We start from the raw sequence: 60,049 nt of genomic DNA on the forward strand, positions 1-60,049 counted from the left end.
GAAAAATTTTTGCCCTTTTTTTTTTTATTTTTTTATCCCAAAAATTTTTTAAATAACCCCAAAAAAAAAAGAAAGCATCCCCTTAAACCCGGATTAATACTCGGCAAAAACTTAAAAAACGAAAAAAAATCAATTTAAGCTCCACTGGGCAAATTTCCCTAAACTGAAAATAAAAGCGGAGGAATCGAAAAAAGGCAAACAAGGGCCGCCAACCATCCTTCCCCTTTTAAAAAACCCTTTTTCAGGTGAAAAACCCCCCAAGTTTATGGTGAAAAAAAGAACGGGAAATCCAACGGGGGGAAAAAAGGAAAAAAACCCCCGGGCCAAAAATTTGGGCCCATTGAAAGGTATGGCTTTTTTTTTACCCTAAAAAGGCATATGTGACCATTAAAAAGAAATTTAAAGGGTTTTTGGATAAAACCCATTGCTTTAAAAAGGGTTTTTTTAATCCACTGCCTTACCGCTATAGCATCCCGCCCAATGTTGAAGCAAAAGGTGAATATTTATTATTGAAATTGTTTGTAGCTTTTCCCCAAATTTTAGAAACACTGTCAAAATTGGCTACAGCTTCCCAGGGGAAATAGAGGCATGGTTTGGGGGGGATTTATTTTGTTTGCCCTTCAAAAAACCCTGGACATTGTCTTTGTCCAAGGTGGTTCCCCCACAAATTTGGGGGCCCGTTTTTACAAAGCGTGCACTCCGTTGGAAAAAAGGGCAAAAAAAAAATGCTTTGGACGTTTAAAACCTACAGAATCAATTCAAATGTCCCAAAATTCCCCCCCCCCTCTTTCCCCCCCCCACCCCCCAAAAGCTAAAACCCCAAAATTTAAAAAAATTTTTTAAAACCAAACAAAGAAAAAACCCCCTTTGGGGGGGCTTTGGGTTTGCCAACCCCTGTCCCCGGGCCCCCACCCCCAACATTTCCCAAAAAAAAATCATTTTTTCCGAGGGTTTTTGTAGTTTTTACTTTTGGAAATGGAGCGGAAAGAGGTGGGGATGGGGGGGGGGGGGGTTGGGGGGGGAGGGGGGGGGGCTGAGGGGGAAAGGGTGGGGTGGGGGAAAGGGGGGGGGATGGGGATGAGGGGGGAGGGGAGATGGGGAAGAGGGGGGGGGGGGGGGAAGGGGGGGATGGGGGGAAAGGGGGGGTGGGGGGGGGGGGAGGGAAAAGGGGAAAGGGGGAGGGGGGCGATTGGGGGGGTGGGGATTGGGGGAAAAAAAAGAAAAAAAAAAAAGGGGGGGGGGGGGGAATAGGGGGGAGGATTGGGGCTGAGTGGGGGGGGACTGGGGGGGGGGATTGGGGTGGGGGGATGGGGGTGTGGGGCGAGGGGGGTGGGGGGAGGGGGGGGTTTGGGGGATGGGGGGGGGAAGGTGGGGGGGACGGGGGGTTTGGGGGATAAATATGGGGGTATTTATAATTTTGGGGGGGGGAAAAAAAAAATGATTTTAAAAATTTTAAAAGGGGGATTAAAAAAATTTTTTTTTTTTTATTTTTTTTAAAAATTTTTTTTTTTTTAATTATAAATTTTATATATAAAAAAATATAATTTTTTAAATTAAAATAATTATTTTAATTTAAAATTTTAAAATAATTTTTAAAATTTAAATTTTTTAAAAATATATTTTTTTAAAAATTTTATTTTATATTAATTATATATTTTTAATTATATATATATAATTATATATATTAAATTTTATTAAATTTTTTATATAATTTAATTTATATAAAATTTTTATATAATTTTTTATTATATAAATTTATATTAAATATAAAATATTTTTAAAAATATATAATATTAAAATATATATAATTAATATATTTATATATATATAATTATATATAATTTTTATATAATATAATTTATTATATTAAATTTTTATATTTTTATTTTATTAATTATTATATTATTTTTAAATTTTATATATTTTATTTAAATTTTATATATTAAAAAATAAAAAAAAATTTTATTATTTTAAAAATATATTATAATATTTATTTTAATTTTATATAATTTTATTATATATAATTTTTTATATATATAATTAATTTTTTAAAATTTTTTTAATTTTTAAAAAAAAAATTTTTTTTAATATATAAATTTTAAATAAATATAATATTAATATATAATTTATAATTTTAATATAATATAATTTTATTATATATTAAAAAATAATTTTTATATATAAAATTTTTAAAAAAAAAAATATATTTATATATAAAAAATTTTTATATATTAATAAAATAAAAATTATTAATTTATATATAAAATTTTTTAAAATTTTTTTTTATTTATTTATTTTTTAAATTATATATTTATAATAAATTATTTTTAAAAAAATTATATAAATTTTTTTTAATTTTAAAAAAAAATTTAAAATATAATAAAATAAAAAATTTTTTTAAAATTTTTAAAAAATTAAAAAAAAAAAAAAAAAAATAAAAAAAAAAAAAATTTAAAAAAAAAAAAATAAAAAAAAAAAAAAAAAAAATTAAAAAAAACCCTTTATTAAATTTTCACCAACAAAAAAAACAAAAAAAAAAAGGGAAACCCCCAAATCAAACCCAAAACCACCCCCAGAAACCCCGAAGCCCCCTCCCCCCCAAAACCCAAAAATAAAAAAATTTAAAATCTCAAAAAACCAAAAAACTTAAAAACCCCCCAATTTTTTTTAAACCCAACCCCATCCAAAACAAACAACCCCAATCCCACAAACAACTTTACACAAGCAAGCAACAAAATTCAAAACCAAAAAAACAAAACAAAAAATTTAAACCCCCCCACCCCAAACCCCCACCCGGGGAACCCCCCCCCCCCCTCAGGGCGAAAACAAATTTTAAAAAATCACAAACGGGCCACCCCAAACCCCCCAAAAAAACCCCAAACACAGAAAACCCCCCCCCCCCCTTTTTCCACCCCGGGGGAGGGCCAAACCCCCAACTTCCCCCCCCGCGGGAAAAACAAAAAAACCCCCCCCCTCCCCAAACCCTCCCCCCCCCTTTTGGGGGGGGGGAAACCAAAAACCCCCCAAACCCCCCAAGAATTTTTAAAAAAAAAACACCCCCAAAAAAAAAACCCCCCCAAACTTCTTAAAACCCCCCCAACCAAAACCCCCCAAACCAATTTACCAAGGGGGGGGAAAAAAAAAAATTTTTTTTTTTTTTTTTGGGGGGGGGGGGGGGGGGTTTTTTTTTTTTTTTTGGGAATAGGGGTTTTTAAAAATTTAGGGGGGTTTTTTTTTTTGGGGGGGTTTTTTTTAAAAAAGGGGGGGGGGGGGGGAAAAAAAAATTTTTTTTTTTCCACCCCCCCCCCCCCAAAACCCCCCACCGGGCCCCCCGGCCCCACCCCCCCCAAACCCCCCCCCCCCGGGCCCCCCCTCCTCACCCCAAACCCCCCCCTAAACCCGACCCCCCCACCCCTACCCTCCCCCCCCCCCGACCCCCCCCCCTCCCCCCCCCCCCCAACCCAAACCCCCCCCAACCCCACCCCCCCCCCCGGGCCCCACCCCTCCCAAACCCCCACCCCCCCCCCAGGCCCCCCCCCCCCCAGGCCCCACCCCCCCCTCACCCCCCCCCCCAAACGGGGGGGCCCGGGGCCCCCCCAAAAAAACCCCAACCCCCACCAAAAAACCCAAAAAACACCCGAACAAAGACAAAAAATTTAAAACAAAAACCCCCCAACACCCCAGCCCAAAACCAAAAACAAAAAAAAAAAACACTTCCCCAAAAAACAAAACACACAAAAAAACAAAACAAAAACACAAAAACACACCAATGCAAAAAAAAGGACAAATTCCCAAAAAAGCCTTTTCCCCCAAACCCCAACCCCCCAAACCACCCCCAAAAAAAACAAAAACAAACCAAAACCAATCCCCCAACACCCCCCCCCCCCAAAAAACAGAAAAAAAAAAACCCCCAACCCCCCCCACCCCCCAACCAAAACCCAAAAAAAAAAAACCAAAAAACCCTCAACAAAACAAACAACCCCAATCCTCCTCAGGACGCTCTGACTCCTCCCCCTCAGGTCGCCCTGACTCCTCCTCCTCCTCAGATCGCCCTGACCCCGCCTCCCCCTCAGGTCGCCATGACTCCTCCTCCTCAGGACGCTCTGACTCCTCCTCCTCAGATCGCCCTGACCCCGCCTCCCCCTCAGGTCGCCATGACTCCTCCTCCTCAGGACGCTCTGACTCCGCCTCCTCCTCAGGTCGCTCTGACTCCGCCTCCTCCTCAGGTCGCCCTGACTCCGCCTCCTCAGTTCGCTCATCTCTCTTCCTGTCCCCGTCCAGAGGTGGATTCTGGGAGTCTGTCTCTACGGGCGACGCCCGGCCGTGACGGCGTTGGAAGAACTCCCGGAACTCCTTGTGCAGGTCGGCATGACAACCCAGGAGGGAGGAGATCTGACAGCAGAACATTAGATTATTTTGAGCAAATTAAAAGTTTACTAAAATCAAATGAACTGCAGATGTGTACTGTTAGCCCGGAGCTCATACCTAATTAAACAATGATCACAAATGAGTGATTTAAGGTCGATTGCATTCCCTTAAAATGTAAGCATATAACACTGACGTGTGTTGGGAAAGCAATTTGTCAATAACTTCAAGTTAAGTAGCTTTACATGATCAAGTGTCAGTCATGTTCACAATGCATGATGGGAAAGAAAGGGATCTTTTAATGTGCCGCGAACACATTTCCAGCTCGCTGTAGTCGGACATAACCCCAAACGCCTGAATTGCGCCTGACTTGAACCTTACGCTTCCAAAGGAGGGAGAGGAGGGTGAGTGCTATTTAGCTAACAGGGCTTGGTTGAATTCTCGTACTTTTGGGTGTCACAGGGAGTATCAACTGGCGGGAACACGGTGTGGGCTTCCCCCGATTGTTAAGTAGGCTACTTGTTAGTGGAACATAAAATAGTCCGATTAGCTTCGGTGCTGTGCTCACATCACCCATTTGGTACCAGAGTAACTTTCGTAACAGCGTTGTGAAGCCAAACAGCGTCAATTCATACAGAAACACATTCACTTAAGGCCGGGGTAACCAACAGGTCGATCTTCAAAGCCTTCACTGTCGATCCCTAGCATTTTCACATCGTCTAAAAACACACAAGATGTTCCTGCTCTGGTTGGTTGTTTTAACAAGCTTCTTAGACCTAGCTCTGGCTTGTTGATTTGAATCACGCGTAGGTCATTTTACAAACTCCAATTGGTTATTTGATATGCTGAGGTCTATGCTGAGGCTGCATGCACCTTGAGAAAGTAGTAACTTTAAACTGTGCCAAGTTCTGCCAACCTTCACCAACAGTTAATATCGATATGGCTGAGGGTCCGGCAGAAAAGAAATCAAAAGCGTATTATTTCCACCCGGAATGGGAGCATGAATATCTTTTCACATCAGCAAAAGGGAAGACTATATGCCTCAAATGCCAACAGGCAGTAGCCTTGCCAAAACGTGGCAACCTGGAGCGGCATCATGCTAAATTCAAAGACTCGTATCCACTCAACAGCGCATTAAGATCAAAAAGAATTGATGAACTGAAAAGAGGACTTAAAGCACAGCAGTCGCTTTCACCCCTTAATACCAGAGCAGCAAACAAGTGTAGATGTAGACCTGCCAGTGAAGTTCATTTGTCTGTCATGTGGGTTTGCTGAGCCTTGTTTTGAGACTGACTTCTTTACTCACCTGCATACTGCACACTTAAAAGTAAACCATAAAGTCAGGTGCCCTTATAAAGACTGTAACTTCGAAAGTGGTGTCTACTCCAGTTTCAAAGCGCACAAGAGTAAAGTACATAAAGAACAAAACTGGAAGATGTTCAAATCAGAAATAATTGGTCAGAATTATGTAAATCCTAACAATGATGATCCAGCACAAGACCAAATGTCACACGCTGATGATATTGAGGAGTTAGAAGAGGTCAGTGAAGAAGCTAGTGAGCATGATCTGCGTGATTTAGAAAAACAGCTTGAGCACAACTTGGCGTTTCTACTGTTAAAAATGCAAGCTGTTCTACACATACCAGAGAGTGCTGTGCAGGAGGTAATACAACAGCTTTATGCTATCAATGAGTTGTCGGAGCCACTTATGCATAACCGAGTGAGTGCTGTTCTAAAGACATATCAAGCTGACATGGATGAAAGTGTGGTGAAAGAGATTTCCACTGCTGTGTCAGAAAGTAACATGATGACATTTTGTGCCAAAGATGGACCCTTAGGAACCGCCAAAAGAAGAGCAGCTTATGTACGCAGAGAGTTTCCACTTGTAAACCCCTTACAGTATGTTGTAGAGAAAGGCAAAACACCACTTGCATATGTCCCCATTCTCCCCATGCTCCAAAAAATCCTCAACAAACCGGATGTGTTGGAAAAAGACCATGTCCCACAAGAATATAGGTCATATGTAGATGAGCAGTACTTTAATGTAAACACTCTTCTTGCAAGTGATGAGTTCACGATTGCTCTTGGCCTGTACATTGATGACTTTGAAGTAGCTAATCTGCTAGGGACATCAAAGCTGAAACATAGAATGTGTGCAGTATACTGGGTCATTCTCAACATACCTGCAAAATACAGGTCAACACTCAGCTCAATCCAGCTTGCTCTTCCTTGCAATACCTCCACAGTGAAAGAGTGTGGTTATGCAAAGATCTTGCAACCTTTAATCTATGATCTAAAGGCATTGGAACAAGATGGTGTGTACCTGGAGAAACTAGAAATGTGAAAGGCACAGTCTTGTATGTTAGTGCTGATAATCTTGGTGCCCATTCTCTTGCAGGCTTCTTTGAGAGCTTCATTGTTGACAAGTTCTGCAGGTTCTGTTTGGCAAGCAGTAGCGACGCCAAAAAACACCAGGTGCGTTCTGGGTTCTTTCAGCACAGAGAACAAGTCTCCCATGATAGGCAGGTCCAGGAGGTGAGAGAGGACCCAGGCTTGAGTAGGACTTACGGTGTGAAAAGAGCATGTCCTTTAACAGAGAATCTCTTTCATGCAGCGACTGCTTACCCTCCTGACATCTTACATGATCTCTTGGAAGGCATTGTTCCAACGGAGGGGTGTCTGTGTCTTACAGATCTGATAGGCAACAAATATTTCGCGTTAGTGATGCTAAATCACGCCATCAGGTACTTTGATTACACATTTACTGACGGAACAGACAGACCTCAGATGATTGCAAAGGGATTTTCCGCCAAAGGGACCATTGGCGGAAATGGCCATGAGAATATGTGTCTGATAAGTCTCCTTCCTTTACTCATTGGTCACTGTGTCCCTGAGGGTGACAACACATGGGAAGTTCTCATGCTTCTCAAAGACATTGTAGAGTTAGCTGTGGCACCAAGGCACACTGAAGAGACACTGCATTTCCTGGACTGTAAGATAACTGAGCACCGACAGCTCCTGCAGTCCACATTTCCAGATTTTCGTTTTAAGACCAAAGCATCACTATGTGGATCATTATCCTCAGCTTGTAAGGAAATTCGGTCCCCTGACTGAGGTTTGGACAATGTGCTTCGAGGGGAAGCATAAATTCTTTAAAAAGGCGATTCGCAATGCTCAAAATTTCAAAATGTTGCCATGACACTTGCTACCAAACACCAGAGATCAGTGAGCTACCATCTTGACTGTAGCTCATATTTCAGACTATCGGTCGAGATGACAAAAGTTTCACCAGTTTTGCTTGCCTGTTTCCCTTTGAATGAGAGAAATCGCTGAGAACATCACAAAGCCAGGGCCAGTTCTTGATGCATCATCTATATGTAGAGATGGAATCAAGTATCATCCAGGCATGATTCTCTCTGCGGGCTCATGCTCAGGTCTCCCTGAATTTGCCCAGATTGAAAAGATTGTTACAGCTAACACAGAAATTCTGTTTGTCTGCCACAAAATGACAGCATGGTACAGTTAGCATTTGAGAGCTTACCACCTGCTCTATAACAGTGTCCCCTCTATGTCTCTGTTTAAGATGTCAGAGTTGAATGATGTCGTGCCATTATCTGTATATAGGTTACAAGGTGAACTCATGGTAACACTGAGGCGATATGTTATTTGCTAAATATCATCTTTTCCCAGATGGCTGCGCAACAGGGACTGACTATGCGAGTGATCATCTCTGATGGAGACATACGGAAGATGACATTTACGAAGCGACCCGACACGACACCCTTGAAGATTTAATTGGCTGGCTCCAAGACTCACTCCAAGCTGATTACAGCTTCGTCTTACAGTATCGAGATCCCAATTTTAACAACGAACTGTGTAACCGGACATATCTCGGAGCTTCCAGACAAGCCAACGATCAAAATCATCCCAACGATTTCACTTGTACCTGTCACTGCACCAACAGAAGCATGTAGTGATACAAGCAGCACGGCAGACACTGAAATCCTGTCCAACTCCTCTCTGGATAGAAGTTTGCAGTGGCCAGAAGAATTTGAAATCCCCAAATTTTCTGTGGATGTTGAGTACAGACTCCGTCAAGGTAACCTGTTGCATCTCAGGGATGGAACATATCTCAAAGGAGCTGAAGCATGACATCCTGGAGAAACTGGCTGAGAGGATCTATACATATGATGCCTACTCCTCAAAGCAACATTTTGAAGCTGTAGCAAAATCCTTAGTGCAATCACACCCATGTCTGAAAGAAGCAGGCTCATCATCTGGCTGGGATGGATGGAAGAACAGTCTGAAGTTCAAGATGGGTAACTACAGAAACAAAACGCGCCTCATCGGTCGACGTGAAGTCACTGTCAATGGTGGTAAACGGGGAAGGTTCACCACAGATGGTTTGCCTCCGCACAAGGACATCAAGAGGCCAAGGAAAGGCGAAATCAATTTCGTACCTGAGAATCCAGAGCGGATAGATGACTGCAACCTAGAAGCTTCTCGTCAGGTTCTGGTCAACGAGTTGATGAAGACGAAGCCTAATGGATCCCTTATTAAGGAGAAGATGGCCGTGACCTTTGCTCTTCGGAGAAAAGAAGTTGTTGAAGACAATCCTGAGATAAGCCAGATGGTACAAAGATGGCCAGCTCTTTTCACAGAAAGCCAGGTTTGTTCTGAGTCTTAACAAAAATGTCCTTTTGTGTTATATCCTCACACCTACTCATACATATCTGCTGTTATTGAGATACTACTGCAAGTGCACCGAGGCATCTTGAAAAATCTGATGGTGAAGCAAGCAAACGCTGTCTAAATAAAAAAGGCACTTATTTGTTTCGACAGTTTTACATGGTTTGTTCTCTTTTGTGTTTCAGGTTTATTGCGAGTTCGACAGAGTGGTGGGGAAATCTCAAGGATAACTTCTTGGATGCACTTGACCGTTTCTCTCCGAGCCTGAAGGACCTCTTTAGGAAGAAGAAGAGGGTCACTGGCCAATTTCTCTCTGAGCTTTCACGTCAAACAAAGGTGGGTTTGCTTAACATCTGTCTACCCAATCTCTTCCTCTCTCCTCGTTCCTCTTCTGTCCCTTTGACTTCCTTTCATCTCTTCTCTTCTCTCATTTGCTTTTCTCCTCTTGTCCTGTCAGTTTAATTTCATCTTCCATGTGTCATTGTTTCCTCTTTTCCTTTGTTCATTTTGCTATGCTCTCTTAATGAGTCTCCTATTCTATTCTCTCCTATCATGCCATCTCCTTTTGTCCTCTCCTTTACTTTAAAGTATATTTGCCATAAAGTAATTGCATAGAGTTTGTAGAACGTATTTGATGACTATATGACCATTCTTTGTTCCAGACCACTGAGCCAACAGACATCAGATGCCTTTGTGTTCGGGGACTGCCAATCATCTTGGGGGATGAGCCTTCTGCCTTCTTCAAGACCTGCACCATAAGTTACTTTAACCCTTGTTTCATGTTCACATTTAGCACCCTTTGGTAATGTTCGGGTCAAATTGAATTAATGAGGGTTTTAACTTACACAGTTCCTTTTACATATTGTCTTTAACTGATCCACCAACAATATCAATGAAATGATTCGCTTTTTAAATACTCTTTGCAAGCTCAAATGTAACAATGGAAGTGTCCGTGAAAATGTAATTTATGCAAGAACAAAATACCCTGATAAAAACTAGGTTCATGCTTTTCTAGGAGAAATGAAACGTTTTTTCATTGGTTATTATTTTGATCTTTGTCTTCTAATAATCAAAGCCCATTTAACAGCAATTGAAACACAAGAACCACACATCCAAAAGTGTTTGGCTGTGAAATATCTACAGATGATGAAACATCCATATAAAAGACATAAAACAGATACAAACGCAAAGCAAATATACACAGTTAACAGTCACTGCTCATAAAATGCAGTAAATTGAACAAAAATATCCTTATATTTGATTTTACTCTTTGAAAATGGAAATCGGGTCAACACTTTCCACTTTGTTCAGCAGGTGATGCTAAACCTTGGTAAAGTTGAGCTGGCACCAAAAATTCAGACTTTGAAAAATCAGCTGACATTGTGAAACGGGGTTCTGGAAAGTTGGCTACTGTTACATGTGGCTAGTATCTAGGCTTCAATACTGCATTTTGTTGTTGTTGCATGTTTGACCTGTTAAGCTTGTTGGCAGCAGCGTCAGAAGGAGAGTTCCAGTCATTTTTCAAAACATGACACACACTGATAGTTCAGCAGGCCTGTAATCAGTAACCTGTAACAGACGGGTCTGTTATTCTGAGGTATTGAATGTTATAGCGTTGCACCAATAAGTGCATTTGTTGTCAGCCCATTTCTGACAAAGGTGTGACTTTATCATCGGAGTGGATATTAAAAAATGTTCTTGCAAAAAACAAACTCAGATTTACGTTCACAAGAAAACAGGACACTCACTAGGACGATGGACGACACGTTGTTCTTGTGAACGTAAATCTGAGTTTGTTTGTTTTGTTGGGATAGGGTTTATAGACATCCCTATATATAGAGGTACTGATCCAAATGAAACAACTCCAGTTTTAATAAAAGGTCAAACTTTTTCTTTTTCTAGTTTTGTAGTGGACGGAATAGAAAACAGAAAGACGGAATGGTTCCTCTCTCAACTCAATCATCTAAGTTCAATAATGTGGCAAAGCGATTGATGTTACACAACATTTTAAGTAAAACCAACTTCACATGAAGTGAATCATTTAAGTTTAATTCACCCAAGTTTTCAGAATGCTTCACTTAAAAGAATAAGTGCTGGTTGCCTTAAAAATGTAAGTAAAATGAACTGACATGAAGTGGATTGTTCTTCAAATAACTATTTTGATTGACTCAAAATTCGTTACTTACATTTCTAAAAGCAACCCTTTTCCTCTATTTTTTTAAGTAGATTCAACTTATCCGGGTTTACAGTGTAGATCATTATATGTTGTTTACCTGCTCCATGTCTTCAGGTAAGGGAGCGGAGCTTCCCTGCAGCGCGGACACCACCTGCTGATAGGGGGCAGAGCCTTCTCCCAGGCCACGCCCCAATCTCTGTAGAAACCTCCGGCTTCGTTCAAACAGCTGCTGCTCCACCAGCTGGGAAACACCACAGAAGAAGAGAGGAGGCCGGTTTAACAGTGAGCTGCAGGAATGAGTCCTAAACCCTGACATGAGTCAGCATCATGAGTCCTAAACCCTGACATGAGTCAGCATCATGAGTCAGCATCATGAGTCCTAAACCCTGACATGAGTCAGCATCATGAGTCAGCATCATGAGTCAGCATCATGAGTCCTAAACCCTGACATGAGTCAGCATCATGAGTCCTAAACCCTGACATGAGTCAGCATCATGAGTCAGCATCATGAGTCCTAAACCCTGACATGAGTCAGCATCATGAGTCCTAAACCCTGACATGAGTCAGCATCATGAGTCAGCATCATGAGTCCTAAACCCTGACATGAGTCAGCATCATGAGTCCTAAACCCTGACATGAGTCAGCATCATGAGTCCTAAACCCTGACATGAGTCAGCATCATGAGTCAGCATCATGAGTCCTAAACCCTGACATGAGTCAGCATCATGAGTCCTAAACCCTGACCTAACACTGAATGTGTTTTTAGTAGTGGTCCTGAAAGAACGAGCTGAAGAGGGTTAACAAAACGTATAATGGTCTCTCACCAGTCCGCAGCTCCTCGCCTGTGATTGGCTCAAGAAGGCAGCAAAGTCTCTGAGCAGCTGAGGCCACGCCCCCAACACCCCACGCAGCTCGCCGTACAAACACACCGCCGAGGAGGGGGGGGAGAAACCATCCAACACCTGAAGCAGTCGCTCACAGAGGGGGGGGGAGGCCTGCAGCGCATCACACACCTGCACAGGAAGAACACACACACAGTAACACACACCTGCACAGGAAGAACACACAGTAACACACACCTGCACAGGAAGAACACACACACAGTAACACACACCTGCACAGGAAGAACACACAGTAACACACACCTGCACAGGAAGAACACACACAGTAACACACACCTGCACAGGAAGAACACACAGTAACACACACCTGCACAGGAAGAACACACAGTAACACACACCTGCACAGGAAGAACACACAGTAACACACACCTGCACAGGAAGAACACACACAGTAACACACACCTGCACAGGAAGAACACACAGTAACACACACCTGCACAGGAAGAACACACAGTAACACACACCTGCACAGGAAGAACACACAGTAACACACACCTGCACAGGAAGAACACACAGTTGAAAAATAATCAGTGCTGTTATTAAAACAGGAGGTCTCACTCTGAGCAGATAATCCTCAGCAAACACCTCGTCAGAACGCTGGAGATCCTCTTCACCCTACACACACACACACACACACACACACACACACACACACACACACACACACACACACACACACACACACACACACACACACACACACACACACACACACACACACACACACACACACACACACACACACACACACACACACACACACACACACACACACACACACACACACACACACACACACACACACACACACACACACACACATTTCTACAGGCCATAATACTCATCCATTCTGGTGAGGAATAATAAAGGGGTCAGACCTGCAGGTGGGGGGGGGGGGGGAGGCTCTGGAGACGTCACTTCCTGTTCAGTGTCGGACTCAGACAGCATCAGCAGGACGTCACTTTCCTCCTCTTCCTCCTCGCTGTCCGTCCTGATGACATCATCGCCCTCCTCGTCCTGTGAGGGGGCGGGGCCTGCAGGAGGGGGCGGGGCCAAGTCCCTCAGGCTGCAGAGCGTCTGATAGTGGCATCTGATTCGCTCTCTGGTCGGCATGGAGAGGGTGGAGGAAGGGGGCGGGGAGGAGGGTGGAAGCCGGGGTGGTTGCTGCCTCACGAAGCCGATGCGCCTGAAGAGGAGGTGTTTGGGGAGGTGTTGGGGGTAGCGGGTACCAGGGGGGAAGCTGTAGGTCATGTGAAGCCCTCCTGACCTGCGGGGGGGCGGGGACTTGGGGGCAGAGCCTGGAGGTCTGTTATAGTCTCTGATGGGGGGGTAGAGGACAGGGAGGCTTCTCTGTGGGGGGGGGACACACACGACATTAATACATCTTTACTGTAGTAAGGTAAATGACATCACAGACCAGCTGTGCCCCCCCCCCCACATGCTACATCACATCACAGCCCAGCTGTGCCCTCCCCCACATGCTACACCACACTGATAGCAGGGTGTTTCCTACCAGCAGCCACAGGGGCATGCGCTTCTCCTCCTTCTCCACAGGGGGGCACTCTGCAGGGTGCCCCCCCCGACAGGGCTGCAGCATCGGCCACAACAAATGCTGATACCTGAAGGCCTGCACAGACAAACACACACACATGAATCCAGTGTTCTCCCACATTAGCTCATACTGTTAGCATGTAGCTCGTTACCTTGACGATGTTGTCGGGGGCCCCCGGCCGGCAGCACTGCAGGATCCTCCTCCTCACCTGAACCAGAGTCTTCCTCAGCAGGAACTGAGACACCAGCTTCGGGGGGTCACATGACCCTTCCATGTTCCTGAGGCCCAGCACCAGCAGGCTGACACACACACACACACACACACACACACACACACACACACACACACACACACACACACACACACACACACACACACACACACACACACACACACACACACACACACACACACACACACACACACACACACACACACACACACACACACACACACACACACACACACACACACACACTTTTTAAAATCACCAGTTGGGTATCTACTGATGTATCGTTGTGTGTGTGTGTGTGTGTTAGTACCAGTCCTCGGCTTCAGTGAAGGCAGCCGTCCTGCGGGGGCAGTAGAGAGCAGGGTCCAGGCTGGCGCAGGGCAGTAGCTCGGGGTAGAGGAAGACAGGGCGTGTTGCAAAGATCCAGGCGAGTTGAGCCGGCAGCACGGGGAAACAGCGCACTGCACACACACGTTTACTTATTGGTACATAGGTACGTGTTTGTGTATTGACTGATGGACTGCGTGTTGGGGCTGCACTCACTGTAGCCCCTGGCGTCCGGCTGCTTCTCCTGCAGCAAAGTCACCGGGGTGTTAGCAGCCTCCTGCAGCAGCTGCAGCGCCCCCCGCAGGTTGGAGGCTCTGAAGACGCTGCAGAAAGACGGACGTCCTGCAGACAGAAGCAGCTCGCCTCGCTGAGCCAGCAGCTCCAGCTCCAACTGACACACACAGGAACTCATTACTATCTACACAACTTCAGATGTTGTTACCCAACAGGGAGAACCTCTCACCTGCAGTGTGTGTGTGTGTGTGTCTGTGTGTGAGTGTGTGCGTGTCTCACCAGGAAGTGTCTGCAGGTATCGGCCTCGCTCTGCAGCAGGGGGACAGGTGAGCTCAGCAGCTGGATCTGGGTCAGCAGCTGCACATGCTGAGGGTTTATCAGGACAGGTATTAATGTGTAATCTGATTGTAGACAACAGTACAGAGCAACCAGTACAGAGTTATTATCAGAACCATCAGAACCAGATTTAAAGGCTGCTGGGCTGAGACCCTATGGAAACACGTACGGTGTCCCAGAGGGGTCAGACTGATCTCATCTCCCTGCTGCTGAGGGTCATTTAAAGAGCCAAACACCACCTCAGACCTGTTATTTACTGGAGCCAAGACGCTTCAGTGTACTTATACACACACTGTATTATGTTCTCCGTGTACTACACCATATATGTACTCAATAATATTTTGTACATATAAAGTATTTGTACACATATTAATTAATATGAACATATAAAGTATATAATGTACCAATATTACAGTTATATATGTACTCATATTAAAGTATATATATGTACTCATATTAAGTTATATATTACACAATTAAAGTATATATATGTACACATATTAAAGTATATATATGTACACATATTAAAGTATATATATGTACTACATATATAAGTATATATATGTACACATATTAAAGTATATATATGTACCATATTAAAGTATATATATGTACTCATATTAAAGTATATATATGTACACATATTAAAGTATATATATGTACTCATATTAAAGTATATATATGTACACATATTAAAGTATATATATGTACACATATTAAAGTATATATATGTACACATATTAAAGTATATATATGTACACATATTAAAGTATATATATGTACCATATTACAGTATATATATGTACTCATATTAAGTATATATATGTACACATATTAAAGTATATATATGTACTCATATTAAAGTATATATATGTACACATATTAAAGTATATATATGTACACAGAGTACATTAAAGTACATATTACAGTAGATAATGTGTGTGTACCTGTGTGAGCTGCTGCTGCAGGCGGCTCCTCTGCTGCACGCTCAGCTTCAGTGTGTGCGGCTCTGTGCAGTGTGTGTGTGTGCCACTGTGTGTGCCACTGTGTGTGTCGCAGTGTGTGTGTGCGTGCAGGCCGAGCTGCCTCTTCTTCCGGATCAGAGCCAGCTGCTGCTTCACCGTACGCAGCTCTGTGATTGGTCGGTCCTCCTGCTCGCCGTCAGCTGACCCTCTGAAAATGAATAATGATGACTAATGGATGAAAGAAAGGAATATAACATAAATACATGAATGAAGTGTTGCTCACGTGTTGTGCTGCTCCTCAGGTGTGTGTGTGTGAACAGGCCCCTCCTCTTCCTCGTGGCCTTCGTCTTCCACTTCCTGTCCGGCCAGGTCCTCTTTCAACTGACACCCAAGCATCTGTTATTATCTGGCTCAGTGAAGCTGTACTCATGTTTAATGTCTCTGAACGTCTCCAGCTGTCTCTGCTGATAAACAACGCTTCGATACTTCTTTGAATCCATGTGTTCCAGGTATTTGAGGTGCTTAGAACATCAGGAGGAACCCTGGAGAACCCTTTCACTAGACCAAAGAATGATCATCATCTGAACACCAGCACAGGCTAGCAGTTTCCCTCTGATCCCACTGTTTATGCTAAGCTATGCTAAGCGACTCACCGTTTCAAACAGCTCCTCCATCAGCTCGTTCACCTCCTTCTCTGCACGACACAGAACACACATCACAGTTCCTGTCAAACACACTGCAGCTGAGGAAAAATACTGTGTGTGAGTGTGTGTGCATGTGTGTGTGTGCGTGTGTGCTTGTGTGAATGTGTGCATGAGTCAGTGTGTGTGTGTGTGTGTGTGTGTGTGTGTGTGTGTGTGTGTGTGTGTGTGTGTGTGTGTGTGTGTGTGTGTGTGCGTGTGTGTGTGTGTGTGTGTGTGTGCGTGTGTGTGTGTGTGTGTCAGGGATGGAAATTAGCAGACGCCATATGCTGGCGGGTATATCGTGTCACTTTAGCAGCCACTGTGGCGGGTAATACTTTTCAGTCTTATCCATCGAATTCTCCTATCATACATGGGTCATAGCATGAGAGCTGCGCTTTCCACAACCATACAGTCAGAGCCGGTCAAATGATGTGCTTCTGATTGGACTGAAGCGGCGTGAGAATGACACTCCGACTCCTTATCCACAATTATTACTCTGTGCTTAAATCAAAGTAGGCTAATCAGTGGAGCTATTTGTTGTGGAGAGATAAAGGATGTTGCAGGAGGCTACCTAAACCTGCGGCCATCACAGGATAGCTGCTAGTTGAAACCAAACATGTCACCGGGGTGAAAAGACCCGCAGAGGAGAGTGTACTGGGGGATAGTAGACCTACCACCGAAAAAAAGGCTAAGTGCTTTTTTAATGAGAGATGGCGAACAACAGAACGCGACAGAAGGCTGGTGCACGAGGAAACGAGCCAGACCATGTACTGCTCAGCCTGTCGTCAGTACGCATCGGACGCTCACAGGTCAAACAACTTCATCTGCCAGCATCCACAGCAGACTGTGAAAGAGGCTTCAGATGAAACTGGTCAAGAGTGACTGGAGGTCTCGGCTATCAAAAACAAGCCTCTGTGACCTACTGGTCGTCCAGCTGTCTAGCCCTCCTATAGAACACTTTGACCCCAACCCTGCTGTTCAGCTGTGGCATCAGGACAGCATCCAGTCCAGAAGACCAGACTTCATGGAGGGGAGGAGGAAAACTAAAGAGTGTGCCTCTGATACCTCAGAATTTGATTCTGATGAGGAGTGACTGTCTACAGAATGTCTCTGGCTTGATTGTGTGACTGTTTGTGCAACATGGGCCTTCCTTTTATGTTGTTTGTCATATGCAGTTATGTAACATTTGGAACTGGGACATTGAGGTTGACAGGATTGTTCTGTACTGTTGTGTGGACTCAGGGTTTAACATGCTGAACTGTGGGGACTTCTCTGAACGTTTCCTCGCTGATGTTTTGGAGATCCTTTTCTATGAAGCATCTGGGATGGTTTGATGCACTGTCTATGCCTATGGGTTGTATTTGTAATGGTTGCAGGTGGCTTGTGCTTGTGTTGTCTGTGACTGAAAGTGTTAACCTTCTTTTGAGGAAATAGGAACATTTATGGAGTTTAACGGCACAGTGTTTCCCAGAATAAACATTACCTACCATGGCAGATACTTGTGTATTGTTCATCATATGCAGTAAGACTGTAACGTTTGCAACTCAGTTCCTTGGTAGCACTGATTGTATAATCAATTCTGATGAAAAACCAGTTGGTAGGCCGACTGATGAGGACTAAATAATATCCCTATTATATTTATATAGATATATCACTCATAAAAAGTGGCTGGTACATTTTAGAATCCACCAGCCACAGTGGCAACAAAGTTCATTTCAATCTCTGGTGTGTGTGTGTGTGTGTGTGTGTGTGTGTGTGTGTGTGTGTGTGTATGTGTGTCAGTTTGTGTGTGTCAGTGTTTGTGTGTGTGTCAGTGTTTGTGTGTGTGTGTGTGTGTGTGTGTGTGTGTGTGTGCGTGTGCGTGCGTGTATGTGGGCTCACTGGTGATGCGGACGGCCTTGTCGTCACGGTAATCCTCCACGTCGGGCTCATCGATGTCGGACAGGAAGTTGTACTCGGGGTCGTCCTCGTCATCACACTCCTCTGAGAGAGACAGCTGTTATTGGACTGCATACCACAGACCATACTCACACAGGAAGTAAGGAAACGCCGACTTAGGGTTCAGGAGTCATTCCTGACCTTCGTTCTCCATGTCTGATGTCATCAGGCCTCTCAGCCAATCAGTCCACTCTCTGTCCTCGGGGGCGGAGCTGCAGTCATACATGTCTGGCGTGATGTCGGGCGCTCGGAGCTCCGCCTCCAGCCGGCCCAGCGGGACGTCCCGGAGAGTTCGCTTCGACCGCGTCCGGCACGCCATCAGACCCGAGCCCTCGGCTTCGGCCAGGGTCTGGACCCAGAGGAGAAGGGCTTTATTACGTGTATTCTCTCTATGTTTAATAAATCACAGAGGTGTGTTTGATGTTTAATAGCTGGTTACTACAAACTGGACTGGTCTGATAACTCTGCTGCTCTCTACAAGAAGGGACAGAGCAGACTCTGTCTGCTGAGGAGACGGAGGTCTTTAGGGGGGACGGGGGCACTCCTTCAGACCTTCTTTGACTCTGTGGGGGCATCAGCCATCTTCTGTGGCCTGCTGGGGCTGCAGCATCTGAGCTGCTGACAGGAAGAGACTGAAGAGACTGATAAGGAAGGCTCTGTCCTGGGGAGTCGTCTGGACCCTGTGGAGGTGGTGGGAGACAGGAGAATGGCAGCCAAGCTGTCCTCCCTGCTGGACAATGTGTCCCACCCCCTCCAGGTCCCCCTGTCTGCACTGTGCAGCTCCTTCAGCAACAGGCTGCTGACCCCGCGGTGTCTCAGTGAGAGATACCGCAGGTCCTTCCTTCCTGCAGCGGTCACACTCTATAACCACCATGGCCCCCGGTAGACCCCCCCACATATAACAACACTGACTATAACACCCCCTGTTGTGTTAATAACTGTGCAATACATATCTGGCTGCTATACTCAGAATGGTTTCTGAGGTCTATCTTTGTGTATTTTGTAAATTGTGCTCTTCTATATATTTTGTGTATCTCGAGTGTAATAACATGAAGCTGTCTGTGGCTCTTTCTGCTGTGCAAATGAGAAGATCCCCTCTGTGGGACGAAAAAAGGGATTCTGATTCTCTCTGTGTTTAATAAAATACAGAGGTGTGTTTGATGTCAGAGGTGAAGGGTCGGTCTGGACCTGGAAGGGCTCCATGCAGACGGCCAGCTCCTCTTCCACAGCGTGAAGCTTCTCCAGGAACAAGCTGTCGGTCACTCTGGGGGGGGGCACTCTGGGAGGAGGGGGAGGGCCCATCGACACAGACGCTCCCCTCCGACATCGGGAGCGGCTCCGAGAAACCTGGTGGGGGGGGGGGCACGTCTTACATCACATACCTCCACAGAGCTCACGGCCTCATCAGCATATTCTAAGCAGCTGTAGGCAGACCGGTACCTGCCAGGGGCTGCAGCTCTCCTCCTCCCCCCGACTCAGACGGCTTCCTCTGGGAGAAGAGGCCGTGCTCTCCATGTCGCTCTCCAGGAGCGTCTGCCCGCGCACACGCACACACACACACGCACACACACACACGCACATTAGCAGAGAGCCTCAGTATAAGCAGAGCAGCAGCCAATCAGCTGTGAGCCTCACGTCCTCTGCGGTCTCGTCTTCCTCCTCTTCATCAGGACGGTACTCCTCATCAGAGGAGTCTTCCTCCGCTAGCTGGATGTCCACGAACTGAGGAGCCTGTAGACACAATATCCAAACCATGAGGATACACTCCACTGAGGGCCTGAACGCATCACTGTGACCCTAAGCAGCTCTCTTCCTCTGCTAGCAGCTAACAGATAGCAGCTAGCAGCTAACAGCCAGCCAGCAGCTAACAGCCAGCCAGCAGCTAACAGCCAGCAGCTAACAGCCAGCAGCTAACAGCCAGCAGCTAACAGCCAGCAGCTAACAGCCAGCAGCTAACAGCCAGCAGCTAACAGCCAGCAGCTAACAGCCAGCAGGTAACAGCCAGCAGCTAACAGCCAGCAGGTAACAGCCAGCAGGTAACGCTAGCTCTGCTACAGAGATGGACCTGACAGGAAGTGAGCTCACCTTGTTGATGTCGCTGGTCTTCTTAATGGGAGAGAGGTTCCAGGCTGGGATCACCTGAGAGGAGATCAGGTGAGACATGACATCATGCTCACCTCATGTATGTTTTATTGACTTCTGTAAGGGGGGGGGTCTCACCACTCCTTTCTCCACCACTTCTTTAAACTTGGCCCGGGTCATCTTGGGTTCCTGCAGGAAATAGAGACACGTGATGAAGCTCTGCAGGGCATCAAAGATCAATGAGGGCCAGGGTTCTGATAGGACGGCAGACTCACAAAGGCGGGGATAGCCTCGGTGTCGTTGATGGCAGCTTTCATCATGGCCACCACGTGCTCGTTAGTGATCACTTCCTGAGGGTCACACACACACACCCATTAAGGTTCTGCACAATGTTCTAACAGTTCTGATGATCAGTCAAATTCAAGTCAAAGTCCACTTTATTGTCAAAGTCTCCACATGTGTTGTACATACAGAACATTGGAATACTGCTTCTGGCAGTCCCACAGTGAAATAAAAAAGAACATCTAACATAAAAAGATAAGAGCCTAGAAAAAAAGGGGGGGTAAAGAAAGGGGGGTAAGGTACAAACAAACCTAAGTAATATATACATATGTTAGACACCATCAACACAGTGTGACGGTGGTGCAGGTGGGTCTTTAGGGCAAAGTACATTTTCAGTAGCAGCGGAGAATAGAAGGTGACTGGTGCTGGATGAGGGACGGGTGTGTGAGGGAGGGGGATTCATGTCCTGCTACATTTCCATTGAGGCTGTGGGGAAAGGTGGGTGGGACGGAGGGCGGAGAGGTCAGGGGAGAGATGGGAGCGGGGGTAGAGGGAGATGAGAGAGAGAGAGGGAGGGGGAGAGAGACGGAGGGACGGAGAGAGGGGGAGCGAGAAGAGAGAGGGAGGGATGGAGGACAGAGAGACAGAGGATTGAGGGAGGGACGGAGGATAGAGAGAGAGCGAGAGATGGAGGATAGAGAGAGAGCGAGAGATGGATGGAGAGAGGGAGAGTGAGAGATGGAGGATAGAGAGAGAGCGAGAGATGGAGGATAGAGAGAGAGCGAGAGATGGAGGGAGAGAGGGAGAGCGAGAGATGGAGGATAGAGAGAGAGCGAGAGAGAGAGAGCGAGAGATGGAGGATAGAGAGAGAGCGAGAGATGGAGGATAGAGAGAGCGAGAGAGAGAGAGCGAGAGATGGAGGATAGAGAGCGAGAGATGGAGGATAGAGAGAGCGCGAGAGAGAGAGAGCGAGAGATGGAGGGAGAGAGGGAGAGCGAGAGATGGAGGATAGAGAGAGAGCGAGAGAGAGAGAGCGAGAGATGGAGGATAGAGAGAGAGCGAGAGATGGAGGATAGAGAGAGAGCGAGAGATGGAGGATAGAGAGAGCGAGAGATGGAGGATAGAGAGAGAGCGAGAGATGGAGGGAGAGAGGGAGAGCGAGAGATGGAGGATAGAGAGAGAGCGAGAGATGGAGGATAGAGAGAGAGCGAGAGATGGAGGGAGAGAGGGAGAGTGAGAGATGGAGGATAGAGAGAGAGCGAGAGATGGAGGATAGAGAGAGAGCGAGAGATGGAGGATAGAGAGAGAGCGAGAGATGGAGGATAGAGAGAGAGCGAGAGATGGAGGATAGAGAGAGAGCCAGAGATGGAGGATAGAGAGAGAGCGAGAGATGGAGGGAGAGAGGGAGCGAGAGATGGAGGATAGAGAGAGAGCGAGAGTGGGAGGGAGGGAGAGATGGAGGATAGAGAGAGAGCGAGAGAGGGAGCGAGAGAGAGAGAGCGAGAGATGGAGGATAGAGAGAGAGCGAGAGATGGAGGAGAGAGGGAGCGAGAGATGGAGGATAGAGAGAGAGCGAGAGTGGGAGGGAGGGAGAGAGTTCAGCATCCTGATGATCTGATGTTCTAACAGTTCTGATGGTTCTAATGTTCTAACAGTTCTGATGGTTCTGATGGTTCTGATGTTCTGATGGTTCTAATGTTCTAACAGTTCTGATGGTTCTGATGTTCTAACAGTTCTGATGGTTCTGATGTTCTGATGGTTCTAATGTTCTAACAGTTCTGATGGTTCTAATGTTCTGATGGTTCTAATGTTCTGATGGTTCTAATGTTCTAACACTTCTGATGGTTCTAATGTTCCGATGGTTCTAATGTTATAACAGTTCTAATGGTTCTGATGTTCTGATAGTTCTAATGGTTCTAATGTTCTAACAGTTCTGATGGTTCTAATGTTCTGATGGTTCTAATGTTCTAACACTTCTGATGGTTCTGATGGTTCTAATGTTCTAACAGTCTGATGGTTCTGATGTTCTAACAGTTCTGATGGTTCTGATGTTCTAACAGTTCTGATGGTTCTGATGTTCTAACAGTTCTGATGGTTCTAATGCTCTGACAGTTCTGATGGTTCTAATGCTCTGATGGTTCTGATTTTCTAACAGTTCTGATGGTTCTGATGTTCTAACAGTTCTGATTTTCTAACAGTTCTGATGGATCTGATGTTCTAACAGTTCTGATGTTCTAACAGTTCTGATGGTTCTGATGTTCTAACAGTTCTGATGGTTCTGATGTTCTAACAGTTCTGATGGATCTGATGTTCTAACAGTTCTGATGGTTCTGATGTTCTAACAGTTCTGATGGTTCTGATGTTCTAACAGTTCTGATGGATCTGATGTTCTAACAGTTCTGATGGTTCTAATGCTCTGATGGTTCTGATGTTCTAACAGTTCTGATGGTTCTGATGTTCTAACAGTTCTGATGGTTCTAATGCTCTGATGGTTCTGATGGTTCTAATGCTCTGATGGTTCTGATATTCTAACAGCTCTGATGGTTCTGATGTTCTAACAGTTCTGATGGTCCTGGCTCTACTCACATGGATGATGTTCCTGACGTTCACGGTGGTCAGGTTGTGCTGTTTGGATTTGGTCTCAAGTGATTGGTCGAGCTGCCTGTCGATCTCCACAGGCTCCTCCTCCTCGCTCTCTGAAGCCCCGCCCCTGTCCTCTTCCTCCTCAGTCTGTTTCTTCTTCCTCTTCTTCACTGACTTCCTCCTCACTGCCTTCACCTCCACCGGACTCTCCTCTGAGGAGACAGAATCACTGTGTGTGAATATGTGTGTTCGTGTGTGTGTGTGTGTGTGAGTGAGTGTGTGTGTGTGTGAGTGAGTGTGTGTGTGAGTGAGTGGGAGTGTGTGTGTGTGAGTGTGTGTGTGTGTGAGTGAGTGGGAGTGTGTGTGTGTGAGTGTGTGTGAAAATGAGTGAGTGAGTGAGTGTGTGTGTGTGGGAGTGTAAGTGAGTGTGTATATATATATATATACGTTTGGGAGTGAGAGAGAGAGAGAGTGTGTGGGCGAGTGAGGGAGTGAGTGAGTGAGTGAGTGAGTGAGTGAGTGAGTGGGTGTGAGAGTGAGTGAGTGAGTGTGAGAGTGGGTGTGAGAGTGAGTGAGTGAGTGTGTGTGAGTGAGAGAGTGGGTGTGAGAGTGAGTGAGTGAGTGAGTGAGTGAGTGAGTGAGTGAGTGAGTGAGTGAGTGAGTGGGTGTGAGAGTGAGTGAGTGTGTGTGAGTGAGAGAGTGGGTGTGAGAGTGAGTGAGTGAGTGAGTGAGTGAGTGAGTTACCCATGGTGATGATGAGGCTGGAGTCCGTGGTGTCCTCCTCCACCAGCAGGTATCCCTCCTCTTCCATCTCCCCCTCCCCCCCTCTTGCAGCTGGAGACTGCTGCAAAGCATCATGGGAGCAGGGTGGCGCTCTGAGGCTGCGGGTGGAGGGGCCTTGGGGTTTGGACGGGCTGAGTCTAAGGCGTTTTCGGACCAGGTTCATGGTGGAGAAACATGACCTCTGAAACACAGGGACCAGATCCTTACTGGGTCACACAGGGACCAGTTCCTTACTGGGTCAGGCTCTTACAGTGCTGTTAGGGTTGAGTTTAATAAATAGCTAATGTTACTGCTCTCATCTCCACTCCACTGAAACCTGTTTCCATCCAACACTATCAGCAGGTGGTTGTTGTTGATGTTATTATGATACCACATACAGAACGTGAATACAGTCCGTGATCTGCTCTCTGTGAGGGGTTAGGGGTCTTAGAGGAATCAGCTCTGGTTTAAAAAAGTTACTATGATTCAATTATTTAAATATTAGCAGTTAGCTTCTGTTAGCCTAAAGATAGCTTCTTCCCATTAGCAGTTAGCTTCTGTTAGCCTAAAGATAGCTTCTTCCCATTAGCAGTTAGCTCCTGTTAGCTCCTCAGCGGTAGCTTAGATTGAAGTGACTGATTCGGATCGATAACTTCCAGGGAGTGAAACTATACGCACCCTCCGTCTCAAAGACCCAGACCGAGGCAACAATGCCAAACACAGTGAAGACGAGGACCTGTCTTCGGGCCCCTGACTCACAGAGTCCAGTCAGTTAACGGTGTTGTTCATTAAACCACACAACTTATCCGCTCCATAACCCGGATCCTCTGACCGGTCTGAGGCTCCTACAGCCAAAATGCTAACCCCTCCGCCAGTAACAGGCGGTTCTCCCTCTGACAGCCCGGTACTGGATGTTTAACCCGGTGTAAATGTGTAAAGGTTTAAAGCAGAAACAGCAGAAACTTACCGCCACAACAACCTGACGCTAAGCGTAACACTACCGGCTGTGAGTCATTTACGTCACCGGAACAGCGGCAAAAAGGACGGATTTGATTGGTAAGCACACTTGTCATTCTGTTGTGTTTCTCCAACAGTGGTTCTTAAAATCTGAGCAAAAAACATTAAATGTTAAATGTGTTCCAAAAATATCTAATTGATGATGTATTGGTGCCAACTGACCCCACCCCAGAGGGGTGATAAAGAGGTGTAATTATCATGAAAGGATGTAAGGCTCCGCTGTACAGGTCCCGTCATTATCTGACACATCTGGAATAAAAGTCTGACTCACTTCTGTGTTCTTACATATTTAACTCCCACATACCAGTTTAAATGACAAACTCATTATACAGGGAGGTAAATCTACCCACCACCACTCATAAGGAGCTTATTGAGAGTCCTCTGCCTTCAGGTAGTGACTCAGATAAGGTATTCCTGGGTATATTCAAAGTAATGTTGGTGAAAGCTGTGTGGCTCTCCGATCATGGTTCTTCTTCAGGTGGTTCTACATGTTCAGCAGACTCCTCAGAAAAGACCTACAGTCTATAAAAGTCATGCAGGAGGGACTAACCCGTGCTGCTCTCATGTGCTGTCAGTAATCAGAAACAGTGAAGCTTCATACAGATCTTTATTAAATATTAAAAACTGACAGGACAAGACATCAGGACGAGGCGTTCAGGTGCGTCTGCGAGGACTCCGAGCCCTCAGCGCTGCAGTCGGTTTCTTTAACTCCTTCAGCAGCGTCAGGCCAAGGGACCGGACCCTGGGCACTGGGCCAGGGTGGGGGGGGGCTGGGGCCTCATTCTGTTGGGGGGCCACAACCTGTGGGGGGGGCACGTCTAGCTGTGGGGCCCCAGGTTGTCGCCGATGGAACAGGGACTCCCGGCGGCGGGTGCAGGGGCTGGAGGCCAACACCGCTCTGAACCCGTATGGAGTAGTCACCTTCTCCACGTGAGGCAGCGACATGGCGGCACGTGTTGACAGATCCGTATCCGAGGCCACTGTGGGGGGGCCTCTTGCGGCAGGGGGGCAGGGCGTCCAGGGGCGAGGCAGAAGGAAGCGAGGGCGGTGTTGAGAGTGCAGGCACTCCTCTTCATCCTCCTCCGGGTCGGACAGCAGTCGGCGGTGGTCCGGAGAGCGTCTCGGGGACAGTAAGTGCAGAGGGCTGCGAGACGGGATGATGAAACCCGGTGTCCGCTGAGGAGTGAGAACCAGAACCCGCAGAGTGGAACCAACAGTTGACATGGTGACGTCTGAGGACACAAACAACTCGTTAACCATTTAGAGACGCGCGAGACGACTACAGAGACGAAACGGGGATTCTACAAAGAGACAAAGACTACAGAGACAAGGACTACAGAGACAAAGACGACAGAGACGAAACGGGGATTCTACAAAGAGACAAGGACTACAGAGACGAAACGGGGATTCTACAAAGAGACAAAGACTACAGAGACAAAGACTACAGAGACAAGGACTACAGAGACAAGGACTACAGAGACAAAGACGACAGAGACGAAACGGGGATTCTACAAAGAGACAAAGACTATAGAGACAAGGACTACAGAGACAAGGACGACAGAGACGAAACGGGGATTCTACAAAGAGACAAAGACTACAGAGACAAAGACTACAGAGACAAGGACTACAGAGACAAAGACGACAGAGACGAAACGGGGATTCTACAAAGAGACAAAGACTATAGAGACAAGGACTACAGAGACAAGGACGACAGAGACGAAACGGGGATTCTACAAAGAGACAAAGACTACAGAGACAAAGACTACAGAGACGAAACGGGGATTCTACAAAGAGACAAAGACTATAGAGACAAGGACTACAGAGACAAAGACGACAGAGACGAAACGGGGATTCTACAAAGAGACAAAGACTATAGAGACAAGGACGACAGAGACGAAACGGGGATTCTACAAAGAGACAAAGACTACAGAGACAAGGACTACAGAGACGAAACGGGATCTAAGAGACAAAGACTACAGAGACAAGGACTACAGAGACGAAACGGGGATTCTACAAAGAGACAAAGACTACAGAGACAAGGACTACAGAGACGAAACGGGGATTCTACAAAGAGACAAAGACTACAGAGACAAAGACGACAGAGACGAAACGGGGATTCTACAAAGAGACAAAGACTACAGAGACAAAGTAACAAAACAACTACGACGATATGACCACCAGGACCCAGAGTCTAAAACCCTTCCAGTCGAGTGATGGGTCCCGGCTCTTTGTCTCTTACCTTCAGTCGGATTTTCCCTTGTTTGCCACACTCAGTCTTTCTGATGGCTTATATATAATTGTTTAATCAGCAGCAGGTGGATCCAATCACTGGGACCACGCCCCCACCATTCGAACATGCCCCCAATCACTCTAGCCACGCCCACTGAATCCAAACTAATCACATCATGTGACCTTCATGGTTACTGTCTCTTTAAGTGATCCGCCAGGTTTCCACATTGATTTATAGAACCAGCAGGACAGCTTTAAACTGGAACCTGAACACACTTTACAGAAAGTCCTGTGAACAGAATCATATTAAAGGTTTATATTCAACCTGGACCTTTATGCTCAGAATCATGAGAGCCTCTTAAAGATATTATATTCAGTTAACCCATGAAACTAGTCTTATTTCATCTCCTCTTGAATATAATCTAAATCATTGCTGACAATGGTGTTTTCAGGTAAAGAAATGTAAGGATTTAAACCTTATAAATCCCTGCAACAGGATAAAACTAAAGATCTATCATTAATAAATCTGAGGTGAACCTAAAGACTGAGGTCCTTTAAACTCAGTTAATATATGTGTCTTTATGAGGCGAGTCTCCGGGGAGAACAAAAGCACGTATTTCAATATTAGAATTACTGAAACGAGATGATTCCATCTGGAGTTTGCCACGTTTTCACACACTAATAAAAGGCTCATTTCAATTGAGCTGGAAATCAAGAATGTTTTAAGCTATTTGGAAAATCGAAACATGTTACCTCCTAGAAAAACATTTAATGCAATTTAGAAATGTTGAGAAAATTGGAATTCTGAGATTTTCAGAATAAAGGCTAAATGTTGAAACTCCCTCTGGAGGGAACACAGCCATTTTATCCTTTGCAGACCATTTACATGCACTAATAACTATAGAACACACTACAGGAGAGGGGACACCAGAGAAGAAGAATAGGGCCTCTTTAATATCAAAAGTGTGGATTGTTAACATCCATCATTAACCCCGAATCTGAAATGAAAACCTTTGAAACAGAGTTAGAAGTCTTCATGAAGGAGATATTAAATACCATGTGAGTATCAGTTAATAAACAGCTGTGGAGAAAGAGGACAGGAGGATTTACCTGAACATTGAATGAGTTGTTAAATCTGTATAAACTTTAATAGAAAGCACAGAGGACCCAGGATGTCTCCCTGAGGAACTCCCTTTGTTATTGTGTGTTCCTGTTGATGAGCCGCTGATCATAAACACACACTCTGTTTGGACTCTTCATCTTCTCACTTCGACACACTGATAAAAAGAGATGTGAACAGAACGATGACATCATGAATTTATACCAAGAGTTCCAACATGATGATTTTACTGCAGCGGGAAAACAGGAAGGAACTGCTAAAAAAAGCAGAAAGTCAGGATCCTCCACAATAAGAGTAAAAAAAAAAAAACCACAATCCCGCCTCCTGTCATCCTCATCATCCTCATCAGTTAAAATCAGTCTTTGCTGCTGCCTCTTCCAAGTGCATCGTGGGAGATCGGCCACGCCGGCACCACACGGCGACCTTCACCACGCGGTGAGTCCTCATCTCCATGGAAACTGTCTCATGGTGCCCCGTCCCCCCGCAGTGGGCAGTGCGTGTCACCGGGAGGGGGCGGGGCTTCTTCCAGTGGTCAGAGCGCTCTCTGGCATGTAATTGGTCCGTCAGTCGCTGTCAGAGCCGATGGCCGACGAGCCTTTCCTCTTCCTCTTCGGAGCTTTGGGCTTCGAGTCCTCTTCCTCCTGACACACACACACACACACACACACACACACACACACACACACACACACACACACACACACACAGTAATAAAGACCATCATTAAAGCACAGATCATAAATCATAATTAATTATAATTAACGACCCATAGCATAGATACACCAGCTTTATATATCAATACAGAGTGACTCACCGAGGCGCTGCTGGAGGCACTCTCCTCTTCAGGGTTGGAGGGGGGGGCGGCTCCTTTGCGAGATCGAGGCGACGAGGCGGGGGCTTTACGGCGAGACTTCGGGGGCTTTGACTGAGAATCCTCATATTCCTCAGCTAGGGAGAACAAGTCACTGAACCTAGAGGGGGTGAAGAGGTCAGTCGGAGGTCAGGTTCACATTAAAAGACAGTTCCATCCAAAGACTACACCTAGGGACCTTTAAACTCCATTACCCAGAATGCATCATGGTCATAATCGCATATAACGGCCCCTCCACACGGTTCCGTTGCGTTGCCGAACTGCATTGTGGTTCCATTGCTCATGGTGAAAGTCAGAAAAGTTCAGAAGCGCCAGCCAATCACATCCCGCGTTTGTGTGTCCGGGGCGGGAGATTAATGTGATTGGTTGTTGGTTGCGTTAACCCCAAGCGGCACACACGCCCACTGGCAAGCGCCAATGCAACAGAACCGTGTGAACGCTGCGTTAATGAATAGTTTTTTTATTACTCAGCCACAACCTGTTGTGACCCGATGACTCCGTGCTGAGTCAAAAGCATGTGGTGTGTGTGTGTGTGTGTGTGTGTGTGTGTGTGTGTGTGTGTCTGTGTGTGTGTGTGAGTGTGTACCTCATCTTGTGAGACTCATCACAGCTGGCCTGGACGTGCTGCAGAGCCTGCAGGATGGGCGTCTGAGAGAAGACTGAACACACACACACTCATTATCACACTCAGAAATAACGGGTCTTTATAATGAATCTAGAATAGAGACATATATAAATTGACACGTGTAATAAAGTATATCATAGATTTGTACGTACAGTTGTTCTTGGTGTTGATGAGGCTCAGCCTCAGGTTGTCCATGTGCTCCAGGATCTGTTCTAGAGTCAGCTGAGCTAGCTTACTGCTGGAGCTGCGCAGACTGAACACACACAGCGAAAGTTACATCACTTACTCTGAAACATCTCTAAAGAAGGTTAGATGTTATAAAAGGAACTACAGCACGGTCACATGACTTCACGTCTCCACCGCTAAGCTAAAGGAGGCTAATGTTGGGCTATAAAGGAACTACAGCACGGTCACATGACTTCACGTCTCCACCGCTAAGCTAAAGGAGGCTAATGTTGGGCTATAAAGGAACTACAGCACGGTCACATGACTTCACGTCTCCACCGCTAAGCTAAAGGAGGCTAATGTTGGGCTATAAAGGAACTACAGCACGGTCACATGACTTCACGTCTCCACCGCTAAGCTAAAGGAGGCTAATGTTGGGCTATAAAGGAACTACAGCACGGTCACATGACTTCACGTCTCCACCGCTAAGCTAAAGGAGGCTAATGTTGGGCTATAAAGGAACTACAGCACGGTCACATGACTTCACGTCTCCACCGCTAAGCTAAAGGAGGCTAATGTTGGGTTATAGTCGAACTACAGCACGGTCACATGACTTCACGTCTCCACCGCTAAGCTAAAGGAGGCTAATGTTGGGCTATAGAGGAACTACAGCACGGTCACATGACTTCACGTCACCACCGCTAAGCTAAAGGAGGCTAATGTTGGGTTATAGTCGAACTACAGCACGGTCACATGACTTCACGTCTCCACCGCTAAGCTAAAGGAGGCTAATGTTGGGCTATAGAGGAACTACAGCACGGTCACATGACTTCACGTCACCACCGCTAAGCTAAAGGAGGCTAATGTTGGGCTACAAAGGAACTACAGCACGGTCACATGACTTCACGTCACCACCGCTAAGCTAAAGGAGGCTAATGTTGGGCTATAAAGGAACTACAGCACGGTCACATGACTTCACGTCTCCACCGCTAAGCTAAAGGAGGCTAATGTTGGGTTATAGTCGAACTACAGCACGGTCACATGACTTCACGTCTCCACCGCTAAGCTAAAGGAGGCTAATGTTGGGCTATAAAGGAACTACAGCACGGTCACATGACTTCACGTCACCACCGCTAAGCTAAAGGAGGCTAATGTTGGGCTATAAAGGAACTACAGCACGGTCACATGACTTCATGTCTCCACCGCTAAGCTAAAGGTGGCTAATGTTGGGCTATAAAGGAACTACAGCACGGTCACATGACTTCACGTCACCACCGCTAAGCTAAAGGAGGCTAATGTTCGGCTATAAAGGAACTACAGCACGGTCACGTGACTTCATGTCTCCACCGCTAAGCTAAAGGAGGCTAATGTTGGGCTACAAAGGAACTACAGCACGGTCACATGACTTCACGTCTCCACCGCTAAGCTAAAGGAGGCTAATGTTGGGCTACAAAGGAACTACAGCACGGTCACATGACTTCACGTCTCCACCGCTAAGCTAAAGATGGCTAATGTTGGGCTATAAAGGAACTACAGCACGGTCACATGACTTCACGTCACCACCGCTAAGCTAAAGGAGGCTAATGTTGGGCTATAAAGGAACTACAGCACGGTCACATGACTTCACGTCTCCACCGCTAAGCTAAAGGAGGCTAATGTTGGGCTATAAAGGAACTACAGCACGGTCACATGACTTCACGTCTCCACCGCTAAGCTAAAGGTGGCTAATGTTGGGCTACAAAGGAACGCACGGTCACATGACTGAAGTCCTCTCATTTAGACCCTTGTTCGGTGGATATATAATGTCATTTATATAACATGGGGGGGTCCTCACCTCTGTCTTTTGCGCGGCTGGTTGTTGTTCTTGATCAGCTGGTTCTTGATGTGTTCTCCGAGAGAGTCGTCCTGTTTGGAGGCCCAGGTTCTCAGCAGGCTGGTGGTGAACTGATCCTCAGGATGGCAGGGCCGACTCAGAACCATCTTCACCAACTCATCACTCGGCCTACACAGGAATTCAGCACAGAGACATTAACAGGAAGAGAAGAAGATCTCAGTTAATGTGTGTGTGTGTGTGTGTGTGTGGTTACTTCTCTTTGCGCAGCTGAAGCAGCAGACACGACAGTGCCTCGGGATGTTCTGCAGACACACAAACAGGAAGTTACTGAGTTACAAAGGACAGGTGTGTGTGTGTGTGTGTGTGTGTGTGTGTGTGTGTGTGTGTGTGTGTGTGTGTGTGTCTCACCCTTGTACTTCAGGTGCTGCAAGATGGGGATGATGGTTTCCAGAGGGATGCTGTGAGCCAGGAACAGCTGCCAGGTGCTGTACTGCTCGAAGGTCTCCCAGTCCAGAGACTGGACTGGGAGGTGAGGGGGGGGGGGGGGGGTTGGTTACTATCAGGAACCTCATCTTATTATATTAACAATTATGTGTGTGTGTGTGTGTGTGTGTGTGTGTGTGTGTGTGTGTGTGTGTGTGTGTGTGTGTGTGTGTGTGTGTCTATCTATCTGTCTTACTGAGGATGTTGAGGACCGAGTCCTTCCTGAACATCACCAGGGTTCCCATCATCACATGACACATCAGCTCCTGTAACTACAGAGAGACAGACAGGTACACCCGGTTACTGACAGACAGACACACCTGGTTACTGACAGAGAGACAGACAGGTACACTCGGTTACTGACAGACAGACACACCTGGTTACTGACAGAGAGACAGACAGGTACACCCGGTTACTGACAGAGAGACACACCTGGTTACTGACAGAGAGACAGACAGGTACACCCGGTTACTGACAGAGAGACAGACAGATACACCCAGTTACTGACAGACAGACGGACAGACAGGTACACCCGGTTATTGACAGAGAGACAGACAGGTACACCCGGTTACTGACAGAGAGACAGACAGGTACACCCGGTTACTGACAGAGACAGACAGATACACCCGGTTACTGACAGAGAGACAGACAGGTACACCCGGTTACTGACAGAGAGACAGACAGATACACCCGGTTACTGACAGACAGACGGACAGACAGGTACACCCGGTTACTGACAGAGAGACAGACAGGTACACCCGGTTACTGACAGAGAGACAGACAGATACACCCAGTTACTGACAGACAGACGGACAGACACACCTGGTTACTGACAGAGAGACAGACAGATACACCCAGTTACTGACAGACAGACGGACAGACACACCTGGTTACTGACAGAGAGACAGACAGGTACACCCGGTTACTGACAGAGACAGACAGATACACCTGGTTACTGACAGAGAGACAGACAGGTACACCCGGTTACTGACAGAGAGACAGACAGATACACCCGGTTACTGACAGACAGACGGACAGACAGGTACACCCGGTTACTGACAGAGAGACAGACAGGTACACCCGGTTACTGACAGAGAGACAGGTACACCCGGTTACTGACATAGAGACAGATACACCCCGGTTACTGACAGAGAGACAGGTACACCCGGTTACTGACAGAGAGTCAGGTACACCCGGTTACTGACAGACAGACAGGTACACCCGGTTACTGACAGAGAGACAGACAGGTATACCCGGTTACTGACAGAGAGACAGACAGATACACCCGGTTACTGACAGAGAGTCAGGTACACCCGGTTACTGACAGACAGACAGGTACACCCGGTTACTGACAGAGAGACAGACAGGTATACCCGGTTACTGACAGAGAGACAGACAGATACACCCGGTTACTGACAGAGAGACAGACAGCCAGGTACACCAAGGTTACTGACAGAGAGACAGACACACCCCGGTTACTGACAGAGAGACAGACAGACAGGTACACCCAGTTACTGACAGAGAGACAGACAGATACACCCGGTTACTGACAGACAGACGGACAGACAGGTACACCCGGTTACTGACAGAGAGACAGGTACACCCGGTTACTGACAGAGAGACAGGTACACCCGGTTACTGACATAGAGACAGATACCAGTGGCGGTGCGTCAATAGTGGGCGCTTGGGCGCCGCCCACCCTGACTTTATGAGTTAAAAACGTTATATATACAACATAATTGAAGTAAGAAATGTACCGTGTTTATGGGTTAAATGTGTATGGGAGACCACTGTCAAGAACCGCTAAAATGTGTCCGGACATAATATATTGCCATTCGCCTTTTCTGAGAATAGGCAGGTCGGCTACCGTCCGTGGGCGCCGATAACATGGGAGTCTATAGGAGAGCTTATACTTTTCTCAGTCATTTTAGCAAGGATAGCTTTTCATTGGAGGATGAAACTTAGATCTGTGGGCGCCAATGGCATTGTTTCTTAGTTCAATGTGACATTCTTAGATACGCGATTGGACTATTTCGGCGAATCAGCATCGTTATCATTCCCTAACCACAAGCGTAAAGAGCAGCACCGTAGCTAGCTGAAACTTAGATTGAGTGAATATGGCGACATCGATGGCTGAGAACTCCGTGCAAGCTCTACTTAAAACACCGTTTCATCGACTATCAGATGTCGAAAAGAAGAAATTGAAAGACTTGGGACCCGAGCGTCCGGATTCAAACATTCAACAGACGACCACTGATCGCGGGAGAACCTACACTCGGACTTTCTCCTCAAACTTGTATGCTAAGCGGAATTGGTTAGCTGGTTGTACAGTGAGCAATGCCTTTTTTTGTTTCCCTTGTCTGTTATTTCAAAGTCCTGGGACTGAAACACTTTGGACTACAACCGGGATGAAGGATCTAAAGCACTTCACACAAAAATGTAAGAAGCACGAATGTGGCCGCAGCCACCTAACCAACTGTCTTAAGCTAAACCTCTAAAAAAGTGCTATTTAAACCGTGCCGCCCAACTGCGCCCCCCCCAAAAAAATGTTCACCAGCCGCCACTGACAGATACACCCGTTTACTGACAGAGACAGATACACCCGGTTACTGACAGAGAGACGGATACACCCGTTTACTGACAGAGACAGATACACCCGGTTACTGACAGAGACAGATACACCCGTTTACTGACAGAGACAGATACACCCGTTTACTGACAGAGAGACGGATACACCCGGTTACTGACAGAGAGACAGATACACCCGTTTACTGACAGAGAGACAGATACACCCGGTTACTGACAGAGAGACAGATACACCCGTTTACTGACAGAGAGACAGATACACCCGGTTACTGACAGAGAGACAGATACACCCGTTTACTGACAGAGAGACAGATACACCCGTTTACTGACAGAGACAGATACACCCGGTTACTGACAGAGAGACAGATACACCCGGTTACTGACAGAGAGACGGATACACCCGGTTACTGACAGAGAGACAGATACACCCGGTTACTGACAGAGAGACAGATACACCCGGTTACTGACAGAGAGACAGATACACCCGGTTACTGACAGAGAGACAGACACACCCGGTTACTGACAGAGAGACGGATACACCCGGTTACTGACAGAGAGACGGATACACCCGGTTACTGACAGAGAGACGGATACACCCGGTTACTGACAGAGAGACGGATACACCCGGTTACTGACAGAGAGACGGATACACCCGGTTACTGACAGAGAGACGGATACACCCGGTTACTGACAGACAGACAGACAGACAGATACACCCGGTTACTGACAGAGAGACAGACAGGTACACCCGGTTACTGACAGAGAGACGGATACACCCGGTTACTGACAGAGAGACGGATACACCCGGTTACTGACAGAGAGACGGATACACCCGGTTACTGACAGACAGACAGACAGACAGATACACCCGGTTACTGACAGAGAGACAGACACACCCGGTTACTGACATAGAGACAGATACACCCGGTTACTGACAGAGAGACAGATACACCCCGGTTACAGACAGAGAGACAGACAGGTACACCGGTTACTGACAGAGAGACAGGTACACCCCGGTTACTGACAGAGAGACAGGTACACCCGGTTACTGACAGAGAGACAGGTACACCCGGTTACTGACAGACAGACAGGTACACCCGGTTACTGACAGAGAGACAGACAGGTATACCCGGTTACTGACAGAGAGACAGACAGATACACCCGGTTACTGACAGAGAGACAGACAGCCAGGTACACCAACGTTACTGACAGAGAGACAGACACACCCCGGTTACTGACAGACAGACAGACAGACAGATACACCCGGTTACTGACAGACAGACAGACAGATACACCCGGTTACTGACAGAGAGACAGACAGGTACACCTGGTTACTGACAGAGAGACAGGTACACCCCGGTTACTGACAGAGAGACAGACAGATACACCCGGTTACTGACAGAGAGACAGACAGGTACACCTGGTTACTGACAGAGAGACAGGTACACCCCGGTTACTGACAGAGAGACAGGTACACCCGGTTACTGACAGAGAGACAGACAGCCAGGTACACCAAGGTTACTGACAGAGAGACAGACACACCCCGGTTACTGACAGAGAGACAGACAGGTACACCCGGTTACTGACAGACAGACGGACAGACAGGTACACCCAGTTACTGACAGAGAGACAGACAGGTACACCCAGTTACTGACAGAGAGACAGACAGGTACACCAAGGTTACTGACAGAGAGACAGGTACACCCGGTTATTGACAGACAAGACAGACAGACAGGTACACCCGGTTACTGACAGAGAGACAGACACACCCCGGTTACTGACAGAGAGACAGGTACACCCGGTTACTGACAGAGAGACAGGTACACCCGGTTACTGACTGAGAGACAGGTACACCCGGTTACTGACAGAGAGACGGGTACACCCGGTTACTGACAGAGAGACAGGTACACCCGGCTACTGACAGAGAGACAGGTACACCCGGTTACTGACAGAGACAGGTACACCCGGTTACTGACAGAGACAGGTACACCCGGTTACTGACAGAGAGACAGATACACCCGGTTACTGACAGAGAGACAGGTACCTGTGTGGAGTCGATGACGGCCACGATCATGTTCAGCAGCTCTCCACTCCTCAGCGTCTCATCAGGAAACTGAAAACATCCAGAGACATCAGCAGAGTGTGTGTGTGTGTGTGTGTGTATGTGTGTGTGTGTGTGTGTATGTGTGTGTGTGTGTGTACATGTGTGTGTCTGTGTGTACCTCAGAGTAGATGGAGGGGGTCAGGTAGCAGAGCAGCCTCACGTCGTCCTCCTGACATGCTTTCATGTCCATCATCAGGCAGGTGTGCAGGTCCCCGAGGGCCGTCGCCTGAGCAAACGACTCATACAGCATCATCTTCCCGTTAGCCGCTTTACTGCGTGCACACACACACACACACACACACACATTAATCCTCATGTTATAAGGGACTATGGGGCGGGTCTTGAGGCCCCCCCTCACCTGGCCTTCAGGTAGTACAGCAGGTGGTATCCGATCTTGGGCTGCTTCTGGTAGAACTCAGCCAGCATGTCCAGCAGCACCGAGAAGCCGCTGTTATCCTCCTGCATCAGGACCAGGTTCCTGAAGACCAGACACACCGGCTTAGAGACAGACTCCTCCAGAGACCTGCAGACAGGCAGACAGACAGACAGACGGGTTAATCTGGGCCCTGTGGGTCAGTGTTCTACTAACGGTGGGACGGTGTGTGTCTCACTCCTCTGTGATCTCCTCTGGCAGCACGTCTCCTCTGAAGTGATCCTTGAACAGCTCAGACAGACAGGAGGCCAGCCCGGACATCTGCTCCTGGTCAAAGTCCTCCTGCAGCACAAGGGGACAGCTCAGGACAAAAAGGGACAGTGAATGCAGCACGGGACAGTGAACGCAGCATGGGGCAGTGAACGCAGCATGGGGCAGTGAACGCAGCAAGGATCACAGAAACTCACCTCCAGGATCAGATCCACGATCTCCTGCATCACCTCACACTGCGTCTCTGTGTCACTGAGGAGACATCAGTGTTATTAACACACACAAACACACACACACACACACACACACACACACACACACACACACACACACACACACACACACACACACACACACACACACACACACACACACACACACACACACACACACACACACACACACACACACACACACACACACACACACACACACACACACACACACACACACACACACACCACCCCCTCACCTAGTCTTCTGCAGCCCCTGCACCTTCTCCTTCATGGTGTCATCTAATTGGTCGAGCCAGGGTGTGATGTCAGCAGGTTCCTCCACCACAGCCTCTCTGATTGGATGGAACCTGAACTCCCTCTTCTTCCCTGCACAGCGATTGGTCGACAGTTACACAGCTTCCCCTCCACTAACCAATCACTTCTGCTGTGTTGTTTTCTTTAACTGTCTCACCTTTATTGTTCACCTCCTCCTCGTCGTCGCTGAAGGCGGCCTCCGTGCTATCATAGCAACCCTCTTCCTTGTCCAACACGTTGTTGTCCATCTCCATGGAAACGGATTCCTCACTTTTCACTACACACAAACACACACACACACCTCTGAAACCCACCCCATAATCCCTTATAATGTGACTGTGTGTGTGTCTGTGTGTGTGGGTGGGTGTGTGTGTGTGTGTGTGTGTGTGTGTGTGTGTGTATGTTACCTTCAGTGGGGGGGGAGGGTGAGCTGCAGAACTCGGGGAATCTCTCTCTGAGCATCGATCGTAGCTCCCGGTCCAACTTTGGGTTATCAAACAGCGGAGCGAGGTGACTAAGAGAGGACAGCTCACTAATGATTATTCATTCATAATGGGGGAGTGTGTGTGTGTGTGTGTGTGTGTGTGTGTGTGTGTGTGTGTGTTTGTGTCTTACGCCAGCACTCTCTTCTCCATGATGAAGGTGAGCGAGTTGAAGACGCCCTGACGGACCTGAGTTTCCAGCGGAGGGAAGAAGTGAGGGATGATCTGAGGAGGAAACAAGAATTATTATTATGATCCAGCAGTGTTGTAGTACTCGAGTCCAGGACTCGTGAGCTAAATTTAGAGACTCGTGACTTGACTTGTAGAGCACTAATGACTTGAACTCGGACTTGGACTCGTGCATTCGGACTCGCGATGACTCGAAAGGACTGGACTTTGGGCGAGCCGCCCAGGTATATGAACGGACCCAGGACTTGATCAATAGGGACTCCACTCTGACTCGACTTGGAAATGTTTTTAATGACTTGGACTTGAACACTGGAGACTTGAACCTGGACTTGGACTCGAGGCATAGTGACTTGACTACAACACTGTGATCCAGGTACCGAGGGTCGTGTGTGTGTCTTACCCTGCACATGAAGTCCAGCAGTGTGGCGGTGATGGCAGGATGAGGCTTCATGGAGTGATGCATCACCAGGATGGCCGGCTCTGAAACCACACACACCATGAGACAGAACACACACCTAACTGTTGGGAAGTACTATGGCGAGTGTAAGTGTGTGTGTGTGTGTGTGTGTGTGTGTGTGTGTGTGTGTCACCTATGTTCATGATGCTGTCTTTCTCAGGATTGAAGAACAGCCAATCATAAAAGAGAGCCAGCTTAGCGTTGGAGGCGGCGACGTTCGACTGGAAAAACAATTTGATTGGTTATTGACAGGCTGAGGCCCCGCCCACTGAGTCTTAAGAGAACAAGGAAGGAAACAAGAGAGGACAGCCAAAAAACTAGGAAGGACATCAGGTCACAATGAAGGAGGCAAAGAAGGACACAAGAAAGGACTCGATGAGGAAGGTGATTTGGATTGACAGCTAAAGGCCCCACCCCCTTACCGTGCACGTGGTCAGCAACCAGCCAATGATTGCCCAGCGCGGCAGGATGTCGGAGCTCAGCACCTCATTGGACGGATGGACGACTCCGCAGATGTAGCGAATCAGATCGCAGCGCAGGGACTGGCTCTCTGCTGTGGACAGATACTGTCTCTGAAACCAGTCCTGATACCGCTTCTGTTGTCCAAAACGCACCTGAGCACAGGTAAGATACAGTCAGGGGTCACCTGAGCACAGGTAAGATACAGTCAGGGGTCACCTGAGCACAGGTAAGATACAGTCAGGGGTCACCTGAGCACAGGTAAGATACAGTCAGGGGTCACCTGAGCACAGGTAAGATACAGTCAGGGGTCACCTGAGCACAGGTAAGATACAGTCAGGGGTCACCTGAGCACAGGTAAGATACAGTCAGGGGTCACCTGAGCACAGGTAAGATACAGTCAGGGGTCACCTGAGCACAGGTAAGATACAGTCAGGGGTCACCTGAGCACAGGTAAGATACAGTCAGGGGTCACCTGAGCACAGGTAAGATACAGTCAGGGGTCACCTGAGCACAGGTAAGATACAGTCAGGGGTCACCTGAGCACAGGTAAGATACAGTCAGGGGTCACCTGAGCACAGGTAAGATACAGTCAGGGGTCACCTGAGCACAGGTAAGATTAGGGCTGAACGATTTTGGAAAATAATCTAATTGCGATTTTTTTCCTCAATATTGCGAGACCCACTTGATTGTGGGTCCTACCGACCTATATCCTTGCTAAACTTGGATGTCAAGATTTTAGCTAAACTTCTTGCCTCAAGATTAGATAATGTAATATCCCAAATCATCTCAACAGAACAAACTGGATTCATGAGAGGCCGTCACTCCTTCACAAATATATGCAAACTCCTAAATGTTATACATTCTCCAGAGTCCATGGAGATACCCGAAGTTGTTGTCTCCCTGGATGCTGAAAAAGCATTTGATAGAGTTGAGTGGTGTTATTTATTTACTGTCTTGGAGAGATTTGGTTTGGGCTCTGATTTCATTTCTTGGATCCACTTATTATACACCGCTCCTAAAGCATCAGTAATTACTTATAAATTATCTTCCCAACTATTCCCTCTGTCAAGGGGCACACATCAGGGATGTCCCCTCAGCCCTTTGCTATTCGCACTAGCTATTGAACCGCTATCAATTAAGTTCAGAACAGCCCCCGACATTCTTGGAATCCATAGGATGGAAACTGAACACCGAGTCTCTTTATATGCAGATGATCTGCTGCTTTATATTTCAGATCCAGCGTCATGCGTTCCTAACATGATCAATATCCTAAATTACTTTGGACTTTTCTCAGGTTACAAATTGAACCTTTCCAAAAGTGAATGCTTTCCAGTCAATAATCTAGCCCTTCAGATATTAGGCAATGAACTCCCTTTCCGTATGTCAAAGACTGGCTTTAAATACTTAGGGATACCAGTCACCAGTGTGTTCTCTGATCTTTATGAAAAGAATTTCAAACCCCTCTTACTCACATTGGAAGCAGATTTAAAGAGATGGTCTGTCCTTTTCTTATCTCTGACAGGTGGAGTTAATTGTATAAAGATCTTTTTGTCTAATTCTTTAGTTAATTTCTTCATTCTTATGGGCTGGCAAAAATCCTAGAATCCGTAGAGAACTTTTGGAAAGACCTAGAGACCAGGGTGGCTTAGCACTTCCCAATATGAAAAAATATTACTGGGCGCCCAATATACAAAAGGTACTGGTATCAGGCTCCAGAACTGGATTGGTGCAAAATTGAGGCAAACTCTTGCATTTCTACCTCACTCTCTGTTTTAATTACAGCAGAATTACCATTCTCACCCTCCAGGTTCTCAACAAGCCCAGTGGTAACTTCCACTCTTAAAATATGGGCACAATTCAGACAAAAATCCAAGCTTAAAGATTTCTCTGTGTATAGCCCAATTTGCGACAACCACCTCTTCCCTGCAGCCAGAATCGACAACACCTTCACATTGTGGCATAGAAATGGTCTGACTGTATGCTACAACTTTTACATAGATGGTCTTCTTGGCACTTTTACTGATCTTTCTGAAAAATTTCACTTACAGCGGTCAAGCTTACTTAGATACTTTCAGGTCCGTCACTTTATTCAAAGCCAACATTTCCTGCTTTACCAACGGATTCAGGACTTGAGATGATTTTGTATTTTGACAGGCTCAACACCCTCCCGTAGGACAGTTGGGCCCTGATGTGTTTTCTTTTGAGCAAACATAACTAAAGGCATGTAATAGAGTGCGGAATGCCCCCCCCCCTCCTCCTCCATTGTTTTTATTTATTTATATTTTTTATTTTTATCATTTTTAAATGTCTCTATTAATGTTATTATTCTGATGGATGTTCTTTATGAGTCTGTATTTTTTATTATTATTTATTTTATTCTTTTTACGGCAGTATGTGGGTATTGTGGGTGGGCGGGATTTGTTTGACAAATAATGTAAAAAACAATTCAAGACATTTAAAAACATCCTGTATCGTTCTACCTTTCTTGAATAAAAAAATATATTGCGATTTAATATGCGATTATTTTTTCAAGGTCCTCTTCTCCTGTATTTTTCAACAAACACAAGCAATAAATCAGTCGTGATTACAATCGTGAACCTCGTGAGGTAGCAACAGTAGCGAGGCACGTTCTGCACAGTACCTGACGTTACGCAGCATCTTCCTTTTTAAAGCCAAAATAATTCCACACAACTGACGTGCCGCCCCTCTGTGGTACCAAACTTCCAGCCGTGCACTCTTCTGACGAGCTTGAGGACATTGTGCAACAGGTTCAAGCGCAGCGTTGACTTCTTTCCCTGCCTGCTCGGTTTCGCTCGGCTCGCTCGCAAGTCACGTGACCAGTCAAATCACAGCCTTTAAGGTTGGAAAATCTCGTTTTGTCATATCGTGATATTATCGCAAATGCAATTAATCGTTCAGCCCTAGGTAAGATACAGTCAGGGGTCACCAGGTACAGGTAAGATACAGTCAGGGGTCACCAGGTACAGGTAAGATAGTCAGGGGTCACCAGGTACAGGTAAGATACAGTCAGGGGTCACCAGGTACAGGTAAGATACAGTCAAAGGTTGCCTGGTACAGTCAGAGGTCACCTGGTACAGGTAAGATACAGTCAGGGGTCACCAGGTACAGGTAAGATACAGTCAGAGGTTGCCTGGTACAGTCAGAGGTCACCTGGTACAGGTAAGACACAGGCAGAGGTCGCCTGGTACAGGTCACCGGTCAGAGGTCACCTGAGCAGGTAGTGGTAGTGTATAGTGAGTGTGTAGTGTGTTGTAAAGTATGTTTACCCTGGAGGTCATGAACAGCAGCTTGGTCTCCATGTCCGGAGTGAGACGACACGCCAGAAACTTCCTGGAAGTGCGAGCAGTCAGCAGCTGGAGCACACCTGGATTGTGGGAGGTGTAGTTTACCAGTGAACAGAGGACTGTGGGAGGTGTAGTTTACAGTGAACAGAGGACTGTGGGAGGTGTAGTTTACAGTGAACAGAGGACTGTGGGAGGTGTAGTTTACAGTGAACAGAGGACTGTGGGAGGTGTAGTTTACAGTGAACAGAGGACTGTGGGAGGTGCAGTTTACCAGTGAACTGAGGACTGAGGACTTGAGGGTTGTGCAGCAGGTCTTTCCACACAAGCTCCACCTCTGGGATGCGGGCCACGTTCTGCAGCAAACGCACCAGATCCCTGCCGATGATCTGACACTCTGCAAACTACAGAGAGAAGCAGGGTTACACCAGCTGATCAACACTCACACTTCCTCTCTCCCTCCCTCCCCTCCTCACCTTGTCCCTCAGCATGCTGATGCAGTAATCCACCTCCTTCTGACGCAGGATCAGCAGGTTCGGCGCTCCGTGGTCCACGATGAGGCGGAGGTAAGTGTAGACCGACATGGCTATCAGCATCCCGTTCTTCAGAACCCACTCCCTGCAGAGAGGAAACACTTCCAGTCAACTGCCAGCTGTATAACAGTCATCACTCAGCCGTATCACAGTCAACTGTCAGCCGTATCACAGTCAACTGTCAGCTGTATCACAGTCAATACTCAGCCGGATCACAGTCAACTGTCAGCCGTATCACAGTCAACTGTCAGCTGTATCACAGTCAATACTCAGCCGGATCACAGTCAACTGCCAGCTGTATAACAGTCATCACTCAGCCGTATCACAGTCAACTGTCAGCCGTATCACAGTCAACTGTCAGCTATATCACAGTCAACTGTCAGCCGTATCACAGTCAACTGTCAGCTGTATCACAGTCAATACTCAGCCGGATCACAGTCAACTGTCAGCCATATCACAGTCAACTGTCAGCCGGATCACAGTCAACTCTCAGCCGGATCACAGTCAACTGTCAGCCAGATCACAGTCAACTGTCAGCCAGATCACAGTCAACTGTCAGCCATATCACAGTCAACTCTCAGCTGTATCACAGTCAACTCTCAGCCGGATCACAGTCAACTGTCAGCCAGATCACAGTCAACTCTCAGCTGTATCACAGTCAACTGTCAGCCATATCACAGTCAACTGTCAGCTGTATCACAGTCAATACTCAGCCGGATCACAGTCAACTGTCAGCCATATCACAGTCAACTGTCAGCCGGATCACAGTCAACTGTCAGCCGGATCACAGTCAACTGTCAGCCAGATCACAGTCAACTGTCAGCTGTATCACAGTCAATACTCAGCCGGATCACAGTCAACTGTCAGCCATATCACAGTCAACTGTCAGCCGGATCACAGTCAACTGTCAGCCGGATCACAGTCAACTGTCAGCTGTATCACAGTCACCACTCAGCCGGATCACAGTCAACTGTCAGCCATATCACAGTCAACTGTCAGCCATATCACAGTCAACTGTCAGCTGTATCACAGTCAATACTCAGCCGGATCACAGTCAACTGTCAGCCATATCACAGTCAACTGTCAGCCGGATCACAGTCAACTCTCAGCCGGATCACAGTCAACTGTCAGCCGGATCACAGTCAACTGTCAGCTGTATCACAGTCAATACTCAGCCGGATCACAGTCAACTGTCAGCCGTATCACAGTCAACTGTCAGCCATATCACAGTCAACTCTCAGCCGTATCACAGTCAACTGTCAGCCAGATCACAGTCAACTGTCAGCCGTATCAGTCAACTCTCAGCCGTATCACAGTCAACACTCAGCCGGATCACAGTCAACTGTCAGCCGTATCACAGTCAACTGTCAGCCAGATCACAGTCAACTGTCAGCCGTATCAGTCAACTCTCAGCCGCATCACAGTCAACACTCAGCCGGATCACAGTCAACTGTCAGCCGTATCACAGTCAACTCTCAGCCGGATCACAGTCAACTGTCAGCCAGATCACAGTCAACTGTCAGCTGTATCACAGTCAATACTCAGCCGGATCACAGTCAACTGTCAGCCGTATCACAGTCAACTGTCAGCCATATCACAGTCAACTCTCAGCCGTATCACAGTCAACTGTCAGCCAGATCACAGTCAACTGTCAGCCGTATCAGTCAACACTCAGCCGGATCACAGTCAACTGTCAGCCGTATCACAGTCAACTGTCAGCCATATCACAGTCAACTGTCAGCCATATCACAGTCAACTGTCAGCCGTATCACAGTCAACTCTCAGCCGGATCACAGTCAACTGTCAGCCATATCACAGTCAACACTCAGCCGTATCACAGTCAACTGTCAGCCGTATCACAGTCAACTGTCAGCCGTGTCACAGTCAACTGTCAGCCATATCACAGTCAACACTCAGCCGTATCACAGTCATCTCTTAGCCGGATCACAGTGAACACTCAGCCGTATCACAGTCAGTTTGGGGGTTTGAGTTGTGAAACGTACTTTTGGTCCAGCAGGATCTCCAGGACGTTCTCAGACAGCCACAGGTTTTTTGGGGAAATGTCTCCACCTGGAAACAAGCGGCAGCATTACTCTGGGAGGCCGGCCAGTACAGAGGGGTTACATCATGACATGCTTTTATATACTCGTGTCTTACCTGCAATCTGTTTGAGCAGAGTCATCACGACTCCATCTGCTCCAACAACTCCGCTCTTCACCAGCTCCTTCACCAGCCACACCAGCTGGGTTCGTGGCACGTCCTGCAGCTTGAGGAACTTCTCCATCAGGATCTGGTTGATCTTCACCAGGATGATGCTCATCCCGTCTCTGCTGAGCAGCGTCAGGTCTCTGTAGCACTGACACACACACACACACACACACACACACACACACACACACACACACACACACACACACACACACACACACACACACACACACACACACACACACACACACACACACACACACACACACACACACACACACACACACACACACACACACACACACACACACACACACACACACACACACACACACACACACACACACACACACACAGATGTCATGGTGATGTCACAGTGATGTCACACATTAATACTGGGAGGGGGCGGGAGGTCTTACCCTCTGGGCCTGAGCCGGCTCTGTGAGCAGCAGGGAGAAAAGACCCAGACAAACCTCTTCATGCTGCTGCTGGCCTTTACACACCTGCAGGGACACACACTGTTACTTCAGGAACCCAAAGCACTTCAACAGACAGGAAGCAGCATCACAAGCACTTCAACAGACAGGAAGCAGCATCACAAGCACTTCAACAGACAGGAAGCAGCATCACAAGCACTTCAACAGACAGGAAGCAGCATCACAAGCACTTCAACAGACAGGAAGCAGCATCACAAGCACTTCAACAGACAGGAAGCAGCATCACAAGCACTTCAACAGACAGGAAGCAGCATCACAAGCACTTCAACAGACAGGAAGCAGCATCACAAGCACTTCAACAGACAGGAAGCAGCATCACAAGCACTTCCTATTTAAGAAACAAACTTGGCGCCGCCGTGAGTGGCAGCCTGTTTCAGCAGCTCTCCTTTGTTTCCTTGTTCTTCTCTTTTCTCTGTGTTCTCTGCACTACTGCTACTTTTTATTGTACGTCATCTCATTGTAAGTGTTGGGACATTGATTTCCAACTTGTATATATTATAGGTAGGATTTTTCTTTACCACTTTTCTATGGATACCGACGGCAGGACTATCTCTTACTCAAGAGTGGGATTTACCAGCTGCTATACGCAGACACAGACGGGGGACACGCTCTGGAGCCTGCGTGAGGCAAAAGAGGGCAAATAATAGGAGGAGATCTAAACCTTATTTGCCCTCCGTAATCATGGGGAACGTCAGGTCGCTGGGAAACAAGACGGAGGCACTTGCAGCACTTGTAAAAACACAGCACCTGTACCAGGAGTTGAGTTTGCTGTGCTTTACGGAGACATGGCTTAACAGGGAAACACCAGACTGTCTGGTGGAGCCGGACGGCTTCACTGTGGTTCGAGCGACAGAAACAAGCGGAGGAGGACTGGCCGTCTTTATTAACAAACAATGGTGTAACCCTGGAACCGTATCGGTAAAGGACAGTATTAGTACTTCCATTGCGGGATTACAGACGCGGCACCCCAGTGCATACATCACGGTTAATGGAGACTTTAACCATGTAAAGTCTCCAAAAGTCTTTCTAACTTCATCCAGTGTGTGACCGGTGGCACTAGGAACAGTAAGACACTGGACCTGCTGTATGCCAACGTTAAGGAGGCATACAGCTCCACCATCCTCCCCCCCCTTGGCAGTTCAGACCACAACCTGATCAGGCTTGTTCCCAAATACAAGCCCCATGTCAGCAGACAACCTACCACCATCCGGACTGTACAGCAGTGGTCTGGTGGGGTCCAGGAGGAGTTGAGGGAGTGCTACAGGACAACAGACTGGGACATGTTTCAGAGAGTTCATGGGGAGGACATTAATGGACTCTCACAGAGCATCACGGACTGCATCAGTTTCTGTGAGGACAGCATTGTACCCACCAAAAAGGTTTGATGCTTCCCAAACAATAAACCCTGATCAACGGGGACATTACAACCTGCTGAACAAGAACAAAACGCTTTCATGGCAAGAGACGCTGAGGGGGCTCAAGCCGTACAGAAGCAGCTGAAGAAAGAGCTAAAGGCAGCCAAGGAGAACTACAAAGCCAGACTGGAGGGACATCTGGAGGCCCACAGCTCAAGAGAGGTGTGGGGAGGGGTGAGGAACATCACAAGCTCCAAACATCAGGTCCTTCAGCGTGTGCACGAGGCTGCTGCAGATGCTCTACCAGTCTGTGGGGGCCAATGTGCTCTTCTTTGCCGTGGTGTGCTGGGGGGGAAACACCAACCAAAGGGATGCTGACCGGCTGAACAAGCTGGTGAGGAAGGCTAGCTCTGTAGTTGGAGTTAAACTGGACAATCTGGAGGGGGTGGCTGAGGGGAGGACGAGGAGGAAACTGGACCGTATCCTGGATAAACCCCCCCCCCCCTCCATGCAGAGCTAGTGAAGATGAGGAGTACGTTCAGCCACAGACTCATCCCACAGCACTAACAGCTGGGAACTCCTTTGAGCCTGTAGCCATAAGACTGCACACCAAGGGGTTCACCATGAGACCCCCTGACAGTAACCGGACTGCACACCAAGGGGTTCACCATGAGACCCCCTGACAGTAACCGGACTGCACACCAAGGGGTTCACCATGAGACCCCCTGACAGTAACCGGACTGCACACCAAGGGGTTCACCATGAGACCCCCTGACAGTAACCGGACTACACACCAAGGGGTTCACCATGAGACCCCCTGACAGTAACCGGACTGCACACCAAGGGGTTCACCATGAGACCCCCTGACAGTAACCGGACTGCACACCAAGGGGTTCACCATGAGACCCCCTGACAGTAACCGGACTGCACACCAAGCTGCTCTCTCCACAAATTCTTTTACCCGTATCAATCAATTTAAATACATTTAACAATCCGGATACAAAATGTTTAGATGTTCACTGAAGTCCTTAATTCCGTTGTTTGTTTTTACAGATACAGTGGGGAGAACAAGGATGAGCACAACCCCAAGAACACCATCCCACCCGTGAAGCATGGAGGTGGACACATCATTCTTTGGGGATGCTTTTCTGCAAAGGGGACAGGACGACTGCAGCGTATTGAGGGGAGGATGGATGGGGCCATGTATCGCGAGATCTTAGCCAACAACCGCCTTCCCTCAGTGAGAGCATTGAAGATGGGTCGTGGCTGGGTCTTCCAGCATGACAACGACCCGAAACACACAGCCAGGGCAACTAAGGAGTGGCTCCGTAAGAAGCATCTCAAGGTCCTGGAGTGGCCTAGCCAGTCTCCAGACCTGAACCCAATAGAAAATCTTTGGAGGGAGTTGAAAGTCCGTATTGCCCAGCGAAAACCCCGAAACCTGAAGGATCTGGAGAAGATCTGGATGGAGGAGTGAGCCAAAATCCCTGCTGCAGTGTGAGCAAACCTGGTCAAGAACTACAGGAAACGTCTGCTCTCTGTGATTGCAAACAAAGGTTTCTGTACCGGATATTAAGTTCTGCTTTTCTGATGTATCAAATACTTCTGTCATCCAATAAAATGCAAACTAATTATTTAAAAATCATACGATGTGATTTTCTGGATTTCAGTTTTAGGTTCCGTCTCTCACAGCTGAAGAGTACCTCTGCATGCTTTGTGAGAGGGGACACCTGCAAGATCAGCAGTGTATCAAATACGTGCTCTCCCCACTGTGCTTTCCTGTACACCATTTTAATCATTTCATCTTAGTTTCATTATCCTGTGAACCACGCTGTCCTGTTTCTGTTGCTGCTTAAACCACTGCATTTCCCCGGGGGAATAACAAAGGTCCATCTGACCGAGAAGACTCATTGTGGTAGTGTTTGCAGTACTTGTAGTAGTGTTTGCAGTACTTGTAGTAGTGTTTGCAGTACTTGTGGTAGTGTTTGCAGTACTTGTAGTAGTATTTGCAGTACTTGTGGTAGTGTTTGCAGTACTTGTGGTAGTGTTTGCAGTACTTGTGGTAGTGTTTGCAGTACTTGTGGTAGTGTTTGCAGTACTTGTGGTAGTGTTTGCAGTACTTGTGGTAGTATTTGCAGTACTTGTGGTAGTGTTTGCAGTACTTGTGGTAGTGTTTGCAGTACTTGTGGTAGTGTTTGCAGTACTTGTGGTAGTGTTTGCAGTACTTGTAGTAGTGTTTGCAGTACTTGTAGTAGTGTTTGCAGTACTTGTGGTAGTGTTTGCAGTACTTGTGGTAGTGTTTGCAGTACTTGTGGTAGTGTTTGCAGTACTTGTGGTAGTGTTTGCAGTATTGTGGTAGTGTTTGCAGTACTTGTAGTAGTGTTTGCAGTACTTGTAGTAGTGTTTGCAGTACTTGTAGTAGTGTTTGCAGTACTTGTGGTAGTGTTTGTAGTAGTGTTTGCAGTACTTGTGGTAGTGTTTGCAGTACTTGTGGTAGTGTTTGCAGTACTTGTGGTAGTGTTTGCAGTACTTGTGGTAGTGTTTGCAGTACTTGTGGTAGTGTTTGCAGTACTTGTAGTAGTGTTTGCAGTACTTGTAGTAGTGTTTGCAGTACTTGTAGTAGTGTTTGCAGTACTTGTGGTACTTGTGGTAGTGTTTGCAGTACTTGTAGTAGTGTTTGCAGTACTTGTGGTAGTGTTTGCAGTACTTGTAGTAGTGTTTGCAGTACTTGTAGTAGTGTTTGCAGTACTTGTAGTAGTGTTTGCAGTACTTGTAGTAGTGTTTGCAGTACTTGTGGTACTTGTGGTAGTGTTTGCAGTACTTGTGGTAGTGTTTGCAGTACTTGTAGTAGTGTTTGCAGTACTTGTGGTAGTGTTTGCAGTACTTGTGGTACTTGTGGTAGTGTTTGCAGTACTTGTGGTAGTGTTTGCAGTATTGTGGCAGTGTTTGCAGTACTTGTGGTAGTGTTTGCAGTACTTGTGGTAGTGTTTGCAGTACTTGTGGTAGTGTTTGCAGTACTTGTAGTAGTGTTTGCAGTACTTGTGGTAGTGTTTGCAGTACTTGTGGTACTTGTGGTAGTGTTTGCAGTACTTGTGGTAGTGTTTGCAGTATTGTGGTAGTGTTTGCAGTACTTGTGGTAGTGTTTGCAGTACTTGTGGTAGTGTTTGCAGTACTTGTGGTAGTGTTTGCAGTACTTGTGGTAGTGTTTGCAGTACTTGTAGTAGTGTTTGCAGTACTTGTGGTAGTGTTTGCAGTACTTGTAGTAGTGTTTGCAGTACTTGTGGTAGTGTTTGCAGTACTAAACACTTGTGGTAGTGTTTGCAGTACTTGTAGTAGTGTTTGCAGTACTTGTAGTAGTGTTTGCAGTACTTGTGGTAGTGTTTGCAGTACTTGTGGTAGTGTTTGCAGTACTTGTGGTAGTGTTTGCAGTACTTGTGGTAGTGTTTGCAGTACTTGTAGTAGTGTTCGCAGTACTTGTGGTAGTGTTTGCAGTATTGTGGTAGTATTTGCAGTACTTGTGGTAGTGTTTGCAGTACTTGTGGTAGTGTTTGCAGTACTTGTGGTAGTGTTTGCAGTACTTGTGGTAGTGTTTGCAGTACTTGTGGTAGTGTTTGCAGTACTTGTGGTAGTGTTTGCAGTACTTGTAGTAGTGTTTGCAGTACTTGTGGTAGTGTTTGCAGTATTGTGGTAGTGTTTGCAGTACTAAACACTTGTGGTAGTGTTTGCAGTACTTGTGGTAGTGTTTGCAGTACTTGTAGTAGTGTTTGCAGTACTTGTGGTAGTGTTTGCAGTACTTGTGGTAGTGTTTGCAGTACTTGTGGTAGTGTTTGCAGTACTTGTAGTAGTGTTTGCAGTACTTGTGGTAGTGTTTGCAGTACTTGTGGTAGTGTTTGCAGTACTTGTGGTAGTGTTTGCAGTACTTGTGGTAGTGTTTGCAGTATTGTGGTAGTATTTGCAGTACTTGTGGTAGTGTTTGCAGTACTTGTGGTAGTGTTTGCAGTACTTGTGGTAGTGTTTGCAGTACTTGTGGTAGTGTTTGCAGTACTTGTGGTAGTGTTTGCAGTACTTGTGGTAGTGTTTGCAGTATTGTGGTAGTGTTTGCAGTACTTGTGGTAGTGTTTGCAGTACTTGTGGTAGTGTTTGCAGTACTTGTGGTAGTGTTTGCAGTACTTGTGGTAGTGTTTGCAGTACTTGTGGTAGTGTTTGCAGTACTTGTGCTGTGTGTATCTTACATTGGCGGTGAGCGCGTCATTGGCCTCTCTCTCCGACAGCCCGTTGGTCAGCGCCTGCACGATCACCACACATCGCTCCAGTCTCTGCAGACACATCAACAAGTTCAGACCTGTCCTCTGGAGCCGGAGGGCCATGTCTGTCTCACTGTTTACATCATGTCTGTCTCACTGTTTACATCATGTCTGTCTCACTGTTTACATCCTGTCTGTCTCACTGTTTACATCATGTCTCACTGTTTACATCCTGTCTCACTGTTTACATCCTGTCTGTCTCACTGTTTACATCATGTCTGTCTCACTGTTTACATCATGTCTGTCTCACTGTTTACATCCTGTCTGTCTCACTGTTTACATCATGTCTCACTGTTTACATCCTGTCTGTCTCACTGTTTACATCATGTCTCAGTGTTTACATCATGTCTGTCTCACTGTTTACATCATGTCTGTCTCACTGTTTACATCCTGTCTCACTGTTTACATCCTGTCTGTCTCACTGTTTACATCATGTCTCAGTGTTTACATCCTGTCTGTCTCAGTGTTTACATCCTGTCTGTCTCACTGTTTACATCATGTCTGTCTCAGTGTTTACATCCTGTCTGTCTCAGTGTTTACATCATGTCTGTCTCACTGTTTACATCATGTCTGTCTCACTGTTTACATTATGTCTCAGTGTTTACATCATGTCTGTCTCACTGTTTACATCTTGTCTGTCTCACTGTTTACATCATGTCTCAGTGTTTACATCATGTCTCAGTGTTTACATCCTGTCTGTCTCAGTGTTTACATCATGTCTGTCTCACTGTTTACATCATGTCTGTCTCACTGTTTACATCATGTCTCAGTGTTTACATCCTGTCTGTCTCACTGTTTACATCTTGTCTGTCTCACTGTTTACATCATGTCTCACTGTTTACATCATGTCTCAGTGTTTACATCCTGTCTGTCTCAGTGTTTACATCATGTCTGTCTCACTGTTTACATCATGTCTGTCTCACTGTTTACATTATGTCTCACTGTTTACATCTTGTCTCTCTCACTGTTTACATCATGTCTCAGTGTTTACATCATGTCTGTCTCAGTGTTTACATCTTGTCTGTCTCACTGTTTACATCCTGTCTGTCTCTCTCACTGTTTACATCATGTCTGTCTCACTGTTTACATCCTGTCTGTCTCACTGTTTACATCCTGTCTGTCTCACTGTTTACATCCTGTCTGTCTCACTGTTTACATCCTGTCTGTCTCACTGTTTACATCATGTCTGTCTCACTGTTTACATCTTGTCTGTCTCACTGTTTACATCCTGTCTGTCTCACTGTTTACATCTTGTCTCTCTCACTGTTTACATCATGTCTCACTGTTTACGTCCTGTCTGTCTCACTGTTTACATCTTGTCTCTCTCACTGTTTACATCCTGTCTGTCTCACTGTTTACATCATGTCTGTCTCAGTGTTTACATCATGTCTGTCTCAGTGTTTACATCATGTCTGTCTCACTGTTTACATCTTGTCTCTCTCACTGTTTACATCATGTCTCACTGTTTACGTCCTGTCTGTCTCACTGTTTACATCTTGTCTCTCTCACTGTTTACATCCTGTCTGTCTCACTGTTTACATCATGTCTGTCTCAGTGTTTACATCATGTCTGTCTCAGTGTTTACATCCCGTCTGTCTCAGTGTTTACATCCTGTCTGTCTCAGTGTTTACATCATGTCTGTCTCACTGTTTACATCATGTCTGTCTCACTGTTTACATCATGTCTCACTGTTTACATCCTGTCTGTCTCACTGTTTACATCCTGTCTGTCTCACTGTTTACATCTTGTCTCTCTCACTGTTTACATCATGTCTGTCTCAGTGTTTACATCCTGTCTGTCTCACTGTTTACATCATGTCTGTCTCAGTGTTTACATCATGTCTGTCTCAGTGTTTACATCATGTCTGTCTCAGTGTTTACATCCTGTCTGTCTCAGTGTTTACATCATGTCTGTCTCAGTGTTTACATCCTGTCTGTCTCACTGTTTACATCATGTCTGTCTCAGTGTTTACATCCTGTCTGTCTCAGTGTTTACATCCTGTCTGTCTCAGTGTTTACATCATGTCTCAGTGTTTACATCATGTCTGTCTCAGTGTTTACATCCTGTCTGTCTCAGTGTTTACATCCTGTCTGTCTCAGTGTTTACATCATGTCTGTCTCACTGTTTACATCATGTCTGTCTCACTGTTTACATCCTGTCTGTCTCAGTGTTTACATCATGTCTGTCTCAGTGTTTACATCATGTCTGTCTCACTGTTTACATCCTGTCTGTGTCAGTGTTTACATCATGTCTGTCTCAGTGTTTACATCATGTCTGTCTCAGTGTTTACATCATGTCTCACTGTTTACATCATGTCTGTCTCAGTGTTTACATCCTGTCTGTCTCACTGTTTACATCATGTCTGTGTCAGTGTTTACATCCTGTCTGTCTCACTGTTTACATCATGTCTGTCTCAGTGTTTACATCATGTCTGTCTCACTGTTTACATCATGTCTGTCTCACTGTTTACATCATGTCTGTGTCAGTGTTTACATCCTGTCTGTCTCAGTGTTTACATCCTGTCTGTCTCACTGTTTACATCATGTCTGTCTCAGTGTTTACATCATGTCTCACTGTTTACATCATGTCTGTCTCACTGTTTACATCATGTCTGTCTCAGTGTTTACATCCTGTCTGTGTCAGTGTTTACATCATGTCTCACTGTTTACATCATGTCTGTCTCACTGTTTACATCATGTCTGTCTCACTGTTTACATCATGTCTGTCTCAGTGTTTACATCCTGTCTGTGTCACTGTTTACATCATGTCTCACTGTTTACATCATGTCTGTCTCACTGTTTACATCATGTCTGTCTCAGTGTTTACATCATGTCTCACTGTTTACATCATGTCTGTCTCAGTGTTTACATCATGTCTGTCTCAGTGTTTACATCATGTCTGTCTCAGTGTTTACATCATGTCTCACTGTTTACATCATGTCTCACTGTTTACATCATCTCTCACTGTTTACATCATGTCTGTCTCAGTGTTTACATCCTGTCTGTGTCAGTGTTTACATCCTGTCTGTGTCAGTGTTTACATCATGTCTCACTGTTTACATCATGTCTCACTGTTTACATCATGTCTGTCTCAGTGTTTACTTCATGTCCCTCGATGTTTACATCATGTCTGTCTCACTGTTTACATCATGTCTCACTGTTTACATCATGTCTGTCTCAGGGTTTACTTCATGTCTGTCTCAGGGTTTACTTCATGTCCTTCTCAATGTTTACATCATGTCTGTCTCAGTGTCTGCTTCATGTCCCTCACTGTTTACATCATGTCTGTCTCCGTGTTGATAGATCAGCAAACTAAATGTCTCTCCCTCTGACACACACGTGAAACACTGCGCATGCGCATCTGACGCTTTCTGATCCCATCCATGTTTACGTGGGATTAGCACAATGCTAGGCTAACTGTGGGTCAGCTGAGTGACTTTGTATCCGCGCTGGGATGTCTCTGAGAGGTGGGGGGCACACACAGAGACCCCCTCTCAGGTCTCCTACCCCCACCCCCCAACACCACCAGGCAATCAAACCCCCGACACGGTGTGAACACACAGCACTGTGCGGCTCTGCTAGGCTAGCTGTGCTAGCCATGCTAACCCTATCCATGCTACCTAGCCTCCCTCTCTTTGTACCTCAGCCTGTGTTAAAGAGGAGCTGCAGTTCCTGACCCGGGCCGTCTGACCCGGGTTATTTTCCCCTCTCAGGGCCCTTATCCCGGCTCACCTCCTCCAGCTCGTCTTTAGCGTCCAGCTGGGAGCCCAGCAGCAGACGGCCCTTCTTCCCCTCTTTAGCCTCCATCTGTCCCGCCTCTCCTGGCCCCGGGTTCAGGGTCTCTCTGGTCTGGAGAGCAGCCCGTCTCTCGTTCCAGAACCTCCAGCTGAAGAGGCTCGGTATCACGGGATGTTTTTAAAACTTATTCGGGACTCTGCTCTCACTCTCAGTCCCGCTCTGTGTCTCTGACGGAAACCTAACGGACATGAGAAAGCCTGCTGACCAATCAGAGCGCACAGAACTCTGAGTGGCGTACACAGTGACGAATCACAGGACAGGAAATCGTTGAGCCAATCTGCGGCCTACATAAAACTACTCTTTCAGATTTCTTTGAATGCTGTTGAGCGCTACTTTGTGCAATGTGAATGTAACTCTGTGGGACAAACACAGATATTCTGAATATGTTTATTTATGAAAAAGACACTAACATGTACACACATATATCCAAAATACAAAAAACATTTATGTGCGTAATAAATACATCAAAATTAAGGACAAATACCAAGTTGTTTATCATTAATAGTTTATAGTTAATTTACATACATTTGAATCACAAACGAATTATCTGAGAAATACATGAAATATTTTAATTATTGTATGTATTGAACATATCAATAAAGTTGAGAGAAAAATCAATTGAAAAAAGAATCCCAAAGTATTATAAGAATGAATAAAGTAAATGAGTGAGTGTCTGATCAGTGTGTAATAACAAGGTGTGTGTCCTGTAATCAGTGTGTAATAACAAGGTGTGTGTCTGTAATCAGTGTGTAATAACAAGGTGTGTGTCTGTAATCAGTGTGTAATAACAAGGTGTGTGTCTGTGATCAGTGTGTAATAACAAGGTGTGTGTCTGTAATCAGTGTGTAATAACAAGGTGTGTGTCTGTAATCAGTGTGTAATAACAAGGTGTGTGTCTGTGATCAGTGTGTAATAACAAGGTGTGTGTCTGTATCAGCTGTGTAATAACAAGGTGTGTGTCTGTGATCAGTGTGTAATAACAAGGTGTGTGTCCTGTAATCACGTGTGTTATAACAAGGTGTGTGTCTGTAATCAGTGTGTAATAACAAGGTGTGTGTCTGTATCAGTGTGTAATAACAAGGTGTGTGTCTGTAATCAGTGTGTAATAACAAGGTGTGTGTCTGTAATCAGTGTGTAATAACAAGGTGTGTGTCTGTAATCAGTGTGTAATAACAAGGTGTGTGTCTGTAATCAGTGTGTTATAACAAGGTGTGTGTCTGTGATCAGTGTGTAATAACAAGGTGTGTGTCTGTAATCAGTGTGTAATAACAAGGTGTGTGTCTGTGATCAGTGTGTAATAACAAGGTGTGTGTCTGTAATCAGTGTGTAATAACAAGGTGTGTGTCTGTAATCAGTGTGTAATAACAAGGTGTGTGTCTGTAATCAGTGTGTAATAACAAGGTGTGTGTCTGTAATCAGTGTGTAATAACAAGGTGTGTGTCTGTAATCAGTGTGTAATAACAAGGTGTGTGTCTGTGATCAGTGTGTAATAAAGTGTGTGTCTGTGATCAGTGTGTAATAACAAGGTGTGTGTCTGTAATCAGTGTGTAATAACAAGGTGTGTGTCTGTGATCAGTGTGTAATAACAAGGTGTGTGTCTGTAATCAGTGTGTAATAACAAGGTGTGTGTCTGTAATCAGTGTGTAATAACAAGGTGTGTGTCTGTAATCAGTGTGTAATAAAGTGTGTGTCTGTAATCAGTGTGTAATAACAAGGTGTGTGTCTGTAATCAGTGTGTAATAACAAGGTGTGTGTCTGTAATCAGTGTGTAATAACAAGGTGTGTGTCTGTAATCAGTGTGTAATAACAAGGTGTGTGTCTGTAATCAGTGTGTAATAACAAGGTGTGTGTCTGTAATCAGTGTGTAATAACAAGGTGTGTGTCTGTAATCAGTGTGTAATAACAAGGTGTGTGTCTGTAATCAGTGTGTAATAACAAGGTGTGTGTCTGTAATCAGTGTGTAATAACAAGGTGTGTGTCTGTGATCAGTGTGTAATAACAAGGTGTGTGTCTGTAATCAGTGTGTAATAACAAGGTGTGTGTCTGTAATCAGTGTGTAATAACAAGGTGTGTGTCTGTAATCAGTGTGTAATAAAGTGTGTGTCTGTAATCAGTGTGTAATAACAAGGTGTGTGTCTGTAATCAGTGTGTAATAACAAGGTGTGTGTCTGTGATCAGTGTGTAATAACAAGGTGTGTGTCTGTAATCAGTGTGTAATAACAAGGTGTGTGTCTGTGATCAGTGTGTAATAAAGTGTGTGTCTGTGATCAGTGTGTAATAACAAGGTGTGTGTCTGTGATCAGTGTGTAATAACAAGGTGTGTGTCTGTGATCAGTGTGTAATAACAAGGTGTGTGTCTGTAATCAGTGTGTAATAACAAGGTGTGTGTCTGTAATCAGTGTGTAATAACAAGGTGTGTGTCTGTGATCAGTGTGTAATAACAAGGTGTGTGTCTGTAATCAGTGTGTAATAACAAGGTGTGTGTCTGTAATCAGTGTGTAATAACAAGGTGTGTGTCTGTAATCAGTGTGTAATAAAGTGTGTGTCTGTAATCAGTGTGTAATAAAGTGTGTGTCTGTAATCAGTGTGTAATAACAAGGTGTGTGTCTGTAATCAGTGTGTAATAACAAGGTGTGTGTCTGTAATCAGTGTGTAATAACAAGGTGTGTGTCTGTAATCAGTGTGTAATAACAAGGTGTGTGTCTGTAATCAGTGTGTAATAAAGTGTGTGTCTGTAATCAGTGTGTAATAACAAGGTGTGTGTCTGTAATCAGTGTGTAATAACAAGGTGTGTGTCTGTAATCAGTGTGTAATAAAGTGGGTGTCTGTAATCAGTGTGTAATAAAGTGTGTGTCTGTAATCAGTGTGTAATAAAGTGTGTGTCTGTAATCAGTGTGTAATAAAGTGTGTGTCTGTAATCAGTGTGTAATAAAGTGTGTGTCTGTAATCAGTGTGTAATAACAAGGTGTGTGTCTGTAATCAGTGTGTAATAACAAGGTGTGTGTCTGTAATCAGTGTGTAATAACAAGGTGTGTGTCTGTGATCAGTGTGTAATAACAAGGTGTGTGTCTGTAATCAGTGTGTAATAAAGTGTGTGTCTGTAATCAGTGTGTAATAAAGTGTGTGTCTGTGATCAGTGTGTAATAACAAGGTGTGTGTCTGTGATCAGTGTGTAATAACAAGGTGTGTGTCTGTGATCACTGTGTAATAACAAGGTGTGTGTCTGTAATCAGTGTGTAATAAAGTGTGTGTCTGTAATCAGTGTGTAATAACAAGGTGTGTGTCTGTGATCAGTGTGTAATAACAAGGTGTGTGTCTGTAATCAGTGTGTAATAACAAGGTGTGTGTCTGTGATCAGTGTGTAATAACAAGGTGTGTGTCTGTGATCAGTGTGTAATAAAGTGTGTGTCTGTAATCAGTGTGTAATAACAAGGTGTGTGTCTGTGATCAGTGTGTAATAACAAGGTGTGTGTCTGTAATCAGTGTGTAATAACAAGGTGTGTGTCTGTGATCAGTGTGTAATAACAAGGTGTGTGTCTGTAATCAGTGTGTAATAACAAGGTGTGTGTCTGTGATCAGTGTGTAATAACAAGGTGTGTGTCTGTAATCAGTGTGTAATAACAAGGTGTGTGTCTGTGATCAGTGTGTAATAAAGTGTGTGTCTGTGATCAGTGTGTAATAAAGTGTGTGTCTGTAATCAGTGTGTAATAAAGTGTGTGTCTGTAATCAGTGTGTAATAAAGTGTGTGTCTGTAATCAGTGTGTAATAAAGTGTGTGTCTGTAATCAGTGTGTAATAAAGTGTGTGTCTGTGATCAGTGTGTAATAAAGTGTGTGTCTGTAATCAGTGTGTAATAAAGTGTGTGTCTGTGATCAGTGTGTAATAACAAGTGTGTGTCTGTAATCAGTGTGTAATAAAGTGTGTGTCTGTATCAGTGTGTAATAAAGTGTGTGTCTGTAATCAGTGTGTAATAAAGTGTGTGTCTGTAATCAGTGTGTAATAACAAGGTGTGTGTCTGTAATCAGTGTGTAATAAAGTGTGTGTCTGTGATCAGTGTGTAATAAAGTGTGTGTCTGTGATCAGTGTGTAATAAAGTGTGTGTCTGTGATCAGTGTGTAATAAAGTGTGTGTCTGTAATCAGTGTGTAAT

At 46.0% G+C, this 60,049-nt stretch overlaps 3 protein-coding genes across 4 annotated transcripts; all 3 read right to left on the minus strand.

The window, feature by feature from the left end:
- Window positions 1-3,963: 3,963 nt before the first annotated feature.
- gon4la (gon-4 like a) lies at window positions 3,964-25,124 on the minus strand. The gene is made up of 23 exons (XM_063898697.1): window positions 25,076-25,124; window positions 24,091-24,310; window positions 23,350-23,558; window positions 20,757-20,831; window positions 20,620-20,670; window positions 20,485-20,538; window positions 20,035-20,130; window positions 19,840-19,932; window positions 19,588-19,746; window positions 18,541-18,748; window positions 18,343-18,444; window positions 16,432-16,472; window positions 16,062-16,159; window positions 15,761-15,986; window positions 14,757-14,843; window positions 14,460-14,634; window positions 14,227-14,377; window positions 13,836-13,983; window positions 13,646-13,759; window positions 12,962-13,482; window positions 12,055-12,691; window positions 11,328-11,471; window positions 3,964-4,392 (listed from the first exon to the last, which is right to left on the minus strand). The coding sequence occupies exons 2-23, from the start codon at window positions 24,290-24,292 to the stop codon at window positions 3,964-3,966; spliced, it is 4,020 nt and encodes a 1,339-aa protein (XP_063754767.1). The 5' UTR covers window positions 24,293-24,310; window positions 25,076-25,124.
- Window positions 25,125-25,733: 609 nt separating this feature from the next.
- LOC134875254 (C2 calcium-dependent domain-containing protein 4C-like) lies at window positions 25,734-28,056 on the minus strand. Its single transcript, XM_063899739.1, has 2 exons — window positions 27,365-28,056; window positions 25,734-26,357 (listed from the first exon to the last, which is right to left on the minus strand). Exon 2 carries the CDS (start codon window positions 26,347-26,349, stop codon window positions 25,780-25,782), a length of 570 nt encoding a protein of 189 aa, XP_063755809.1. The 5' UTR covers window positions 26,350-26,357; window positions 27,365-28,056; the 3' UTR covers window positions 25,734-25,779.
- Window positions 28,057-28,286: 230 nt separating this feature from the next.
- Window positions 28,287-56,095, minus strand: ints3 (integrator complex subunit 3). 2 transcript variants are annotated; one of them, XM_063899723.1, is made up of 28 exons: window positions 55,836-56,095; window positions 52,033-52,116; window positions 46,368-46,451; window positions 45,898-46,096; window positions 45,744-45,810; window positions 43,684-43,825; window positions 43,482-43,611; window positions 43,193-43,290; window positions 39,866-40,057; window positions 39,577-39,664; window positions 39,387-39,466; window positions 38,931-39,022; window positions 38,723-38,829; window positions 38,473-38,592; window positions 38,258-38,387; window positions 37,983-38,037; window positions 37,754-37,857; window positions 37,501-37,665; window positions 37,261-37,414; window positions 37,083-37,151; window positions 32,649-32,724; window positions 32,378-32,491; window positions 32,223-32,271; window positions 31,970-32,137; window positions 30,123-30,223; window positions 29,932-30,004; window positions 29,289-29,445; window positions 28,287-29,115 (listed from the first exon to the last, which is right to left on the minus strand). In XM_063899723.1, exons 1-28 carry the CDS (start codon window positions 55,908-55,910, stop codon window positions 29,038-29,040), a joined length of 3,051 nt encoding a protein of 1,016 aa, XP_063755793.1. In that variant the 5' UTR covers window positions 55,911-56,095; the 3' UTR covers window positions 28,287-29,037. The 2 variants fall into 2 exon arrangements, with proteins under 2 accessions (XP_063755793.1, XP_063755792.1); XM_063899722.1 differs by having other exon boundaries at window positions 38,723-38,847.
- Between the last annotated feature and the right edge of the window lie 3,954 nt (window positions 56,096-60,049).

The sequence above is a fragment of the Eleginops maclovinus genome, chromosome 13 (assembly GCF_036324505.1).
Source record: "Eleginops maclovinus isolate JMC-PN-2008 ecotype Puerto Natales chromosome 13, JC_Emac_rtc_rv5, whole genome shotgun sequence".
NCBI classification, from domain to species: domain Eukaryota; kingdom Metazoa; phylum Chordata; class Actinopteri; order Perciformes; family Eleginopidae; genus Eleginops; species Eleginops maclovinus.

What these genes read in the sequence shown, in the direction of transcription:
- ints3 (XM_063899722.1), bottom strand. Translation starts at nt 55,910, where the DNA reads ATGGAGGCTAAAGAGGGGAAGAAGGGCCGTCTGCTGCTGGGCTCCCAG. An exon ending in AGACAGCATCATGAACATAG is followed by an intron (nt 39,467 to 39,576) that starts GTGACACACACA and finishes GTGTGGTTTCAG; the next exon opens with AGCCGGCCATCCTGGTGATG. An exon ending in GCAGCACCTGAAGTACAAGG is followed by an intron (nt 32,272 to 32,377) that starts GTGAGACACACA and finishes GTGTGTCTGCAG; the next exon opens with AACATCCCGAGGCACTGTCG.
- gon4la (XM_063898697.1), bottom strand. Translation starts at nt 24,292, where the DNA reads ATGAACCTGGTCCGAAAACGCCTTAGACTCAGCCCGTCCAAACCCCAA. An exon ending in TCTGCATGGAGCCCTTCCAG is followed by an intron (nt 18,749 to 19,587) that starts GTCCAGACCGAC and finishes CTCTGGGTCCAG; the next exon opens with ACCCTGGCCGAAGCCGAGGG. An exon ending in CCTGAGGAGCAGCACAACAC is followed by an intron (nt 15,987 to 16,061) that starts GTGAGCAACACT and finishes ATTCATTTTCAG; the next exon opens with AGGGTCAGCTGACGGCGAGC.
- LOC134875254 (XM_063899739.1), bottom strand. Translation starts at nt 26,349, where the DNA reads ATGTCAACTGTTGGTTCCACTCTGCGGGTTCTGGTTCTCACTCCTCAG.